The following is a 71,206-nucleotide window of genomic DNA, read 5'->3' as shown; positions in this document are numbered from 1 at the left end:
AGTTCTGTGAAATGCTGGGAGGGATAAAAATAGAAGTGGAGGAAAATGCAGTAAAGGCAGGCCTGGGGCAGACTTTGAAGGGTTTGCATTTGAGGAGTTTCCAGGATTCTCAGGAGGTGGATAGAGAGAGAACAACGATACAGTCGAGGCCCAGAGATGCCGGTTTGGGGTGTCGTAAGTCCATAAGTAATGGTTGAAATAATTGAAGTAGGGCCGGGCACGGTGGCTCAAGTCTGTAATCCCAGCACTTTGGGAGGCTGAGGCAGGTGGATCACAAGGTCAAGAGATCGAGACCATCCTGGTCAACATGGTGAAACCCCGTTTCTACTAAAAATACAAAACATTAGCTGGGCATGGTGGCACGTGCCTGTAATCCCAGCGACTCAGGAGGTTGAGGCAGGAGAATTGCCTGAACCCAGGAGGCGGAGGTTGTGGTGAGCCGAGATTGCGCCATTGCACTCCAGCCTGGGTAACAAGAGTGAAACTCCGTCTCAAAAAAAAAAAAAATACAAAAATTAGCCAGCAATGGTGGAGCACACCTGTAATCCCAGCTACCTGAGAGGCTGAGGCAGGAGAATCACCTGAACAGGGGAGGAGGAGGTTGCAGTGAGTTGAGATCACACCACTGCACTCTACCCTGGGCAACAGAGTGAGACTCCGGACTTAAAAAAAAAAAGCCGGGCGCGGTGGCTCAAGTCTGTAATCCCAGCACTTTGGGAGGCCGAGGCAGGTGGATCACGAGGTCAAGAGATCGAGACCATCCTGGTCAACATGGTGAAACCCTGTCTCTACTAAAAATACAAAAAAATTAGCTGGGCATGGTGGCACGTGCCTGTAATCCCAGCTACTCAGGAGGCTGAGGCAGGAGAATTGCCTGAACCCAGGAGGCGGAGGTTGCGGTGAGCCGAGATCGCGCCATTGCACTCCAGCCTGGGTAACAAGAGCGAAACTCCGTCTCAAAAAAAAAAAAAAAAAAAAAAAAAAAAAGCAGGGCATGGCGGCACGTGGTCTGTAGTCCCAGCTACTTGGGAGGAAGAGGGAGGCTTAGCCCAGGGTGTGGAAAGATCGCTTGAGTCTGGGAGGTTGAGGCTGCAGTGAGCTGTGATCATGCCACTGCACTCCAGCCTGAGAGACAGAGACCCTCTCTCAGAAAATAATAATACAAAATGGTACACACACTATGTAAAAACGGGATTTTGTTTCATATGGACAAAAATCTGGTCAAGCACACAAATGTAAAAGCATGTTATATTAACATGATAGGATTATAGTTTTCCAGTGTTAGTTTTATCAGTGTTTTTGCTGTGATTACAATAAAAAGATAAAATACTTTGTGAAAAATAAAATCATTATCCCATATTTGAACTGAGTCCCTTTAGGAAACTGATACCCAGAGAGGGGAATTAACGTAGCTAATATTACTCAGCCTGTGAATAACAAAGCCAGACTTAAATTCTTACCTGCGGATTTTGCCTGGTGCCTGGGCCATTCCAAGCTGGTACATTGGTTGCTTCAGGAGTGATGCAGTTGTGAGCTTGTTTCCCGGTTTCTCTCAATCCATACATAACTGCTGCTCTCTTTGTGCTCTCAGACTTCCAAGCTGCTTGTTGCTCTTCCAATAGCATGGGGTCTGTACAGCTATTCTGGGACAGGTCTAAGAGTAGCTTTTCATTTGCCTCCATTAATTTCTTCCTTTTGGCCCAGAGAAGTCCACAAAGCACCTTCCAAAGCCCCTTCCAAGCACCTTTCAATCATATTCATAAATGATTTGGGGATTATCTACTGCCTTGAATTATTTAGGCCATTACTTCCCCTCCATCAAAGTGACTCAACTTGGACTCAGTGAAATTTAGTATATTCAAATGATGACAAAAATGTATTCAGAGAGTTATATTTGAACGAATATAGCCTTCCAACTCATATACACACAGACCTGCCATTTCTTTGTGGAGTAAAGGGAGCTGTTTGTCCCATCTCTTCTTTGAAGACGGCAACACTTATTCAATTGAGATCTCTAATGAGGATTGGGGTATCCTTACCTGCAGCTACCTGCACTGTCAACCCCTCAACTTCCCTCTTTATACACACCCCCTTCTCATTCCCTTCCTGGAAACTCCCCATACTAGGTAAAAATGAAGTCATTCAGGATGCAGAAAGAATCCAAATATTTTTCAGATTTTCAGGAAGTTGATACAGTCCAGAGCAAAAATTGTTCTAACTCAGAACACATGAAAGTGGATGCTAAGTTGATTTATCGCCCAGAGCTCTTCAGAAGTGAAGCTCCAGCCATCCGTTTGTCTGAGTGAAGAAGAAGCTGCCTGGGGGCAGAGGACACACAGCCTCTGAGGGCCTCACTTGCCCCTTTCATGAGCTTCTACATTTGTAGCATCTGTGTTTTGGTGCATACATGTCCCCTGCACAACATCTATTTTTGCCAACTCCCTCATCTCCACTCTTTTTTTTTTGGAGACGGGGTCTTGCTTTTGTCTCCCAGGCCGAGGGCAGTGGTGCCATCATAGCTCAGTGTACTCTCCACCTCCTGGACACAAGCGATCCTCTTGCCTCTGCTTCCCAAAGTTCTGGGATTAGAGGCTTGAGCCACCACCCCTGGCTATTCTTCTTTATTTTACTCCGCAGGCTTCTAGTTTTTCACAGGCATGACCTTGTACCTCTCTCTCTTCCACCTCCTCTATCCAAGCTTATAGGTTGGGTCTCCAACCACCCCTCTTCTCTGTTTTGAGTGAAAGAAATATGGGGAAATGCAAAGGTGGGGATGAGAGATCCAATCTCTGAGCCCAGGCACTGTTCTTCACCTCCCTCTACAGGCAGGCTGGGCCTGTCTTCTGCAGGGTTGGGCAGAGGGTGGTGCGGCTGGTGGGGAGAGGAATCAGGGAAATGGTTTCTACCTGCCCCATGCTCCTTTAGGCTGATGAATGAGACAATAGGAGATCCCCAAAGAAAGTTCTCATTCCCATGCTAAATAAGGCAGCAAAAATTTCAGACAGAAATAAGGACCCAACTGGTTTAGTGAGACACTAGAGATCAGTAATTTCCAGTCTTGTTGCAACATCCAGATGCTCCAATCATGTCAAGGAGGGTTATAAAATTCTCAAAAGTGATTATCTTTAAATTTTTAACAGAAATATACCACACAGATAACTGTGTTCTCTCTCACAAATATGTAATCACAGGAAAAAAAAAAAAAAAAGAATTGAAACTATTTTTCAAGGTAATGAATCCCTGGTTTTAGACATCATTGCTGAGACAATCAGGAGTGCTGGGGATGGAGAGATGCTCCAGTCGTCAGGAGGAGAAAGATGGTAGTTCCCCCGCTTCCCCGCATATCCAAAGGAAATGAGGAAAACCATCTACACCTTTCTTTCTCAAACCTTTCTCTCAATGCCCCTTATTAGCTCTCTACTCTCTGAAACACAAAAATAAAAAATGGGACCCAGGTGCAGTGGCTCACGCCTGTAATCCCAGCACTTTGGGAGGCTGAGGTGGGCAGATCACAAGGTCAGGAGTTTGAGACCAGCCTGGCCAGCACGGTGAGAGCCCGTCTCTACTAAAAATACAAAAATTAGCTGGGCCTGGTGGTACATGCCTGCAATCCCAGCTGCTTGGGAGGCTGAGGCAGGAGAATCGCTTGAACCTGGGAGGCGGAGGTTGCAGTGAACCCATATCGCGCCAGTGCACTCCAGTGGGGGTGACAACAGCGAGACTCCATCTCAAAAAAACAGGGAGAGGAAAATGGGGAAAGAAGAACTGAAAAGATGATAAAACAGAAAATACAGTAACTAGAAAGGACAAGGAACTATGAAAAGGTCAGGGAGAGGGAAATTAAAAGGACAGAAAAAACACGGAGGGAGGAAGCATCCTGTGACCTGCTCTAGAAGCAAAACATGTGGCTGCACCACACCCTTGAGCAGCAGGGAGCCCAGGCCTGCTTTCTCCTGGAAGTGCTGTGGCAGCCTCATCCTCTCTGTCTCCAGCTCCATGTGCAGCAGACAGGACTAGAAGGGTAAGGCAGGAACTAGAGCAAGGGGGGATGTGACAGACGACAGGCCCAGGTCTCTAGGAGCTGGGCTGTCCTGGCTTCTGCCAGGAATCGCTGAAACATACAGAAGCAGAGGATTTGAGTGTAGAGTGGAGTGGGGAGAAGCAAAGGGGAAACAGGCTGCAAAAGTACGTGCTGCATGGTGTGGGAAACGGGCTGAAGGAATGGCCCATCCCATTCATTCCTACACAGCAAAGCAAGAGCCCTAGTTTACCTGCCCTCCTGCCCCATCCCCATCTCTACCCCCTATTCCTACCCCTACCCTTGCTGCAGATGTAGAAGCAGAATTTCTTTCTTTTTTTTTTTTTTTTTGAGGTGGAGTTTCACTCTTGTTGCCCAGGCTGGAGGGCAATAGCATGATCTCGGCTCACTGCAACCTCTGCCTCCCGGGTTCAAGCGATTCTCCTGCCTCAGCCTCCCGAGTAGCTAGGATTACAGGCATGCACCACCTCGTCCAGCTAATTTTGTAAGAAGCAGAATTTCATAAGCTGCAGCAGCTGTGGTCAGTACCTCAGCTCCCCACCAGCTCCCTTCTCCAGAAGACAGCAGCAGCATAAAGAGGAATGAAAAGGAAAGGGTACCGTAATAACCCCAAACCTTTTCATCTCAGCAGCCCCCAAATATATCAGCAAGCTCAATTCTCAGCATCTCCTCCTCCCTCCTTGGCTCATAACCAAATGATCAAACAAGGCTTTGCTGAGAGGAGGCATAAGGCTACTGAGCCAGCATCACCTCTCCCCGTGTGGGAGGGGGTATCACATTATACACGTAAACGGAAGCACCTGTTTCCAGAGGCAGCATGGGGCAGAAAGAGCTCATAGAGTCCCAGGTTGTTATAAGAAAAATAATAATTTGATGGGGTTAAAATTCAATGTCCAAATTGAGGTTGCTTATGGAATTTAAAGGGGATGTTGAGAACACGAGGTGGTGAGACTAGGAAGGGAAGAAAAGAAGACAAAGAGAAAAATACACACAATATAGTAGACAAAGGGGAGAAACCATAAAAAATACAGCCTCACAAATAAAGGCAGAAGCTAAGAGAGAGGAGGAAGCCAGCACCTGGAAAGCAAGATGTTACAGCTGGGGAGGGGGAGGGGAAAGCAGGAGAGCAGCAGGAAGAGGAAAAAAAGGCCAAGGAGCCAAAGAGCCAAGAATCAGAACCTTCCCTTCATCTGTCTTCACCTTGTCTGTGACTTCAAGCAGGTGAGTTGCTGGGGTATTCTCACAGTGGCTACTGCCTCATCTTGGCCTGAACAACGGAACCCCACAATGCCTGTGTGGCATGCCCACACACACCATTTGGCCCCCAGCTTTCACCTTGTCTTCCTGTTCCCCAACACACATGCACAGGTCACTCTCAAGGCTTGGGGAGCACCTTGGTGTGTCCACAGGATAGAATGGGCTCTCACCCCCAGATCACACTTAATTCCAAAGAGCAGAGGCTGAGGGCCACTGACTCTAACAGAGCAATTTAGAACTGTGTGCTCAGACCAGGTGCTGTCGCTAACGCCTGTAATCCCAGCACTTTGGGAGGCCAAGGCGGGCCAATCACTTGAGGTCAGGAGTTCCAGACCAGCCCGGACAACATAGTGAAACCTCATCTCTACTAAAAATTTAAAGATTAGGCCCGGCGCAGTGGCTCATGCCTGTAATCCCAGCACTTTGGGAGGCCGAGGCAGGCATAAAAATATAAAAATTAGCTAGGTGTGGTGACAGGAGCCTGTATTCCTAGCTACTCGGGAGGCTGAGGCAGGAGAATCGACTGAACCTGGGAGGAGGAGGTTGCAGAGAGCAGGGATCGTGACATTGCACTCCAGCCTGGGAGACAAGAGCAAGACTCCGTCTCAAAACAAAAAAATTAGCCAGGTGTGGTGGTGGGCGCCTATAGTCCCAGCTACTCGGGAGGCTGAGGCAAGGAGAAACTCTTGAACCTGGGAGGCGGAGTTTGCAGTGAGTCCAGATCACACCACAGTGCTCCAGCCTGGGCCACAGAGCTAGACCCTGTCTTGAAAAAAACCAAAAACACACACAAAAAAACAGAACTGTGTGCTCAGTGATCCAGTGAAGGGGATTCCCACACAGTGTCCTCCATTTTCCCCAGGCTGCCAGTGCTGCATTGATTTCACAAGCTCTGATGCCCTTTAATGAAGACAAAAGGAGAGGCAAAATTGCCCAGTTCCTGACTTCTCCAGCACAACAAGGCAAGATTCCTGGGAGGAAAGTTATGAGCGATGATGAGCTCATCTGAATGAGTGCCATGCAGACACAGCCTGTCACTGAAGGGAAACAAAACCAAGACATAGTTGCTTAGGAAAAGGAGCATGGGTGTCAAAACCCGGGAGTTGTGCTTTCCAGTGGGCCTGAGACAGACAAAGTGACATGATGTTTAGAGAGCAAGAATGAGATGGAAAAGGAAGAGGGCAAGCAGTCTCAGGCTTCCATGGTAGGAAATAAATAATGTCCAGAAGGGTTGGCTCTGAAGTGGACCAAATGGCTCTCCTGTCCCATGTTTATGAGGTCATGGACCATTAAGCCAGCCAACCTACAGATGTCTTCATAAGACTTTACGAGATTAGACTGGGAAGACCCTATAACTCAACAAGAAAGGAAAACAAGAGGAGAGAATTGCAGATAAGAGACGGTAGAAACAAGTACTCAGCTCCAGAGGCGTCACATCTCAGAGGGAGGATGTCTGGTCTGGGGACCCTTTCATCTTCCTCACTTCTCTCTTCTGTGAGTTTCTGCCTATCTCCATTAGATTCAGGACTACATCAGGCTTATATTACTCAATAAATTATTGATTATCCACATACTTTTTTCCCCCAATCCAACTTCCAACTGACCTCACACCACGTTCCTGACCCGCAACCATTTGGTCCTCAGAGAATTTTCTTTGGTATTTGCCAAGTAAATCAGAAAGATAAAATACATTACATTTACAAATGCACATATTTTCAAACCTGATTTAGATTGTATTTACTTGATGTGATGTTCCATCAATTCTAATAGCCATGAGATGACTCTTCCAGGGATCCCTGGGTTGCTGAAGGCTAATATTTATTCTCTGAACCATTAGGAGCAGAGAGGAGCATGAAAACTGGGAAAGGTACACCTTAACCAGTTAAGGAAGAGTAGGAAATAGAATACACATTTTGCATTATCTTATTTCCTCAGGCTTGCGCCACCCTGTGGTTATTTGTAGAAAGTCAGAGACCAGTAATCCTCAGAAAAGAAGCCCATGTTCTCCAAGTCTCGATGCTCTTTCAGAAATTGAGCTGACACTCCAGGGCCCAAATTAAGAAAGGGGTGTAAGACCCAGATCTTTGGGTTTTTTTGTTTGTTTTCGAGATGGAGTTTTGCTCTTGTTGCCCAGTCTGGACTGCAATGGGGCGATCGCTCACTGCAACCTCCGCCTCCCGGATTCAAGCGATTCTCCTGCCTCAGCCTTCCCGAGTAGCTGGGATTACAGACATGCACCACCTCGCCCAGCTAATTTTGTATTTTTAGTAGAGATGGGGTTTCTCTGTGTTGGTCAGGCTGGTCTCCAACTCCTAACCTCTGGTGATCCGCCCACCTCAGCCTCCCAAAGTGCTGGAATTACAGGCGTGAGCCACCGCACCCAGCTAGACCCAGATCTTTATTTAAACCACCACTCAGAATCCATATTTGAAAAGCAACCATTTATTAGAACCAATACAAGAGTATGAAAAGAGGGAAAAGAGGAGGGTAGAAGAGGGGGAGAGAATGAGGTCTGCATCAGATGTCAGTTATAGAAACACATAAATGCCTACTTTTAAACATTTACATTTAAAAGGTGAACATATATATAGACCACTTATACTTTAAAAAAAAAATCAAAAGCAGACATGTTTGGCTGAAATAAAACCAAGAAACACAACCAAAACTCCCCCATAAACCTAAAAGTCCATAGAGAATTCAATTTCTCATTTTCATTCGGGAATCTGGTTACAAAGTGATGTTTGCTACTCAGGACAGTACAGAGTGCTGAAAGAAACCCAGTTCTTGAGTCTCTTAGATTCCATCCTGTAGGAAGTGGTGGGAAAGCCAGTGGGCCATGGGCAAGTCAACTCCTGGCTGCTTGGCAGGGTGTCAGACTGTGCTCTCTCCATTTTCCACATAACTGTTTGGTACTGCCAGTGCTGGGTGAACAGTGAGAGCAGAGTCCACAAAACACAGAGAACCAGAATGTGACTTCAAGGAGCCAGGACCTTGTGCTTTTTCATGGATTACAAATCTAGGGCCAAGGAGAGGGAAAGGAGAAAGAGCCCTATTGGGAAGAGGAGCTGGCTGCACCCCTAAACTGAGATGGAAAGAGTAAGGCTCTTGAGCCCACACCTGGGCAAGTAGAAATAGTGTCCAAAGTTTTCTCAAACCAAAGGGAAAAAAAGGTCAAGGTTAAGTTCAGACTGCAGACACTGAGAAAGAGATGACAGATGCTGAATACAGTGAATTGGATGAAGCTTTAAGGATCAATGCCCAATTCTGAGTGTTATACATATTTCTAGGAAAAATAATTCCAATGTAGCTTTTTTGCAGGGTAGAAACAAGGTGGTCACATTATTGAATCAGCTGATCCCTATGAGAAAGGAGAGGCTCAGGTACAGATACCACAAAGGGGTGCAGTGACCCAGCTATCTTGGGATCAGTTTGGGGAGTGGTAAGCAATGATATAATCAAAACCACTGAGGGTTGCCTTGATCCTGAGACAGTCTGAGTCTGCTTCAAATCCATGGGGAATGGAACTTTAATCCCCAACCTGCAGAGAGAAATAAGCAGTAGCATCCCTGCCTCACAATTCCCTAATCCAATGCTCTTGAATCTGAAATGGCCTCCCTCTGTGAATGCAAGACATAGAAAACCTTAAGTGCCTTCCCCCACAACATCCTAAGCAAGTTTGGACTAGTAAGATTCCAACATTCATGAAAACACTGTCAACATCTGAACTAGCAGCTTTGATGAGGGGTGGGGGGCAGAGAATTTGCCGAGTCACTTAGTTCCAGCCTTGGAGACAGCTCAGTGAGGACTAAAGCGTGTGTGTCAGGCTTAAACTCCAGCTCAAGGTATCCTCCACAGAGGACCCTGAAGTATTCTATTAACTTTGATTTGCAATGCCTCACAACACCCCTGTGAGGTAGGTCAGTATTATTACCCCCATTTGACAGATGGGGAACTGAGGCATTGAAAGACGTGACTTGCCCAAGGTCAGCCATTATGAATCAGTTGAGGAGGTGGGCACACAGAGTCAGCATCCACTCAATTCTTGCTCCATTTCCCAGAGCATTTTACTTCTCAGATTGCACTTGGGAGCAGAGGGAAGCTGGCAGGTACACCTCACTCTGCAAACTAGATTAATCCAATCAACCCAAGAGTATTAACTGAGGGCCTATTATTTATCTAGTATAATGTGAGGAATCTTGGAAAAATGAACTGCTTTCTGAAAGTCATGTTACAGATGTTTTGAAAATAAAATTACATCTTTAACATAAGGACATGAATTCTTTTGTAAAGAAATATTCACTTTATCTTAGGAGGTAAAATAAAGTCACACTGATTTCTCAAAGTTTTATATTGAGTAACCTGAATTCCTAAAATCCGGAAAGCAAGATCACATTCCAACAGAAACAAAGAATAAGAACCAGTCCCCAGTGGTGGTTCTTGGTAGTGCTCTTACACAGCTGCAAGGTTGCTAGTGTGGGACTCCTAGCACCACAAAACACCCTCCTACCACATCAGTTCCCTCAATACGCAGAGGGCAGCATATTCCCAATCTTTCTGCCTCAGCTCAACTTCAAGAGTTGCAGCATCTTCAAAAACACCTCAAGGGTAAGGATACAAATGGTGACCCCTGCTTTTCTATTCAGGGAGAGGGGATGAAATATTCTCTGTAACTAATCATATAGACTCTTGTATTCTTTCCTCCTGCCAGAAACGTAACTCTTTAACAACAACAACAAAAAAGATAAAAGAAGAAACAGTTGATGTCTTTTGTCCTCCTTTGGATTCCCTTTGGATTCTGGTAGAAATCATTATGTCTCTTATCTTAAAACTGAGGAGGTGGGTGGTGAGGGGGACACAAAACACACCAAACCCACCACCAGCCCTGGTTTAGAATGTAATCCTAAAGCTACTGGAAACCAGAAAACACTGACTTGAGCTTTAAGAGTGTTGTAACATGATTAAACTGCTTTTTCAGGTGTTCTCAAAGAACTTCTAGGCAGAAGCCTCTCCTTTCTTCCATACCTCTTCACAGCAGCCATTGTAGCAGGTCCCCACTACAACAGAAACTCAGAAGATGACTCATCAACTCACACAGTAAAATGTTCACTAGGGGTGGGGTGCGGTGGCTCACGTCTGTAATCCCAGCACTTTGGGAGGCTGAGGTGGGTGATCGATCACTCGAGCCCAGGAGTTGGAGACCAGCCTGGGCAACACAAGGAGACTCTGTCTCTACAACACCCCTATCTCAAAAAAAAAAAAGAAAAAAGAAAAAAAAAGTTTCACTAAGGATACTCTAGGTACAGGAACCATTCCAAGACCTAAATAGATTTTTTTTTTTTCTTACTGATAGCCGATCACATTAAACAGGGACAGGTGCTAAGAAAGTTCAAGACTGATCTTTTGGCAATGACAGTTTAGGTTAAGTCTGTTTGGAATTCCTAATAAAAAGAAATCCCTTTTAAAAAAAGGTTGACAAACTGTCCACTTGGCCTTGAATTGACTGTTAGGGTCACACCTGCCAATGCCAGGGGACATCACAAAAAAAATAGAGAACGGCAAGATAAAAAGTTCATTGCATTCAATTTGGCCTAACTTCTTGATAATAGTTTCCTATTAGATTTTCCGATTAATACTGATGGCTCTTACCTAGGCTGTGATAATTAGGTTTTGATCGATTGTGACATTAATGATCACAATCAGTTGACTTTGAAATTGTCTTAATTAATGGCTCTTTCCTTGTCAGCTTTTGCCTCCAGTGCAGGATTCATCCCTTCCCCCACTGCCTTGTTTTAACTCCTTCTCTTACTGACCACAGAGACAAATAGCATTGGAGGATCACTTTCTTCCCATAACACAAGACTTTAAACTATTTTAAAACATTTCTCTGACAGAGGAGCGATATGAGATGATATAAGATGAAATGAGGATCAGAATAAAAAGGCAAGAGAACGAGCTGTCAATGAACAGGAAAAATTCCATCTTAGAAAACAACCAAAGTCAAGCACAATGTTAAAGTCACAGGTGAGGAATTCTAAAAAGACAGGATGAGGTAGCTTAAAATCCAAGAAATTCAGCACAAGCAAAAATAAACCAGAACTGTTTTCATGAAACTATCTAAAAAACCTCATGCTTTAGCTTTCCAGAACCGTTACTCTAATTCCTGGGAAATCTGACTTCCAAAGTTAGTCAACTTTCAATTATCCAGGCAGAACTCAGTATCTTTTTCTTGTGGTCACATGGGTCAGAATCAAGAACATACTTATGATCAGACCATTTCTTAACCTAGGTAAGCTTTAATAATTAAATCTGAGATTCAGATTTAATACACAAGGTACATGTATTTCTGGGAGAAGTTTCCACATAAGTGACACAATTCTCTGCTTAGAAATCATCCTCTCTTGCAGTATTGAGTAAAACTGCACTGCTCTGAGTAGATGCTCAGGTATTCACAGATGTGCTCCAAACCTTCTTTTTAGCAAATCTCTTGTCATTGGAAAGCATGTCCCTGGTTTTAGGCTTAAAGGCAGCCTCATGTTCATTCCTCCAAAATGAGAAATTGAAAAAGGTTAAGCAACTCTGATAAAACGTCCATGAGGAATATGTTGTTATAGAACCCACAATAATGTAACACAACTGAATCTGCGATATAGCTAATGCTTTCCACAAGCTAAGATTAACTCTACCACTACTTTGGCCAAGAGTCTAAACCAGGGATGAAAATCAGTTCTCAATCCCAACTCACCTGTTTTTTCTCTATCAGTAATAACACTATTTCCAACCCCCAGCTATATTTATTTCCTGGAGTAAAACAAGCCCTTGTGTTCTATGGCCAGCTGGCTCACTTCACCCAAGGTTATAGGTCTTTTCCACATAAAAACCAAAATTAATGTCAACTTCTTTCTCTAGGGCTACAAACTATACATCAGCCAGTCTGTCTCTGCCCTCAAGTCAGAAATGTGTATTGATTTGTAGCTTTTATTAAGCCAAGCTATTTTTTTAAACAGAAACACAGCTTGTAAGCACTTAACCATTAATGGTCAGTTCATCACACACCAGTACCAAAGTTGAGGGCAGGGATGGCCTCTTTTTGAACTTTGTATCCTCAGGCCAAAAAATGTCTGTTGAATAAAACCAACATTGATGTACAGCAATGTGGCTGAAATTTAGAAAGCTTAATAAAAATTGGGTGAGAGGGGCATCTAATTCAGAGCATGTTTTTGGGTGTAAGGCTAGTAACACCTATTTTTGAAAACATAATTTTTATTAGTAGGTAAAGGTAGCATGAAACTATGATATACTGGCTCCAGACCTGTTCTCACTCTGCCTTGCCACAGGCATGCTTGGTGGTCTGATTATAAAAGCATAGATCTCAACCAAAAGGATGGGTTAAAGGATTAGGTGCAAAGTGAGTTTTCCCTTTATGAGGAAATGAGGAAACTGTGAGACATTATTTCCTCATTTTAAATCTAATGGGGTTCTCATGACATTGCAGAGTAGCATTTTATGCCCTCAAAATTGAACCTTTAAGGTACAGACAATTGCTCCCCAAGCCTAACACAGATCCCTCTAACTCTTCACTACACCTTAGGAAAGCTAGGGTAAACTACAGATTCAATAAAATCTCAATATGAAAATCCCAGAAACCTTCCCCAATGCCCTGTGATTTGGCCTGAACATAGGGAAAATGGACTGCAGGGTGGCTACATAACAGGAACAAAGAGTTAAGAATAATAACTGCCTAAGTTACCAGGATAGGACCAACCCTTCATTAACGACACAAAGTAGAATTACAAAGCAGTATACAGTGTGGCTGGGGGACAGTCAAGGACCATCTAGACTTTTAAGTGTTAGGAGCACCACAGGTCCAAATGCTCCCCAGAGCAGACTAAAACTGGATTGTTGTCCATGGCAACACTGTTTTCCACTATTCTGTCTATAATGAGAATATATCAATAGCAGGAAAACTGCTTTCACACATGGCAAACCTCAAAGCAAAACAAGGATAACCTCAGACCACTGTTACTTGCTGTAAGTGGGGAAAACAAAACAGCAAATGGGTTTTTAGTAAAGAGAAAAGCAAATATAAATGCAGTTGATAAACTAGAAAGCAATCATCAACTAATTGCAGACTATAAAGAAGAAAAGATACCCCAAAATCCTTCTCCAAATAGCAACTCAGTGGATGGGAGTTAATCAAGCTTTCCAGCAACCAGTTATTGATGATTCATGGCCTACATCAAATGAAGACTTCGATTTTTATACCAATGATGTCCCCAAACCAAGCTTACCAGAGCTAATGACTGCTTCTCAGCAATTCAGGAAAAATTTAGAAGCAAATATGGCATTGTGAGAACAAAAAACAGAACCTTGTTTTGAGGACAGGAATTCTGATAGTGTGAAGATGTGGTTGAAAGCCTTCTCAAACATACAAGTCCAAGGCTTTTCTCATCCTGCCTTTCCATCACCTGACCCTCTTCTGAAACCATCCCTCACGTCTTTAGCAATGTCTGGTCTTACAAAGGAGGGGGCAACAAAGCTGGCAACTGGAATAAAAAAAATTTTATTACTGAAAGTGCTCCATGACAGCAAACAAATTATGACAATTTTATTTTTGTGCTCAAAAATCAAGAGGTGGCCGGGTGTGGTGGGTCACGCCTGTAATCCCATCACTTTGGGAGGCCGAGGCGGGTGGATCACGAAGTCAGGAGATCGAGACCATCCTGGTCAACATAGTGAAACCCCATCTCTACCAAAAATACAAAAATTAGCTGGGTGTGGTGGTATGCACCTATAGTCCCAGCTACTTGGGAGGCTAAGGCAGGAAAATCACTTCAACCTGGGAGGCAGAGGGTGCAGTGACCTGAGATTGCGCCACTGTACTCCAGCCTGGTGACAGAGCGAGATTGTGTCTCAAAAAAAAAAAAAAAAAATTAATAGAGGTGATATCTGCATTAGGATCAAGACTAGAGGAAGATAGAGAATAACATTGGGATTCTGAGAGTACCTCGAAGAATCAACCACAGAAAGATGTCAGCCATTTAACTGGGGCTACAGATCAAAAAGGAAAAAATACAGTAAATGGACACAGTAAATGGACATGTCCCCAAGAGTCTCCTGAGAAATATCCTTATTTGAAGAGGCAGCAGGAGTTGATAAAAAACATAACTAAAAAAGTAGAAGACAACACTGTTACATTTGAATCTGGATCCTATATAGCTTCTCCTGTAGGATCTACTGAGGAGTGAAATATAAATCAAGATTTAGCTTAGAAAGCATGAAGATATAAGGCTGGGCGCTGTGACTCACACCTGTAATCCCAGAACTTTGGGAGGCCAAGGCGGGCAGATCACAAAGTCAGGAGTTTGAGACCAGTCTGACCAACATGGTGAAACCCCCTTTCTACTAAAAATAGAAAAATTAGCCAGGTGTGGTGGCGTGCACCTGTTAATCCCAGCTATTCAGGAGGCTGAGGCAGGAGAATTGCTTGAACCCCTGGGAGGCAGAGATCACGCCACTGCACTCCAGCCTGGGCAAGAGTGAGACTCTGTCTCAAAGAAAAAAAAAAAAAAAGGGCATGAAGATAGTATGTTCCAATTTTAAATGAAAATTATATTGTCTGAAAGACAATTAAAATTTTAGTACTGGGTAGGAAACTGAATTGTTATCTAAAGAAGAAAACATTATGGTTCTCTCCAGGTTTAAAACGGGTGCTCCCATCTAGGCTGCTTTTCCCAGCATTTGATCTTAACTTGAAGGCCATCTGCCCGGCCCAGGGATCAAAGAGCTGCTAAGCTGTTCGTTGGTAGACTCTACTGGGCAAAGCTATGCTATAAACTCTGAAGAAAGGGAGATCTTTTAATGTTGATTACTGAAAGGATTAGAAAGACGTCTTGAAAGAGGACTAAACACAGGAAAAATATACCTTTAGCATGTGAGACCTAGGTGTTTCAGTGCTTAGCTCTTAACTCTTCTGAGGGGAGAAAGTTCCACAAAACAGGTTTCTGTTTGAGGCTGTAATTCTCCTAGGGCAAGAATATCTACTAAACACTAACAAATGCTGGAAGCAGGCATCTGACTTCCTTTGTGCTAAGGACTGAAATCAGTACTAGCCTCTGGCTCCCTACATTCCTACAAAACCAGCTGCAGGTAGGCAAGAAGAGGTTGTTTCGGCTGCACTCAGTACATAAACCAAAGACAAAAAGAGTGAAGTCTATTAAAGAGATAAGTAGCAGATGATACTGGGGACATTTTGGTAAAAGAGTATCAGGTTTGTATGAATGTCTTAAATATTACCTATAACCGCAGCAGCCATGTGCCCCACGTTTCTCAGAACCAATCTCAGCACCAAATATTGTCATGTTCTTTGTCCACATACTAGATTTTTGGTTTTAAAAACATAGTTGCTGCAGTTTACATGCCCACTACTCCTGCGAGGCATACACTGGGCCACTTGGATAGGCTGTCATTTTCTGCAAATCGAGAGACCCAAATCACCTCCTCAGAAGCTCTGGCCTATTTTTGTCCTATTCCTGTCTACCCTAATTGATATCCTTGGCTACATTTACGATAAATCTGTTTTCTGACCATCCTTTCCTTCTTTCAGATGCTGATGAAATTAAGTACAAACAATTGTCAATTATCCAGCACTTGATCTAGGCCTTTAATTCCTTCAGAGAGTGAAGGAATATAGAGATAAAACTCCCACCCACTTGAGGTATGGTTTATGAGCTCTTGCCCAATCACATTACCATTCAGAAGGATTTTCCTGGCTGACTTAAACCAAAAGCTTCATTGTTCCAGTCTGTCATGTCACTGCAGCAACAGCTGTCATCTCAATTGTGCAGTATAATTTTTGACATAATTTATATAAGCACATAGAATTCAATCAGCAGCTGAGCAGGGAAGCAATGTTAACAAATGCCATGAATGGGTATATGATTTGCATATTATTTGGTTCATCTGTGGACTGAAGCTATCCATCCATTCCCCTCATTACTCTGAATAATCCAGAAATGGTGGATGCTCCTGGCCAGACAGCTGTATGTTTTAAAAATCAAAAGCAACAAGAAAAGCAGCCTCATGGCTGGTGAACTCTAGAATTAAGGCTATTTCAAGCATTTATTCTTATTTCCTCAGCTTTGGGGCTGGGACAAGGATCCTCAAAACCCTGCTATTTCCCTACTTTTACTTGTGATTCTCTAGCCCTCCTCAACTATAAGAAGAAAAGGATAAAGTAGGGCACTTCTTGGGGGACAAAGGCAGAAGAATATGATCAGAAAAATTTCTCAATATAACAGCAACACAGGAAGAAACCAAAGGGGAATATTTCACTGAGTAAAGAGAGAAGATTGCGTCAACATGCTAATGCCACAGCCTGTCACTTTCCAAGGTGATAGTCTTTCATGAACATGCCATTATTTTTATTTATTTATATTTTTTAGAGACAGGGGTCTCACTACATTGCCCAAGCTGGTCTCAAACTCCTGCTTCAAGCAATTCTCCTGCCTCAGCCTGCCAAAGTGCTGGGATTACAGGTGGGAGCCACTGTGCCTGGCCATGAAAATGCATTTAAAAAAATAAGATACAACTGTAAGTTTGAGAAAAAGGGAAGAGCATTAACATTTTGTGGACTCTTGGTGGTAAATCCAGCAGCCAAGAAAGTAGGAGACTTATAACTGCTATGAATATTTAAAACTGATATTGCAGCCAACAGCTCACCTCCAAAACTTCCCCACTGAAAATAATGGCATAGAAGGGAAACTCAGGTCCACTGAGAAGTGAGGGTCAGGTTTGAAGCCTCTTTGGTAACGGGAATGCTTTGGGAGGCCACAAAAGTTGGCAGGGTTGGAGGGTGCCTAGCACCTTGGCACAAGCAAGCACCAGGCAATCACTCACACCCACATAAATATACAGTCTAAATATGAGGAATGGAACGAAATAATACATACATACCATGTGTGGTAATGAAGACAATTGTACCCTACCCCATCATCCTCATGTACTATAGCTAAAAATCTCCACAGTTAATAATCTTGTCATTTTTTCACAAATTGACATCACTTTACAGAAGCAGAAGCGGGGTGTGCTAAAAGCAAGACCGAAAGTCCTGGGGCTAAAAAGAGTGCCTTGACAAATCTCAGTGTAAAATTTCAAATCTTCCAAAGGATGGAGTAACTCTGGGAGCGTAAGTGAGGATGAACAACAGAGGGTGGCCCAGAAGACCACACCAGAAACCCTGTATTCTCCTGGGTAGAGCTGAACAAGGTTGGGAAAAGCCCCAACAGGTAGGCAGTTGCTATTGGCTTTTTAAAAGATGGGCAACATCCTTTCCATCTCAACATGTCAAAACAAAGGCCAGCTAGTCAGCAACATGTTCTAAGAACCAAAGCAAGAAAGAAACCAAAATTCAACATTATTGTAACAAAATCCCCCAACCTAAAAAGCAACCAACCCTGAAAAGATCAAGACTCTAAGGTGATAAAAAGTTAAACTCATCTTGAGGTCGCAGGGGAGCAGAAGGAAGAGATCAGGGCAAAGGAAAAAAAAATTGTGGGTATTACACACATTATGTAAATGCCTGGTCTTCACAGAGAGACACTTATCATTAATCAGACCATCAGTTATGTTACAAGAAACCAATACCAACATTTCTCCTGTGGAGCACAGTGATAAGCACATTTTTTATGGATGTGTTTAGGATAGAAAGGGGTGGGTAGAAGGGAGAGGAGGCAGGAAGGTGAATGTATTATGTACAAAGAGAAATGACAGAGACCACCCCCTCCTTTAGCTCTTTGCCGTTTCTTTCTCTTTGTTTTCTGCATCCTCAGGATATGCGTGCCATGTCAGTCTCTCTTCATAAAATGCTATCACAATTTGTGGACATTTCACATTAGCTTCTTTTGCAAGAACCAGGTCAGCTTCATCTGTGTCTTTCCTGGAAAGAAAGAATATGCTACTTAAAAGGAGAGGAAGTAAGAATGAAAGAATCTGTCCAGACATAAGTTTATGTCATTATACGGACTTAGGTGTCTTGATTTCCTCCTCACTTTGACTTCAAGGTGAAAAGGACCCTTTCAATATCTTCAAGAAGAAATTTATGTAAATGGATTAATATATTAATCCTATTATACAGAAACAGATGTCTGCAAGTAGAATTTAGATGTAAAACATGGTAGGCTCAGTTTAAAAAGCTGAATAAATGATATTAATCTGCTTCCATAATTTTTATTTGTGAATAGGAGCATGTGAGTGAACCCAATCAAACCTACATTCAACTGTATTGATTACACGTAAGTCAATTATGCACAGGTTGGTCAATCCAGTTTCCAGATCATCTAAGTGAAGAGGTCTTAACCCTCCTCACTTTGTGGCCTTTTAAATACTCATTACCCCTCTGGTCAGAACCATAGATTGGAACAAGCAAATAAAACTTTAGCTACAAATTTCAATTATCTCAGTTACAGCCTTTACTACCAAGTATAACAAAAAAAATCTAGCCACATGGTTCCTTAGGCATGATTACAAATCAAGAAAAAAATTAAATTATCCTGAGAAGGCCAGGTGCAGTAGTTCATGCCTGTAATCCCAACATATTGGGAGGCTGAGGCAAGTGGATCGCTTGAGCCCAGGAGTTCAAGACAAGCCCGGGCAACATGGCGAAACCCATCTCTACAAAACATACAAAAATCAGCTAGGCATGGTAGTGCATGCTTGTGGTCCCAGCTGCTTGGGAGGCTGAAGTGGGAGGATCACTTGGGCTTGGGAGGTGGAGGTTGCAGTGAGCTGAGATTGAACCACTAAACTCCAGCCTGGGCAACAGGGCAAGACCCAGTCTCAAAATAAATAAATAAATAATAATAAATAAAATTAAATTATCCTGATATGAGGACAAGGGAAATTACCACCTTGTTGGAGCAGATACTCAAATTTGGACTATGGTGGAAAAAGCCAATTAATGATATGTAAATCATAAGTAACACATATGGCTGAGTAAGAAAAAGCAGTCCAGTCTAGACACAGTGCCTCATACCTATAATCCCAGCACTCTGGGAGGCTGAGGTGGGAGAAACACTTGAGCCCAGGGCAACAAAGAAGGACCTAGTGTCTTCAAAAATTTTTTCAAAAAATTAGCAGGCCATGGTGGCATGCACCTGTAGTCCCAGCTACTCAGGAGACTGGTGTAGGAGGATAACTTGAATTCCGGAAGTCAAGGGTGCAGTGAGCTGTGATCACACCACTGTACTCCAGCCTGGGTGACAGAGTGAGACCCTGTCTAAAATAAAATTTTTAAAAAGCAGTCCAGGCCTGTAATCCCAGCACTTTGGGATGCCGAGGCAGGAGGACTGCTTGAGGTCAGGAGCTCGAGACCAGCCTGGCCAATATGGTAAAACCCCATCTCTACTAAAAATACAAAAATTAGCCAGATGTCGTGGCACATGTCTATAATCAGCTACTTGGGTGGCTGAGGGATGAGAACCACTTGAACACCTGGGAGAAGAAGGCTGTAGTGAGCCGAGATGGTGCCACTGCAATCCAGCCTAAGTCATAAAGCAAGACTGTCTCAAAAACAAAACAAAACAAGCAGTCCATACAGCTCCTTATTTCTGACAGAATATAGCAATTCTTCAAACATAGGCTTCTGGGTAACTTACCAGCAGCACTCTCATCAGATAAAATAATAAGCCTTTGATTATACAGCTTTGTTTTTTTTTTTTTAAGTGCAGTGGCGCCATCTCAGCTCACTGTAATCCTCGCCTCCTGGGTTCAAGCAATTCTCCTGTCTCCGCCTCCCGAGTAGCTGGAACTACAGGCACCCACCACCATGCCAAGCTAATTTTTGTATTTTTAGTAGAGACAGGGTTTCACAATATTGGTCAGCCTGGTCTAGAACTCCTGACCTCAGGTGATCTGCCTGCCTCGGCTTCCCAAAGTGCTGGGATTACAGGTGTGAGCCACTGCACCCGCCCAATTATACTTTTAAGGTAACTTTTAAGGTAACATATTTCTTTAGTGGCAATGCAGCACAAACCTTCTATGTATCACAAACCCAGAATACTTGGAAACAGTGAGGGCCATACCATAAATCACTCTGTTTCTAAGAAATCAAATTGAGCATCTTTAAGTAATCAAATTGAGGGCTCAGTGCAGTGGCTCACGTCTGTAATCCTAGCATTTTGGGAGGCCGGGGCGGGCAGACTGCTTAAGGTCAGGAGTTCGAGAGCAGCCTGACCAACATGGCAAAACCCCATCTCTACTAAAAATATAAAAAGTAGCCAGGCATAGTAGCAGGCACCTGTAATCCCAGATACTTGGGAGGTTGAGGCAGGACAATCACTTGAACCTGGAAGGAGGAGGTTGCAGTGAGCCAAGATCATGCCACTACACTCCAGACAACAGAGTGAGATTCCGCCTCAAAAAAAAAGAAAAAAAGAAATCACATTGAGAGGAACTACTTCCCTTTCATTTAAGAGCCATTCGGTCTCTACTGGATGAAATAACTTGTGCTTTGGCCAGTATTAGCTTTAATGCTTTTTGTTGAGATTATTTTTCTCTTTTAGACATTATTCAGTAGGTTTGGCCCTCAGTGATGGCAGAAAGTCTCATTTTGATTCCTAGTCCAGGGTCACAGGCCCATGGTCTTACAGTAAATAATTCAGAACTGTGTAAACAAATGGTTATGTCATGTTGATGTTTTCTTTCTTTGAGATGGAGTCTCACTCTGTGCCCATGTGGGAGTGTAGTGGCTCGATCTCAGCTCACTGCAACCTCTGCCTCCCAGGTTCAAGCAATTCTCCTTCCTCAGCCTCCCAAGTAGCGGGGACTACAGGCATGCGCCACCACACCCAGCTAATTTTTTGTATTTTTATTAGAAATGGGGGTTCACCATGTTGGCCAGGCTGGCCTTAAACTCCTGACCTCAAGTGATCTGCCTGCCTTGGCCCCCAAAGTGTTGGGATTACAGGCATAAGCCACTTTGCCCGGCCCTTATATATTTTCTACCTCAAATTTACCTTTTTTCTGATAGTAGGCTACTATAATTTGGCTTAATAACAAAGCTTGAGAATGTCTTAAATCCATTCTGAACCATAATTCCCATTTAATACCAATAATTGGTTAAGGATATCTGACATTCAAAATTCATGGTCTGGGAATACGCAGTCTTGCCACTTAATCTTCCACACAAATTCAAGTGACTGGCAAAGAAACACAATTGTAAAGTGAAGCCAAACCTTTCTCACCATTTCATTAGGAACATTAAATCACCACAGGAATCTGTCGCCCCAATGATCTTTTCTGGTTCCAGTCCTCTCTCAAAGCCCCGAGCAATATCATTGCTCTGCTATAAATAGAAGATGAAGAAAGGTTACAGCTTGTGGAAAGAGAAAAGAAACTCCCTATTTCTAGGCTCAACAAAACACAATATAGTTAATATCACCTGATACCATTTCTGTCGCCAATTCGGAAAAATTTTTAGAACTTAATAACAGTACTAAGTACTGACAGTGACAATGAAGTGACAGTGATGCCAAGAGATATTTTTGTAAGATGTTATCTTTCCTGGAATTCCTTCAGAAGATTGGAGGTGAACCCTAAAAGTCTCTAATGTTCCGTAAGATACTCTGAAGTCAACATCTAGGAACTCCTCTAATCCCACTCACTCAGAATATCCTTAATATTGTTAAATAAGCTCCTGAAATGATAAAGACTATGTTTACCCTAACTAAACCTTTTCATTTTACAAACTTCAAATATTCTACCTCTCTCAATCTTTATTTTTTTAGACTTTTAGTTTACCTTAACACTAACCAATAATTTTAATATATTTCACAGTCACCTATATTTATCAAAGAACAGAGGTACGAATTATGCAAAGCCAATACTACTAAATGGCAAATTTCAGAGATCACAAACACCAATGCCTATGTGCTTGATTAGAGAGAAGGCCCTGGTCAGTGCCTATCCCCTCTAGATGTAGATGACTGTTAGCATTAGAGGGCAGAACTGGACTGTAATCAAAAACAAAAACAAACAAAAAAAAACAAAAAGAAAAAACTGCCCTGGTACAGTGCCTCAGGCCTGTAATCCCAGCACTTTGGGAGGCTGAGGTAGGAGGACTGCTTGAGACTAGGAGTTGGAGACCAGCATGGACAACTGTCTCTACAAAAAAAAATTGTAAAAATTAGCTGGGCACAGTGGTGCACACCTGAAGTGTGCTACCTCTATTCAAGAGGCTGAAGTGGGAGGATCCCCTGAGTCCAGGAGTTCAAGGCTGCAGTGAGCTACATCATGTCACTATGCTTCATGGTGGGCAACATAGTGAGAGCCTGTCTCTTAAAGTAAGAAAGAAAAAAAATCTTTATTTATTATTATTTTTTTTTGAGACGGAGTCTCACTCTGTCGCCAAGGCTGGGGTATACAATGGCGCAATCTCAGCTCACAGCAACCTTTGCCTCCTGGGTTCAAGTGGTTCTCCTGCCTCAGCCTCCCAAGTAGCTGGGATTATAAGCGTGTGCCACCACACCCAGCTAATTTTTGTAGTTTTAGCAGAGACAGGGTTTCACCATGTTGGGCAGGATGGTCTTGATCTCTTGACCTCGTGATCTGCCTGTCTTGGCCTCCCAAAGTGCTGGGATTATAAGCATGAGCCACGGTGCCCAGCCAGAAAAAAAATCTGATAATTCATGAGATGAGTATTGAAACTTGTTCTAAATTCAGTAATACAGTCTAGACAAGGAGCACAGGTTCTAATCCAGATGTAGTAACACTGATGAGAGCTAAAAAGCAAAATTTTATGCAAGCCAGGTAATTTTTTTTTTTTGAGACAGACTCTCCCTCTGTTGTCCAGGCTGGAGTGCAATGGCACAATCACAGCTCACTGCAACCTCCACCTCCTAGATTAAAGTGATTCTCCTTCCTCAGCCTCCCAAGTAGCTGGAATTACAGGCACGCGCTACTGCACCTGGCTAGTTATTGCATCTTTAGTAAAGACAGGGTCTCACCATGTTGGCCAGCCTGGTCTCAAACTCCTGGCCTCAGGTGATCTGCCTGCCTTGGTCTCCTAAAGTGCTGAAATTACAGGTGTGAGCCACTGCACCTGGCCATGCCTGGATAATTTTTATATTTTTAGCAGAGACAGGGTTTCACCATGTTGACTAGGCTAGTCTCAAACTCCTGGCCTCAAATGATCCACCCGCCTTTGCCTCCCACAGTGCTGGGATTACAGGTGTGAGCCACCGTACCCAGCCCAAGCTAGGTAATTTTTAAAAACTTTATTATGGAAGATAATGTTAGCCTCTCCAATGGCAACACAAAAAAAGATTTAGAGATGCCCAAATGAGCTAAATCTCTAGTGATGATTCTTATAGTAAAATCTTTTTGATCTGATGATGTTCACCTTGCTTTCCTCTGAGACACAGAAAGCATTTGGGGTCTGGGTGGTCCCCAAAGATACCAAAATCCACAATAGGAAGGAAATTCCATGCATGAATCATTGAAATATACTGACTTTTAAAAACATAGCCTCTTTGGGGGGCGCTTAAGGGGAAGAAGTTCCCAGATGTGCACACAGCTGCTCACAGCTGGAATGCTGGCACATGGACTAAGTTGTAAATCATAGCTGACAGCTGAAAACAGTTTGCTATACAGGGAGGGAAACGGGGACAAATGGAAGAAAAATGTTCAAACTGCTGAAAAGGCGCCTCAGCGAAGAAAATGCTAAAATCATTATACAGGCAGTAATCTTAAATCAGGCATAATGCAGACTAAATTTCTTCTGCAGTGGTCTTAAGAAAGAAACGCAATCTCCTCCTGTACCTTTAAAACATACAATCACCTATCTTCCCAACTGTCTACCTGACAGCAACCAGTACTGCTAGAATGCTCTCAGGGGCCCCAGATGAACATTATGATCTAAGGGAAATGTGGGGGTTGTTTTCAAGGTCGGCAGCTTCAGAACCTGGCCTAGGAACAAAACTCTGCACTGGCCAGTGACTCTAAGCCAGATAATTCGAGCTGCTCATTTTTAAAAAGGACAGAGGTTGGTCACGATGGCTCACTCCTGTAATCCCAGCACTTTGGGAGGCCAAGGCAGGCAGATCACAAGGTCAGGAGATCAAGACCATCCTGGCTAACATGGGGAAAGCCCATCTCTACTAAAAATACAAAAAATTAGCCGGGCATGGTGGCTGGCACATGCTTGTAGTCCCCACTACTTGGGAGGCTGAGGCAGGAGAATCGCTTGAACCCAGGAGGTGGAGGCTGCAGTGAGCTGAGATCACACCACTGCACTCCAGCCTGGGCGACAAAGCAAGACTCTGTCTCAAAATAAATTAATTAATTAATTAATTTAATTTGATTGTAATTTTACTGGGTCTGGGGTACATCTTAGGCAGTGGATAATTTTTTTTTTTTTTTAAAGCACCGTCCAGGTGAGTATAATGTATAGCCAGGGTTGAGAACTAATACTCTAGAAAGTTAGATATGTAAGTAGAATGAAGATAAATAGGGATGCTTGTGGCAGAGATGCTGGAAGATTCAGAAGTAGACTTATGCTTTTATTAATCGTAAAGTTTATGATACAGGCTTCACCACAAAACGCTTCATAACCTTGAAATAAATAAAAGGAATAGAAGCTGGGTGGGGGGCAGGAGGAGGTGGTAAAGTGTGTATATTTATGCGCCCACACACAGTTGAAAAAAGAGACAGACAATTACAGTGCTAATAATGCCAGTTGCTTGAGAGCTAAAGAGCAGAAGGATTAAAGCAACTAAATCAAACCAAAATGTCATAAATATACTTCCCAAACTGAAGAAGATTCAAAAGACAAAAATTAATTTTAACTCCAAGTATGTAGAAATAATAGATGAAGAGAATATAAATGCTATTGAACTGTTCACTTTAAAATTATTAATTGAGCCAGGTGCATTGGCTCAAACCTGTTAATCCCAGCACTTTGGGAGGCTCAGGTGGGAGGATCACCTGAGGTTGGGAGTTTGAGATCACCCTGACCAACATGGAGAAACCCCATCTCTACTAAAAATACAAAATTAGCCAGGCATGATGGGACATGCCTATAATCCCAGCCTCTCAGGAAGACTGAGGCAGGAGAATTGCTTAAAGCCAGGAGGCAGAGGTTGTGGTGAGCTGAGATCGCGTCATTGCACCCCAGCCTGGGCAACGAGAGTGAAATTCCATCTCAAATAAAGAAAGAATAAAAATACAAATACAAAAATTAGCTGGGTGTGGTGGCACACGCCTGTAATCTCAACTACTCAGAAGGCTGAGACAAGAGAATCATTTGAACCCAGGAGGTGGAGGTTGCAGTAAGCCATGATTGCGCCATTGCACTCCAGCCTGAATGACAGACTCCATCTCAAAAAAATAAATAAATAAAATCAGCCAGGCGTGGTGACTCACGCCTATAATCCCAGCACTTTGGGAGGCCCAGGCAGGAGATCAAGACCATTCTGGCTGACATGATAATAGCCCGTCTCTACTAAAAATACAAACAAAGGCCGGGCGCGGTGGCTCAGGCCTGTAATTCCAGCACTTTGGGAGGCCGAGGCGGGTGGATCACGAGGTCAAGAGATCAAGACCATCCTGGTCAACGTGGTGAAACCGCGTCTCTACTAAAAATACAAAAAATCAGCTTGGCATGGTGGCGCGTGCCTGTAATCCCAGCTACTCAGGGGGCTGAGGCAGGTGAACTGCCTGAACCCAGGAGGCGGAGGTTGCAGTGAGCCGAGATCGCGCCATTGCACTCCAGCCTGGGTAACAAGAGCGAAACTCCTCTCAAAAAAACAAACAAACAAACAAACAAAGGGCAGGCACGGTGGCTCAAGCCTGTAATCCTAGCACTTTGGGAGGCCGAGGCAGGAGGATCACGAGGTCAAGAGATCGAGACCATCCTGGCCAACATGGTGAAGCCCTGTCTCTACTAAAAATACAAAAAAAAAAAAAAAAATTAGCTGGGCATGGTGGCATGCGCCTGTAGTCCCAGCTACCCGGGAGGCTGAGGCAGAAGAATTGCTTGAACCCGAGAGGTGGAGGTTGCAGTGAGCAGAGATCACACCATTACCCTCTAGCCTGGGTGACAGACTGAGACTCTGTCTCAAAATAAATAAATAGGCCGGGCGCGGTGGCTCAAGCCTGTAATCCCAGCACTGTGGGAGGCCGAGGCGGGTGGATCACGAGGTCAAGAGATCGAGACCATCCTGGTCAACATGGTGAAACCCCGTCTCTACTAAAACTACAAAAAATTAGCTGGGCATGGTGGCGCGTGCCTGTAATCCCAGCGACTCAGGAGGCTGGGGCAGGAGAATTGCCTGAACCCAGGAGGCGGAGGTTGCGGTGAGCCGAGATCGCGCCATTGCACTCCAGCCTGGGTAACAAGAGCGAAACTCCATCTCAAAAATAAAAAAATAAAAAATAAATAAATAAATAAATAAATAAATAAATAAAATCATTAATAGTACATTATGATTTTCACTGCAAAAAAAGATTATCAAGGATTAAAAACAAGGACTATTGGAACATGAAAAAAGAAAGTGGCAAACACTTCAAAGCCCCTTTCTATTCTTAAAAAACTCACCAATGATACTTCTTCTTTAAGATGACCAAGTCTTCTATTTATGGAGAAGGCAGAAGAGTGATTTAATGTTTTACAAATATTTAATTTTGCCAACTTAATACAATTCAGTGGCCACAAACTACATTTCTCACTCAGCCAGGAGAGGGAGCTATAATCAACATACCTCCCTGAAGCTCTTTTGTTCAACAATTTACCTTATAGGTCCATCCTTACAACAGAAATAACCAAAATATGATATTTTTATTTATTATTATTTTGGTGACAAAAGGATAGTTTGTGGGGAAAACGGGAAAGGAAGCTTACCTCTCTCTTTTTTTTAGATTTGATATCATCAGCACTGTTTGAGAAATTGGATTTCCTTTTGTTACTTTCTGACTTCTCCCTGGGTTTGTTATTTTCACCCTCCTTCATCTTCTTATACTTTTTCATAAACTCAGAAATTAGCTCAGGGCAATCCAAGTTTTTCTCAGGTTCCCAAGTATTGTGCTCCCTGGGCAAGAAAAATGGGAAAATAAAAAAAGGGGTAAAGAATGAGGAAAAAAATCCAATGTCTTATTTCAAAGAGGACATTCAGACAAAAAGGAGAGAGAAACCTTATGCTTTAAAGAAGCTAACAAATTTGATCCTAGATTTCTAGAAAAATTTTTTTAAAAATGCCCACACAGACTTATACACAATCGTTTACAGCAGCTTTTTAATAGCCAAAAACAGAAAACAATCGTTTACAGCAGCTTTTTAATAGCCAAAAACAGAAAACAAATTCAAATATTCAGCAACAGATGGTGACATGGAAAAACAAAATGTGGTATATCCATACAAAGGAATATTATTGAACAAAAAAACAAAATACTTAAAACATGCTACAACTTGGAAGAACCCCAAAAACATTATACTAAGTGAAAGAAAAAAGACACAGACACCATATATCGTCTAATTCCATTTATATGAAATGTCTGGGAAAGAAATTTAGAGAGATAGAAAGCAGATTAGCCAAGCGTGGTGGCTCATGCCTATAATCTCAACACTCTGAGAGGCGGAGGCAGGCAGATCACTTGAGGTCAGGAGTTCGAGACCAGCCTGGCCAACACAAAGAAACCTCATCTGTACTAAAAATACAAAAATTAGCTGGGTGTGGTGGTGCATAGCTGTAGTCCCAGCTACTCAGGATCCTGAGGCAGGAGAATCGCTTGAGCTTGGGAAGGGAAGGTTGCAGAGAACCAAGACTGCACCACTGCACTCCAGCCTGGGTGAAAAAGCCAGGCTCTGCCTCAAAAAAAATAAAAAATAAAAAATAAATAGCAGATCATTGATTGCCTGGGGCTGAGGGTGGGAGTTGTAATTCCCAAAAAACAAGAATCAAGAGAATTTTGGGGAACATGAGAATGTTCTAAAACTCGATCACAGTGATGGCTGCACAGCTCTATAAATTTACTAAAAATTATTTAATTGGGGCCAGGCACAGTGGCTAATGCCTGTAATCCCAGCACTTTGGGAGGCGCTCTGGAGTTTGAGACCAGCGTGGTCTCCACTAAAAATACAAAAATTAGCTGGGCTTGGTGGCACACGCCTGTAGTCTGAGCTACTTGGGAGCTAGGGCATTCTGAAAACTGCTTGAACCTGCTGAGGTTGGTCGTAGTGAGCCAAGATTACGGCACTGCATTCCAGTCTGGGCAACAGAGACAGACTCCACCTCAAAAAAAAAAAAAAATCATTTAATTGAGCTGGGCACAGTGGCTCACGCCTGTAATCTCAGCACTTTGGGAGGCCAAGGTGAACAGATCATTTGAGTCTACAAATTCAAGACCAGCCTAAGCAACATACCAAGACTCCGTCTCCACAAAAAATTTTAAAATTACCCAGGTGTGGTGGCTTACACCTGTAGTCCCAGCTACTTGGGAGGCTAAAATGAGAAGATCTCTTGAGCCCAGGAGGTTGAGGCTGCAGTGAACTTTATCGTACCACTGTACTCCTGGTAACAGAGCGAGACACTGCCTCAAAAAAAAAAAAAAAAAAAGAAACTGAATTGTACAATTTTTTTGTTTTTGAGACAGTCTCACTCTGTCGCCAGGCTGGAGTGCAGTGGCATGATATTGGCTCACTACAACCTCCGTCTCCAGGGTTCAAGCGATTCTTCGGTCTCAGCCTCCCCAGTAATTGGGATTGCAGGCATGTGCCACCAATTTTTGTATTTTTAGTAGAGACGGGATTTTACCGTATTGACCGGGCTGGTCTCGAACTCCTGACCTCAAGTGATTTGCCTGCCTCAGCCACCCAACGTGCTGGGATTACAGGTGTGAGCCAATACACCCAGCTTGAACTGTACAATTTCAGTGGGTGAATTTTAAGGTGTTTAAATTAAACCTCAAATAAGCTGTTTAAAAACTCAAATTTCGGCTGGACACAGTGGCTCATGCCTGTAATCCCAGCACTTTGGAAGGCTGAAGCAGGTGAATCACCTGAGGTCATGAGTTCCGGACCAACCTGGCCAACCTGATGAACCCTGTCTCTACTAAAAATACCAAAATTATCTAGGTGTGGTGCTGCACGCCTGTAATCCCAGCTACCAGATAGGCTGAGGCAGGAGAATCGCTTGAACCTGGGAGGCAGAGGATGTAGTGAACTGAGATTGCACCACTGCACTCCAGTCCCGGTGACAGAGCAAGACTTCATCTCAAAACAAAACAAACCAAAACAAAACAAATTTGCTGGCTAGGCAAGGTGGCTCATGCCTATAATCCCAGCACTTTGGGAGACCAAGGTGGGCAGTTCACCTGAGGTCAGGAGTTTGAGACCAGCCTGGCTAACGTAATGAAACCCCATTTCTACTAAAAATACAAAAATTAGCCAGGACTAGTGGTGCGCACCTGTAGTCCCAGCTACTCAGGAGGCTGAGGCAGGAGGCTCACTTGAACCCAAGAGGCAGAGGTTGCAGTGAGCTGAGATCACACCAGCACTCCATCCTGGGCAACAAAGCAAGACTCCGTCTCAAAAAATATAAAAAGGGCAGGCATCGTGGCTCACACCTGTAATCCCAGCACTTTGGGAGGCCAAAATGGGCAGATCACAAGATCAGGAAATGGAGACCATCCTGGCTAACATGGTGAAACCCCATCTCTACTAAAAATATAAAAAATTAGCAGGGGGTGGTGGCATGTGCCCATAGTCCCAGCTACTTGGAAGGCGAGGCAGGAGAATCACTTGAACTTGGGAGGCAGAGGTTGCAGCGAACAGAGATTATACCACTGCACTCCAGCCTGGGCAACAGAGCAAGACTCCGTCTCAAAAAAATAAATAAGTAAAAAATAAAAAATACCAAAAAATATTTTTTTAAATAACCCAAATTTTGGCCAGGCGAGGTGGCTCACGCCTGTAATCCCAGGACTTTGGGAGCCCAAGGCAGGCGGATCACAAGGTCAGGAGTTTGAGACCAGCCTGGCCAATATGGTGAAATCCAATCCCTACTAAAAATACAAAAGTTAGTCAGACGTTGTGGTAGGCATCTGTAGTCCCAGTTACTCAGGAGGCTGAGGCAGGAGAACTGCTTGAACCCGGGAGGCGGAGGTTGCAGTGAGCCAAGATCTCGCCATTGCACTCCAACCCGGGCAACAGAGCAAGACTCCATCTCATTAAAAAAAAAAAAAAAAAAAAAAAATTGAATTCTGGTTTCGAAGTAGCAAAAACTGCATGATATCACACATAAAATCATTTGTGCAAATCCTGAAAAGAACAATTTAATAATAAATTATGGACCCCCAGTTTATATTATCTTAAATATGTCACTCTTTTTTTTGAAACAAGGTCTCACCTTGTCACCCAGTCTGGAATGCAGGGGCATGATCATGACTCACTGCAGCCTTGACCTCCCAGGCTCAAGTGATCCTCCTGCCTCAGCCTCCCAAGTAGCTGGGACGGCAGGAGTGCACCACCACACCTGGCAACTTTTTTTTTTGTAGAGATGGATCTCACTATCTTGTCTAGGCTGATCTCGAACTCCTGGGCTCAGGCGATCCTCCTGCCTTGGCCTCCCAAAGTGCTGGTGTTACAGGAATGAGCTACCACACCCATCCCGTCTTGGGAATTTTATTTGTTTTATTTATTTATTTATTTAGAGACAGAGCTCTGCTCTTGCTGCCCAGGCTTGAGTGCAATGGTGTGATTTTGGCTTACTGCAACCTCCACCTCCTGGGTTCAACTGATTCTCCTGCCTCAGCCTCCTGGGTAGCTGGGATTACAGGCACCTGCCACCACCGCCCAGCTGATTTTTGTACTTTTACTAGAGATGGGGTTTCACCATATTGGCCAGGCTGGTCTCGAACTCCTGACCTCAAGTGATCCGCCCACCTCAGCCTTCTGAATTGCTGGGATTACAGATGTGAGCCACCGCGCCCAGCCTTTGTTTATTTTAAATAAGGTTTCTTTAGATGGAAATGATCTGAACACATCCCATAATAACCTGACTCAAACAGGAAGCAGAATAATAGAAAAATCTGAGCTACTTACTCTTGACCTAAACAACTTTCTACAAAAGGAATATTGAGACAAAATTTATTTCTAAATCATTTGAGCTAATATGGGAAAGCTTCTCCTTTATATCCCTTCTCTCAGCAGAAAATATAATTCCTCATCTTACTCCTCTCATCCCAGCACTTGGGGAGGTAGAGGCAGCTGGATCACTTGAGGTCAGGAGTTCAAGACCAGCCTGGCCAAAGGGGTGAAACCCCACCTCTACTAAAAATACAAAAATTAGACAGGTGTGGTGGTGGGCACCTGTAATCCCATCTACTCCAGAGGCTGAGGTAGGAGAATCGTTTGAACCCGGGAGGGAGGAGGTTGCAGTGAGCCGAGATTTTGCCACTGCACACCAACCTGGCCAACAAGAGCAAAACCCTTGTCTCAAAAAAAGAAAACGAGGCACGGTGGCTCATGCCTGTAATCCCAGCACTTTGGGAGGCCAAGGCAGGTGGATCACGAGGTCAGGCATTCAAGACCAGCCTGACCAGTATGGTGAAATCCCGTCTCTAAAAAAAAAAAAAGAATAAAAAATAAAATAAAGGAAAAGAAACAGCTGGGCGCGGTAATCCCAGCACTTTGGGAAGCCAAGATGGGCAGATCATGAGATCGTGAGTTCAAGATCAGCCTGGCCAAGATGATGAAACTCTGTCTCTACTAAAAATCACAAAAAAATTAGTTGGGTGCAGTAGCAGACATCTATAATCCCCGCTACTTGGGAGGCTGAGGCAGGAGAATTGCTTGAACCCAAGAGGCAGAGGTTGCAGTGAGTCGAGATCACACTACTGCACTCTAGCCTGGGCAACAGAGCAAGACTCCGTCTCAAAAAAAAAAAAAAAAAAAAAAAAAAGAAAAAATTCTTCACACAGTAACCTTCCCCCAAAACCCACAGACCATACAGTTTACCATCCCAGAGGAAATTAACATAGCAGTATCAAAAGGTGTACCAAGACTATTACACAAGCCAAACAGACTTTGAGGTTGGGAAGAGTCTGTTTGTTACAGTATATATAGGAGACTGGAGAGACCAATGGGGTTAAACAGGAGGATTTTATTACAGTGGCTACTGGATTAGAGGATTAGTATTTTAAGTTTGAGCCCCAGAGAAAGAAAATGGGGTATTTTTATACATTTAGGATGACATAGCAGCTAACAGATTTACACATGTTAGAACAAAGAACAGTTAATTTGCAACATGTTTTGTGATGTACGTTACATTTGATAACAGCATTTTGGCCGGGGGCGGTGGCTCAAGCCTGTAATCCCAGCACTTTGGGAGGCCGAGGCGGGTGGATCACGAGGTCAAGAGATCGAGACCATCCTGGTCAACATGGTGAAACCCCGTCTCTACTAAAAATACAAAAAATCAGCTGGGCATGGTGGCGTGTGCCTGTAATCCCAGCTACTCAGGAGGCTGAGGCAGGAGAATTGCCTGAACCCAGGAGGCGGAGGTTGCGGTGAGCCGAGATCGCGCCATTGCCCTCCAGCCTGGGTAACAAGAGCGAAACTCCGTCTCAAAAAAAAAAAAAAAAAAAGAAAACAGCATTTTGAGAAACTCACTGTACATTTTTGGGGTTATCTTGCCCTGTGACCTTGCAGCTGGCCAGCAGGAGAAATAAGAGTTTTGGGATGCCTGAGAACTTTGCTGAGAATGTGGGGAGAATAGATAAGGTAGGTTTTATAGAGAATTAGTTAATTTTAGGCAGAACTGGGGTTAGGTTTTATATTAAACAGCACACAACACAGCAAAATTTATTATATGGCAACTACAAATTATAAGGTTTTGTTTTTACTATTGTTGCTATTATTTAATTTCCTATGTTGATAGCAAGGAAAGCCAGTTCTATAATGGGATTATCCCTTTTCCTAACACTTTGGTACTGCTGCTTCTACTTCAACCAGTTTCACCCAGAAGACAACATGGTATTTAAAAAGGGCCTGGGTTGGCCAGTCACGATGATTGATGCTTATAATCGCAGCACTTCGAGAGGCTGAGGCAGGCCTTGAGCCCAAGAGTCCGAGACCAGCCTGGGTAACACAGTGAGACCCCATCTCTATTTTAAAAATAAAAATGTAGGCCGGGTGTGGTGGCTCATGCCTGTAATCCCAGCACTTTGGGAGGCTGAGGTGGGTGGATCATCTGAGGTCAGGAGTTCAAGACCAGCCTGACTAATATGGTGAAACCCCGTCCTTAAAAAAAAGAAAAAGAAAAATGGGTGATAAATTTAAAAAATAATTACAGTTTTTGAAGAGGCAAAGTCTTGCTATGTTAACCAGGCTGGAGTGCAGTGGCTATTCACAGGCATGATCCCACTAATGGTTAGGAGTTTTGACCTGCTCTGGTTCACCCCTCCTTAGGCAACCTGGTGGTTCCTCACTCCTGGGAGGTCACTATATTGATGCCAAACTTAATGCAGACACCTGATCGATTTAGTGTACCACAGCCCAGAACTCCTGGACTCAAGCAATCCTCCCACCTCAACCTCCCTAGTAGCTGGGACTACAGGTATACACTACCATGCCTGACTCTGAATGCTTTTATGAGAATCAAAGAGAACACAAGAGGTAGAATCTGATCACTGTCTAGCACATTTAGTTATAGACAATGCCGATTTGTTCCAGTCTTTTATGAAATCAAGGGCATTTCTGAAAAAGTAAGGACCAATGTTAACTTGTCTACTCCAAACCTTGTCTTTCCTCCTTTTATCTATGGTAAGGTACCAGTAGCTCAATGGCAGAGAAAGAGTTTCAAGTATCTTTCAAACATCCAAGTATTTCCAGTGGTGATTCAATAGGCCCAATAAACATCTTCAAAATCTTCAGGTGTTACTTTAGTTCCTATCTGTTAGTGCTCTAGGGGTCTCTCAAACTCAACAGTTCTCATCTCTAGTGGAAGCTGTGATACCACTCCTCTCTAGAAACAAGAAGGGCATCTTCTGATTGTTGCGCTACCCATACTTGCATTCTGGGTGCTAGAGACGCTAAGGATCCTGCAATGCATGAACGATCCCACCTACAATACCATTAATTCTCCAGATAAGAAGCCTTTATTCATGTAATAAAATAACCTCCAGTATGTTTCAAAGGTTCCTGACAAATAACCTTTATCCAAAAGTATTGGTAAACCACTGTATCATTTAGTGTATTTAGTTCCTATATGGCAGAGCTGTGCCATCCAATATGGTAACCACTAGCCACATGTGCCTATTTGAAATGCAGCTAAGTTTGAATGGAGATGCACTGTAAAGTGTAAAATATATCCCAGATTTTCAAGTGTTAGCGCGCGCGTGTGCGCACGCGCACACACACACACATCTCATTAATAACTTTTGTATTAATGCTGAAATAGTATTTTCACGGCTGGGTGCGGTGGCTCACACCTGTAATCTCAGCACTTTGGGAGGCCGAGAGGCACGTGGCTCGCTTGAGCCTGGAAGTTCAAGACCAGCCTGGGCAACATGGTGACACCCTGCCTCTACTAAAAACAGTCACCCAGGCTGGAGTGCAGTGGTGCAATCTTGGCTCACTGGAACCTCCACCTCCTGGGTTCAAGCCATTCTCCTGCCTCAGCCTAGCTCATTTTTTGTATTTTTAGTTAGATGGGGTTTTGCTATGTTGACCAAGCTGTTCTCGAACTCCTAACCTCAGGTGATCCCCCCAGCTCAATCTCCCAAAGTGCTGGGATTAGAGCGTGAGCCACCGCATCTGGCCTTATACAGCTAGTGCTCAACTTACGACCACGATTGGTTCCGACAGACCGGTCGTAACACGATTTTGTCGTAAGTTGAGTAGGCTATGTGCACGCGGAGATGGTAGTGCTGCCAGAAGCTGGTCCGCACTGTTGTACGCCCAGCTGGGCAATGTTTGTGCTGCCACACACGGAGCAGTCGTGGCTAGTGATTGTGGTCGTAAAGTGGAATGGTCGTAAGTTGCATAGGTCGTAAGTCGATCAATACCTGTAAGCATTACTACTTGTCTTTAATTCACTGAGGAGATAAAATGATTAAGGAAATTAGCCAAGGCTATCCAGTTTGTATCATAAGTAGTGGAGTTAGAATCTAGACCCAGGCAATCTGGCTCCTGAATCTGTGCTTCTAACCAATTCATTATACTGACTTTCAAAAGCAGTATCATTAGAACAGAAGCTCCACAAGGGGGGAGATTTTGTTTTGTTTATTGCTGTGTCTTCTAACTCAGGAAGAGTGCAGGAGGGGGAAGAAAAAAACAAAGATAGTTGTGATTCCTAAGGAAGTAAACCAAAAGGTGTCTGTCTCTTTTTTTCCCAAAGCCTGGGAAAAAAAAGGAACTTACTCAGAAAAGCCTTTCCACTTCAGTAGATATTCCACTTGTCCCTTAACCACGCGTCTGTCTAGCACCTTCTCCACAACATACTCCTCCTCATCCTCTGAAGAAGAACTGTCAGCTGTCCGCTTGGTTTTCTTTCCCATGTCGCACACCGTTCCACCTGAAAGACTAAGGCCACCGGGCTCCTGCAAAGGCAAAGGACAAAATGGTTAGAATCCATGTGAGGAGTTAAAAACTTTCTGTCTCTTCCTGATGGGATGAAAAGGGGATAACACCAAGTTGCCATGTGCCCTGCTCTTGAGTCTCAAATCATTCTACAGATGAGTCCTAAGAATTTAATTTAGAAATCAATGAGTCTTCACTTCCTCAACGACTAAAGAGACCAAAATTATTAGAAGGCATAACTGTCTAACTCTTTTATTTCAGATTCCAAAAGACCAGTAGTGTGGTATGTTATTCCTGGCCAGGAACTTAAACAGAAATGTGGACAATCTTCACTTAAATGAAGCAAGATAGAACTAAACCTTCCCCTCCAAGATGAATAAGGGTCTTTATAAAAGTGAAAAAAACGAAAGCCACTAAAATATAAGTTTTCTGTGCTCTGAGCATCTTGCCCAGTCTCTTAGAAGCACAAAAAAAGGCTTGCTCAGACATCTTTCACCACATTTTCAGTGACTCGGTACATTTCCCTTAAACAAATTGAGCTTGTCCCTTCAGAGCATCCATCAGCTCATAAGAGCAAGGCTGACATCTCAAACACACTAAGCTTCCTTTTTAGCAAGCTAGTTTGGGGATGGGAGGGAGGCAGGGAGGAGAGAAAAATTTTTAGTCCTAAAATTCAAAATTACTCACTAGATTGTTCAGTAATTCCCAAGATGTAACTAACCCAAATAGTTAAGAAGGTACCTCTCCTCCTAACTGAAGTTGACTCAGGGCCAAAGAAGAGGAGGAGGAAAAAGAAGTCTGGCCCCAGACTCAGCATCAACATGGAGCCTCCTCAAAATACAGAGAAACCATTCATAGGCCCAAGGAAAGCTGAAGCAAGAAAACACAAATGGAAATTGAGTTAAGCTCAGAAATATGCACACCAGGGGGTACTCAACAGAGAATCTAGTTTTAAAAATTCTCATGTTGTTGTTCCATAATCATTTTTAAGAATTTTTCTTTAACCATGTTAAATGGTGCCTACAGTCCGGATTATAGAGTAGCAGAAACTGTTTCCTTAGCTGAACTCCATTATTTTGCTGTAATCTTTAAAGATGTTTTTCAGCACCCTCTAAATATTTCCACCCTGACCAGAAAACCACTTCTAGAGACGGCCCACTACTCATCTCAGAATTATGTTCAAGTCACATAAAAAGTGGCAATTATCAATTCACTTCAAATTATTAAAAAATTTTACAAGAATACATAGTTGGAAACCCTATTTCCAGAACTTATTAGCAATAGGTCTGCCCATCTAAAAACTGCCTATACCCATTACTGCCCTATCATTGAACTAAGTTTTTATTAAAATATTCTATTTGAAAGAGGAAGTAGTAAGAAAATGTAGGTGGGGGAGTAAAATAATTTTTCCATGAATTTGGAAGAATCCTAAGCTTCAAGAAAATATCTGATTTGGTTTATTTAAAATAAAACAGCCTCCGACCTCACCAGAGACAGGAAATGTCATATTCCAGGGAGAGTACCCCACCCCCACCCCCACTCACCTTGGAATTTCCGGGAGCTGAGCAGTTTAGGTCAGAGCGCTGGGGTTAAAACCAGCCCCATGTTAGATGCATGCAGTTAAGCATTGTGGCTATGGCCTCCCCTGCCTCACCAGGAAAAACAAGGATTTACATGTGTTCTTCATTTTGAGGGAGAGAAAAGGAAAATCTCCCTTTATACCTTCATGCAGAAGAGGAGCCCCAAAGGTAGAAGATGAATGGGGGTTCCCTCCTTTACCTACCGGATCGCCCCAGTTCTTTCTTCCCCTCTGGGCTAACAGGAGGGGCCTCCCCTCCCAGGTCTGGGTCTTGGCGGGCTGGCAGCTCCCCCGCCCCCACCCAGCTGCCTGGGCGCCACTGCGCAGCTGTCCCAGTCCGTTGCCATAGCAACTGGCAGCAGTACTACACTAAGGGGGAGAGGCAAATGGAAAAGTTAAAAAGGCTTAACTTTCCTTTTCAGTGAAGACTGGGTGGAGAAGTTGGAAGGTACCTCCCTTGGCCTCAAGGCTAAGGCATCCAGAACTCTAGGGAATTACTTCTTAGGTTTTAAACCCAGATTTTATGCTTACTTCTCTAAGAGCGCTGTAAATTAATCAATAGCATTTTAAAATCATCTAACAAGATTACAGCTCAACTGAAAGGGGGAGGGAGAAGGCTGGATCCTTCTACAACAGGATCAGTACAAACCACCCATCCCCTAATCCAGCCCACCAGAAGCACTTCGGGCAATACCATTTTACCATCTGTCACTGAACAGTTAATTAAAATTGCTTGAGGGGAAAAATAACAGGAAACGGGGGAGGGGAAGTATTTTAAAGACACTATAATAACTTTCCTTCTTTGGGAGGATTACTAGAGACACAATCCAAAGACTTGAAACACTAAAAATAAATAAATAAATAAACCCTTTTAATTAAAATTACAGGTGGAGGGCTGGGCACAGTGGCTCCTGCCTGTAAATCCCAGAACTTTGGGAGGCTGAGGCAGGCAGATCATTTGAGGCCAGGAGTCCGAAACCAGCCTGATAAATATGGTGAAATCCTGTCTCTACTAAAAATACAAAAAAATTAGCCAGGTGTGGTGGCAGGTGCAGACAGTCCCACCTACTCTGGAGGCAAACGCGGGAGAATCGTTTGAAACTGGGAGGCAGAAGTTGCAGTGAGCCGAGGTCGTGCCACTGCACTCCAGCCTGGATGACAGAATGAGACTGTCTCAAAAAAATAAAATAAATAACAGGTGAGAAAAAAATTCCTAAGAAGTTAAAAAAAAAGAGGAGAGCAGTTCTACCAACCTAATGGTTGTTAAAACCACTTCTAGGTTGTTCTATAATGTTATGAAACAGATTTGTTTATAACTATTCATCACCTGATACGTTATTAATGTACAACTCTGTACCAGTATGTCCCAATACTTGAGGAGTACTGGGATAAATAAAAAAGATATTTAGAGAATTGAAATTCCGTAAGTTTTCCATTCTTCTGGCTCTAAAGAACATTTTAGAGAGCTCCAAACTATACTCTGCTGTATATATATGGGAGCTTCAAAGTTGGAAGTGGCTGCCATAGGAGAGTAAGAAAAAGGGACAGTCAAAAGCAAAGAACTCACTTGAGAAGAAGCAGAGAATGGTGACTATTTTGGCTGTCAAACAAAAGAAACCATAGGGTGTAAGAGCAAAGTAGAAAATTTTTAATCACAAAAGATTTTCTCAAATTTGAAAGGCTCACCAGCAAACCTCCAATTAAAAACTGCGTTTTTCAATTCTTCTTACCTTTTTTTTAAGCATTTCATAATTAAGGGATATGAAAACAATGCCAAACATTTAAATAGGATTCTGACTCTGATTAACTTGCCATGTATTGATCTTTAGTAAATAAATTTCCCATCTAACCCCAACATCATTTAAACGAGTCAAATAAATCCCCACTACCCACCTCCTAGGGAAAAAGTGAGTTTATGTTGAAACCAAAGATTTATTAAATCCCCCAAAGAGAACCTTGTGTAAAAATATGTCAGGGCCGAATACAACAGCAGAAGAAAACATGTGACCTTCCAAATTCCTAAACTAGTAAACCCTATCACATGTAGTAACTCCTGCAGCTCAACACGTTAGTAGATAGCAAGAAAAAGAGAATACTGTGTTTGTCAACTAGGCACTAGACAACTAATAAACCTTCAGAGAACAGGGTAGGTATGTTCTCTCTCAAAGAGTAAAATACTTACTCCTTAAAACTCAGAAAAATGCCAGGTGCGGTGGCCCATGCCTGTAATCCAGCACTTTAGGAGGCCAAGGCAGGCAGATCACGAGGTCAAGAGATCCAGACCATCTTGGCCAACATGGTGAAACCCTGTCTCTACTAAAAATACAATAATTAGCTGGACGTGGTGGCCCATACCTGTAGTCCCAGCTACTCAGGAGGCTGAGGCAGGAGAATCGCTTGAACCTGGGAGGCGGGGGTTGCAGTGAGCCAAGATTATGCCACTGTACTGCAGCTTGGGTGACAGCGAGACTGTCTCAAAAAAAAAAAAAACAAAACTCTGAAAATGGCAGAATGAAAAGACTAATAGTAACTCTGTAAAGGAATAAGGAACAGGAAAGAATGACAGCAATACTAACATTTTGGTGAAACCTTTCAGAGACAGAAAAGTGAATTTAATGAAGAAAGAGACAAAAATATTCTGGTATCCACCCCTCCCCACAAAACATCAGGAAATAAAGATTGAGATCAATTCCCTCCTTTCCACCTTTAAGAAGTACTTAAAAGGCACATGGGCTGAGGTCCCTTTCTTTTAGGGAAATGGGTTTTTTAACCGCTGACAAATCGAATTGGGCCTGATGCCAGGAGTCAGAGTCCAACCATAATATTCTTTAAAGAATGGCATGCAATTGTCTTGTAAATCTCCTGGACAGTCACAGATCAGAAGCTGGCAAGGATGACGACATAGTTCTGATGGAATGTGTCTTATCTTAACCTTGAAGTTACAGATCTGCTCAGGAGCAGCAGTAAGAAATGAGAAATGCACTCAGACATCGGAGGGGACATAATTCTCTTTTAGACAGTGCGACCCAGAGTATTAGGGTCAAATGAAACACAAAGCCACTTGAACAATTTAAGAGCTAGAGCCTGGACCAGATAAAGCATCAAGACTGGTGGTTCACGGTGAGATTAGGAAGAGGGAGCGCCTTCCAGCATGAGAAATGAGACATGGCAGGCAGGTTGATGGAGTGATTAAGGCAGAATCCCAATACCATGACAGAGGAAAAGAGGATGAGCCTCTGAACACAACCTTATCCTTGTGAAAATCTCCAAGGGAAAGGGTGAGCAGCTTCTCAAATTTCCAGAGTCTTTCAGGCATAAAAGCTCTCAGCACTCTCTCTTAAATTTAGAGGAACTCTCTGGTAAAGCTACCAATAACTATAGATAGATTAAAGTAACTAAGGTGCACAAAGAGATGAGAAAAGAGCAGATTCTAACAACCCTCCATATCAACAACACAAGGCAAATTTATCATATAGGCCTCTGGTTGCTGGGGGAAGGCACCCAAACCAGGGATCTGGTGAGAAGTCACCCTTGGAAAACCATCAAAGAACTTTATAGTCGCTCTTGTTGCCCAGGCTAGAGTGCAATGATGGTACAATCTCGGCTCAACGCAACCTCCACCTTCTAGGTTCAAATGATTCTACTGCCTCAGCCTCCTGAGTAGCTGGGATTATAAGAATGCACCACCACGCCCAGCTAATTTTGTATTTTAGCCACTGTGCCTAGCCAGGAGACTCTTCTTTTTTGGAAGATCCATATCTTCCAAAAAGTGCATACAGGGGAAGAGATGAGGAGGTAAAGCAGAAAGAAGGGGATGGGATTAAAAAAAAATAGAAAGAGAAGAAAAAAATCCTTACATTAAAAGTTAAAGTATCAGTCCCTTGCAATTACAGAGAGACCATCACAAGCAAGCTAGGGCTGCCCAGAAAAACAAGGGGTAGGCCAGGCCTGGTGGCTCACGCCTGTAATTCCAGCACTTGGGAGGCTGAGGCAGGCAGATCATGAAGTCAGGAGTTTGAGATCAGCCTGGCCAACATAGTGAAACCCCATCTCTACTAAAAATACAAAAAAAAAAAAAAATAGTCTGGTGTGGTGACACACGCCTATAATCCCAGCTACACAGGAAACTGAGGCAGAAGAATCACTTGAATCCGGGAGGCAGAGACTTCAGTCAGCCCAGATGGCACCATTGCAGTCCAGTCTGGGTGACAGGGCGAGACTCCATCTCAAAAACAAAAACAAAATAAGAGGTAATGGTTAGCCCTTGGAATTGACCATTTAATCCTGGAACAACCCACATAGGGACCCTGTTATCTGTCTGCTTTGTCCAGTTCAAGCTCTACTCTCGTCCCTCCAGTCATTACTTTTCTTTTGAGACAGAGTCTTGTTCTCTTGCTCAGGCTGTGGTGCAGTGGCTCAATGACAGTTCACTGCAGCCTCAAACTCCTTGGCTCAAGCAATCCTCCCACCTCAGCTTCCTGAGTAGCTGGGACCACAGGGGCACGACACCATGCCTAGCTACATTTTTTTTATTTTTTGGTGAGATGCAGTCTCACTGTGTTGCCAAGCTGGTCTCAACCTCCTGGCCTGAAAGAATCCTCCTGCCTCAACCCCACAAAGCAGTCACTACTTCTCAATGCCAACCATTCTGGTGGCTTTTCTTAGATCTTGGTATAGCCATTTTATTTTCATCACCACTTATGAGCAAAAGTACACATAATTCTAGATCTTTGTCTAAGCTTTCTTACTACTAAGAATGAAAGCCAACTGGTAAGCTGCCTCACTGAACTACCTACTGAATTATTTAAAGGTGGTAATCAGACGAAATGTCAAGATGCATAATCAATAAGCTCTCTTATTTTAGAGTTTCAGAATAAACTCTATAAGCCCCCTAACTAGGCAAAATCCTTTAGGAAGTAAGCCAGGGTTAAGGAGCAGAGGAGACTGCATATGCAAAGCTCCCTATCACATGGATTAATTAAATATGCCATTGATGAGTGGTTGCAGTTGGCCCAGACTTGCAAAATTCCCATTTTTCCTTTAGGCCCTTAGGGAGAGATAGTGGCTTACATGAAGATTAAATTGTCAGCTACAGCACTGTCTTCAAGGCATCCTCTATATAGCCTTATGGCAGCAAATAAAACAGAGGAAAACAAACTGAACTTACAGAAACATTTTAATCTGTTCTATGTTCCTTGCTCTTTATGGAGTTCGAAGTACTGATGGTCTTAGATATGTAACACAAACAGCATAAAACTAAAATATCCTCTATAAAGATGTTTTCTTGCAGTGGATTTATGATTTCTAAAGGATTAGCCATGTGGCATTTTAACAAAAACACAGCATAGAGATGCACATTACAGCTGTCCTGGCTGTCTCAGGTTTTGTTTAATGGGCTGATAGCTATCACTCCACCTCCACCAAAAGCCCATGAGCAGGGAATTCAAGAGGAGTTAAAAGGTTTTTAAATGTCTGTTTAAGAGACTAGATTAGGAAAGAGTTGAAGAGGAAGATTAACTGTGGTCGTTAACACCCCTATCATTAACAAGCCACATATAGACAACACAAACTTTATTAATAGAAGAGAGTGTGGAAGAAAGAAATGTTCTCCCATTGGCTAGCACAGCTCTACTTCACGATCCTTTAAAAATCAGGCCAAGAGGCTGGGCATGACAGCTCACAGCTGTAATCCCAGCACTTTGGGAGGCTGAGGCAGGCAGATCACATGAGGCCAGGAGTTCGAGACCAACGTGGCCAACATTGTGAAACCCCATCTCTACTAAAAATACAAAAATTCCCCAGATATGACGATGCAAACTAGTAATCCCAGCTACTAGGGAGGCTTAGGCAGGAGAATCGCTTGAGCCTAGGAGGTGGAGGTTGCAGTGAGCCAAGATGATGCCACTGCATTCCAGCCTGGGCAACAGACAGACTCTGTCTTGAAACACACACACAGACACACACAGACACACACAGACACACACACACACACACACAGACACACACACACACACACACAATCAGGTCAAGCCTCCTGCTACAGTGAGCATGGGAGTAAATGGCCTTTTGTTCTTTCAGATAAACACGGCCGGCCCAGTGGCTCACACCTGTAATCCCAACACTTTGGGGAGGCAGAGGCAGGTGGATCACCTGAGGTCAGGAGTTCAAGACCAGCCTGGCCAACATGGCAAAACCACGTCTCTACTAAAAATACAAAAATTAGCCAGGCATGGTAGCGGGCACCTGTAATCCCAGCTTCTCAGGAAGCTGAGGCAAGAGAATGACTTCGACCTGGGAGGCAGAGGTTGCAGTGAGCCACTATCACACCACTGCACACCAGCCTGGGCAACAGAGCGAGACTCCATTTCAAAAATAAAAAAAGATAAAAACATACTTGGCTGGGTGCTATGGCTCATGCCTATACTCCCAACAATTTGGGCAGGAATATGGCTAAAGCCCACAGTTCGAGACCAGCACGAACAAACATAGTGAGACCTCATCTATATTTAAAATAATAATTACATTCCATTTGGTATATGTCCCCCAAGCTCTGACTACCATTATATTATAAATGAATGTGGGCTACCAGACTCAATTTTCTTGAAGGTATCAGACGGGTAAACTGGTGTATTTAGCAGTAACACAAAAATTCTTGCTTTATATCTCATTGTTTTATATTGAATTTTCTTTTTTTTCACCCTCATTAAAATCTACTGAATTTCTTCTCTCAACTATCAGTTTTCGGAAACACTCATTTTATGTTGCCCAATTAAAAAAAAAAAAAGTGTGTTTTCTTTAAATTTACTCAGCGTACACCTAAACCCACCACTGGGTAAGAGGTTAAATATCCGATCGTTTCAAGATTTATGAGAAAGCAGAACTTGGCACCACCATGGGAAAATGCCTTCCAGATGGTGTTTTCCAACAACTCTATCCTTGGAAATGTACTGAACTCATCTCAAGGCACTACACTCTCAGGTGGGTGTTAATCTCACATCCACTCCTCTCGAGTGTAATGAAACATGAATTTGTAGACCTTGTCACCTTTCACAAAGAACCTGGAAATTCCATCATGAATTAATCTTAAGAAATATGGATAACAGCAACATTTGAGTAGATTACCATGAATCTCTGATTTATACATATCCCTTTGGCAGATCATGTTCACAAAATATGGATGGATTAAAAGAGAACTGAAAATGCTCATTCCCCCCTCCTAAATAAAATTATGGTCATAAAGCATTTTCCAAACATCAGACATAGAATTAAGATTCAGTCCTTATCATGGCATCATCTAGCTTACAGGTTTTAGACACCAGTAGCTTAAGGGTTACAAAGGCTCCTTCAGGTCATTTCAACAAATCATCTATTTTAACAAAGATCCTGTGCTAATTTGGCCGGGCATGATGGCTCACGTCTGTAATCCCAGCACTTCGGGAGGCCAAAGTGGGCAGATCACCTGAGGTGTCAGGACTTCGGAGTACAGTAGTGTGATCTGGGTCCACTGCAACTTCTGCCTCCCAGGTTCAAGCAATTCTCCTGCCTCAGCCTCGCCAGTAGCTGGGATCACACGCATGTGCCACCACGCTTAGTAATTTTTGCATTTTTAGTAGAGATGGGGTTTCACCATGTTGGCAGGTTGATTTCAAACTCCTGACTTCAAGCGATCCGCCTGCCTCAGCCTCCCAAAGTACTGGGATCACACTCGTGAGCCATCGCCCTCAGCCAAAAATACAAATCAGTATACTAAAATCTGATTAATACATGCTGACAAAAAAGAAATTTTTATATAATTGTAATAAGAAATACCTTTGACTGAAAACTTCATGGAGCAAAAGAAATTCCTTCAACATACGGTATAATTTTGTGCTCTACTTGTGCCTGATACATACACAACATGAATTATATGGAAATCATAATCTATAGAATTTTTAAAAAATAAACTTTTATATAATTGTAATAAGAAATATCTTAGACTGAAAACTTCATGGAGCAAAAGAAGAAATTCCTTCAACATATGGTATAATTTTGTGCTCTGACTCTGCCTGATATATATGCAACATGAATTATATGTAAGTCACAGTCTATAATTTAGATAAATAAAATCAAGTCAGTATTGAATTTTTTCCATCCCATACAAGGGTACTGCTGGGTGCAGTGGCTCACACCTGTAATCCCAACACTTTGGGAGGGCAAGGTGGGCAGATGGCTTAAGGCCAGGAGTTTCGGACCAGCCTGGCCAACATGGCAAAACTCTGTCTCTACTAAAAATACAAAAATTAGCCAGTCATGGTGGTGGGAGCTTATAATTCCGGCTATTCAGCAGGCTGAGGCAGGAGAATGGCTTGAACCAGGGAGGCAGAGGTTGCAGAGAGCCAAGATGGTGCTATTGCACTCCAGCCTGGGCAACAGAGTGAGACTTTGTCTCAAAAAAACAATAAATAAATAAATAAAAATACAAGGGTATCCTTGGCAGCTCCTGGGCCACGTATTATGATCTTGACCAATTTCTCTCTGCGGCAATTTAAAAGCTGTAAAAAAAAAAAAAAAATACGTAATAGGTGATGACAGGAGAAACAAACCCACACCATAAGTTATTGAACCTTGCAAGTCTTTTCAAGTCTCTATTGACATTTAAGTTGAGTTACTATGGCACAGTATCATAAAAGTGTGCTCTACGCTTCAGCTATATTGATAGTTAAATGCAAAGAAAGGCATCAGATAAATGGCTAAAGGGATGAGCAATCTCAGACCACCCAGCTCTTCAAGTGAGTGTTTTGATGTGTTACGTACAATTTTTCTGACTTTTCCAGTTTTGTACATTCCCATTTCAAATCCTATGCCAAATACATGATTAATAATAGTAATTCTGATCCTTATTCTAAAATTGGTTGATTATGGGATATTTATTGAGGGCCTAAAAAGTGTCAAGCATTACTTGGGCACAGAGTCTATTCCAGTTTTCAATTTTAAGGCTGAGGATTTTTGAAGCTTCTCCTCGGTCAAGTTAGCACCTTCTCCAAAGGTTGTTATAAAAAAGCTAAAATTTGTCAATAGTGGAAAGATCAGGACAGAAATAAGTACATGTGGGTCTTAACCCAACTAGATCATTAAAAGGTCAAATTGGAAAAGTTCATTGACTCTCATGGGTGTTAGTTATTAGCCCTACTTAAACATCTCCTGTGGGAAAAACAAGAAAATACTCTGAAAAATATAAAGCAAACGGAAGTTAAATGTGACAGTAGACGAAGTTAAAATAAGTGTTTTGGTAAGTATTCCTGCTTGTTTTCTGGAAGTCTGTATAAAATTGGTATCTCTTCCTAAAAGGTTTGGTAAAATTCTTGAGTGAAGCCATCTGGGCTTGGAGTTTTTCTTTTGAGACAGTCTCTGTTGCCCAGGCTGGAGTGCAGTGGCGCAATCTCAGCTAACTGCACCCTCTGCCTCCCAGTTCAAGCGCTTGTCCTGCCTCAGCCTCCTGAGTAGCTAGGAGTACAGAAGCCCGCCACCACGAGGGCCAGGCTGGTCTCAAACTACTGACCTCGTGATCTGCCCGCCTCAGCCTCCCAAAGTGCTGAGATTACAGGCATGAGCCACTGCGCCATGCCTAGGCCTGGAGTTTTCTTTGTGGGATGATTTCTAACTACAAATTCTTTTGCCTTAATAGAGATAGCGCAAGTAAGGTTCTGAAGTTTTGATCTTGTTTTTGTCTGTAGAGAAGTCTCATGTTTCCTAGGCTAATCTGGAACTTGTGGCCTCCCAAAATGTTGACATTACAGGTGTAAGCCTCCATGCCCACCCAAGGTTCTGTATTTAAGCAAGTTTTGGTAGTCTTTTTTTTTTCCCACCTAGATTTCAGAGGTAGTCTCTTTCAAAGAAGTTACTAACTTCAACTAAGACATGGAATGTATTCATGTTTTCTGTAATATCCTCTTACTACTTTTCTTGTATATGTAGGATCAGTAGTGATATCCCTTATTTCCTAATACGGGTAATTGGTGTATTGTTTCCTGTTTTATCAATGTTATTGATTTTTCTCTATTGTTCTATATCCCATTAATTGCTGCTCTTATAATTACTATTTTCTTCTGTTTATTTTGGATTTAATTTGTTCTTTCTCTAGGTTCACAGGGGCAAACCTGTCACTGACCTGCTTTTAAGGATTTACTGCTATAAATTGCCCTTTAAGCATTGTCTTAACTGCATCCCACAAGTTTTTTTTTGTTTTGTTTTGTTGTCTGTCACTCAGGCTCAAGTGCAATGGCAGGATCACAGCGCACTGCAGCCTTGATCTCCCAGGCTCCAGTGAGCTTCCCACCTCAGCCTCCCAAGTAGCTGCGACTACTCTGGCGAGCCACCACTCCTGTATACTTTTTTTTTTTTCTAGATACTAGGTCTCACTATGTTGCCCAGGCTGGTCTTGAATTCCTGGGCTCAAGTGATCCTTTCACCTCAGTTTCCCAAAGTGTTGGGTTTACAGGAATCAGTCACAGCACCCAGCCTCATCTTAGAAGTTTTGATATATCATCTTTTCACTTTCATTCAGTTCCAAGTATTTTTTCATTTTCTTTGCAATTTCCTCTTTGTAGGTGGCTTACTTTGAAGTGTGTAGTTTAAAAATATTTAGGGGCCGGGCGCGGTGGCTCAAGCCTGTAATCCCAGCACTTCGGGAGGCCGACGCAGGTGGATCATGAGGTCAAGAGATCGAGACCATCCTGGTCAACATGGTGAAACCCCATCTCTACTGAAAATACAAAAAATTAGCTGGGCATGGTGGTGCGTGCCTGTAATCCCAGCTACTCAGGACGCTGAGGCAGGAGAATTGCCTGAACCCAGGAGGCGGAGGTTGCGGTGAGCCGAGATCGCGCCATTGCACTCCAGCCTGGGTAACATGAGTGAAACTCCCTCTCAAAAAAAAAAAAAAAAAAAAAAAAATATTTAGGGATTTTTCTTGATGTCTGTTACTGATTTTTTAACTGCACTATGGACAGGAAAGAAACATACCGTGGCCAAGCACAGTGTCTCATGTCTGTAATCCCAGTACTTTGGGAAGCTGAGATGAGAGGATCACTTGAGCCCAGGAGTTTGAGACCAACCTGGGCAACATAATGAGACCCCGTCCCTACAAAAAAAAAAAAAAAAAAAAAAAGGAAGGGGGTCTGAGCATGGTGGCACATGCCAGTAGTCCCTGTTTTTCAAAAGGCTGAGGCAGGAGGATCACTTGAGCCTAGGAGTTGGAGGCTGCATTGAGTTATGATTGTGCTACTGTTCTCTGGCTTAGATGACAGAGCAAGACCCTGTTTAAATTAAAAAAAAAAAAAAAAAAAAAACTTTTATGATTGAATCCTTTTGGAGACTTATTGACCCCGAAGATAAACTGTCTGTACAAATGTTCCATATGCACTTGAAAAGCATGTGTATTCTGTTGTTGCCTGTACTATTCTATAAATGTCAATCATATTTGGTAGTGTTGTTCAAGTCTTCTGTTTCCTTACAGATTTCATCTACCTGTTTTATCAATTACTGAGGGGCACTGAAATTTAAATATAATTGCAGATTTACATATTTAAATGTAATACAAATATAATTGCTGATGTCTGTTATTTCATTTCTCTTTTCTTTTTTTTGGAGACAGTCTTGCTCTGTCACCCAGGCTGGAGTGCAGTGGAGTGATCTCGGCTCACTACAACCTCCGCCTCCTGGGTTCAAAGTGATTCTTCTGCCTCAGTCTCCCAAGTAGCTGGGATTACAGGTGCAGGCCACAACGCCCAGCTAACTTTTGTATTTTCAGTAGAGACAGGGTTTTGCCATGTTGACCAGGCTGGTCTCGAACTCCTGACCTCAGGTGATCTACCCACCTCAGCTTCCCAAAGTGCTGGGATTACAGGCGTGAGCCACCGCACCTGGCCTGGTATTTAATTTGTTTTCCTTTGTATATATTGAAGCTTTATTAGCTTTTAGGACATTTAGGATTGTTATATCCATTTCACGGATTTATTCATTACATAACCTGGTGTTATTTGCCCTACCTATCTCATAAGTCTATTATGGAAAAATAACAGCAAAATACTTTGAAAAATATATAGGAAACAGAAGGTAAAATGATAATTAAGGAAGTAAAAAAAAACTTTAATGAATTATATTATCTGTAAGTCTCATCTATGCTTGTCTCTAACTACTTATATAAATTAGGTTTGCTATGTTTTTATCAGATCTTAAGCATAATTTATTGTTGTGAAATACTGAACAAATTAGCAGTATATTACCCTCCACAACTCCCTGTGAGGTAAGTGAGTTGTACAGATTTAGGGATGAGAAACAAGGCACACAGAGTTCAAGGATTTGCCTTAGAAACAAAACTTAAGATTTCCCAGCCTGTTAGTTGACCTCTTGAGTACAGGGCGTTTTATTCCGACATAATTATATTTTATTCTGACATAATTATGCCCTCTGGCTCAGATATGAACTTGCTTTATTCTAAGAAACATAGATTACAATCAGAAAAATACTTGAATTCAATTTGGTTCGTCCTCTCCACAGAAGAAATAAATAATGAGCGTGTTATAAAACTTGATCTTGAAACAGTCCTTTTAAGTACACCATCTTAAGCTCATGGCTTTATCTAGTGTCCCTCCTAGCAACGAAGCAGGCTAGAATAGGCATTCAGTGGTCTGAAGAATAAGGCTGCATACGAAAATTTTCATTCTGTCCATGACCTAGTTTCAGGTAGAAAAAAATCTGTCAGTGTTTAATTTTGATGAACTACTACTACTGGAAAGAAAATCCAGGCTACACAGTTTATAGCCTCATTAGAAATACAGTGAAAATGTCCCAGCTAGTCTATTACATCCCTTGTAGAAAATATTTTCTTCTTGGACTAAATCAAGGTTCTGTAGCTAGTGAAAAAAAAGAAAAAAGAAAATCTTTCCTTCAAAAAGGTTTAAGCACACAGCTAACAAATGCAGGTCAGTTATCCTGTGTTAATACCTCAAGGAGTTGACAGCCAAAAGCTCAGTCTTCCATCCTTCAAGTCCTGGGCAAGAACGGGACTACACTCAATGTTAGAATTTGTAATGTTTGATTCACATTTAAAATTACTGACTTAAAAAACAAACTCCAAGATGACTTCAGAGTCAGTTCATAAAGTCTTACGTCTAGGCTTGTTAACTATGACTTATCCAACTCCATCCCTATAAGATGAAGACACTAAGGGCAAATGGTTCACCCATGGCTACACCACTAGATAAGGGCAGACGCAGGACAAGAACCCAGGTTTCTGAGCCTTTTATTTTTCACTTGCCTCTCTTTCTTTAAAAATAACCTTTTCTTTTCTGAATTAGGTCATATCTATTTGGGTAGAGGTTAGGAAACCAATGTGTAATGGTCTGAATGGTGGCCTTCCCCCAAAGAGATTCACATCTTAATCCCCTGAACCTGTAAATGTTACCTTATATAACAAAAGATGTGATTAAAAGATGAATCTGGGCCAGGTGTGGTGGCTCACGCCTGTAATCCCAGCACTTTGGGAGGCCAAAGTGGGCAGATCATGAGGTCGAGAGCTCGAGACCATCCTGGCCAACATGGTGAAACCCTGTCTCTACTAAAAAACACAAAAATTAGCTGAGCATGGTGGCACGTGCCTGTAGTCCCAGCTACTCGGGAGGCTGAGGCAGGAGAACTGCTTGAATCCAGGAGGTGGAGACTGCAGTGAGCCGAGATTGCGCCACTGCACTCCAGCCTGGTGCCTGGCAACAGAAGGGACTCTGTCTCAAAAAAAAAAAAAAAAAAAAAAAAAAAAAGATGAATCTGGCCTGGCACAGTGACTCATGCCTACAATCCCAGGGTTTTGGGAGGCTGAGGCGGGTGGATCATCTGAGGTCAGGAGTTCGAGACCAGCCTGGCCAAAATGGTGAAATTCCATCTCTCCTAAAAATATAAAACTTAGCTGGGCATGGTGGCGAGCGCCTGTAATCCCAGCTACTCAGGAGGCTGAGGCAGGAGAACAGCTTGAACCTAAGAGGCAGAGGTTGCAGTGAGCCAAGACCTCACCAATGCACTCCAGCCTGGGCAAGAAAGTAAGATTCTGCCCCTCCACCCAAAAAAAAGGGAGATGAATCTACTTATTTTTTTCAGGGTCCTGCCACTTTAGGAATATATTTTAAATCTGCTGTCAGGTTGAATTAAAAGATATGAGACAAATGTATCCTGGTTCATCCAAGTGGATCTTAATTGCAATCATATGTATCCTTATAATACAGAGGCAGAGGGAGAGTTCTGAGACAAATACTCAAAAGAGAAGACAATGTGAAAACAGAGCAGAGAGATATGCCAAGGACTGCTGACCACCATCGGAAGCTAGAAGAGGTAAAGAACGGTCTCTCTCTCTCCTAGAGCCCCCAGAGGGGGCTCAATATCTTGATTGCAGACTTCCGGGCTCCAGAATTGTGAGAAGAATAAATTCCTCTTGTTTTAAACCACCAAGTCTGTGGTAATTTGTTATAGCAGCCACAGGAAACTAATACACAGGGGAAATAAAAGTTTAAAAATCATAAAGTGGACATATATAAACAGTACTGACCCAAAAAGAATTTTGCTTCAAGTAACCCAAAGAATGTCTAAAACCTTTAATCCCTCATTTCAAAGGGTAAATTGAGGCAACTGCAGGATACAATTTGCCCAAAAGAAACTGGCAGATCTGAGAAGACAAACTCAGAAAGATCTAATATTTACATAGCTGCTAACAAGAACAGTGTAGGTTTTTTTGCAAACATGCTAGTTGGTAGAGCTCCTGGACAGACTAAACATAGGCAGCAGTTGTCACTGTGGGTGTTCTTCCAGCACAAGTGTAAAGCTGTCATCAGAAATGAATATGTGGCTTCAAGTGGCTTACAGAAATCCAACAAATCTGCATCTTGGACTCTGGACAAGCGAATTCTTCTCGGGATGACCTGGACTCCTTCCTATTAGTACAATGATCAGTTAAAATCATTCTCTATAAGCAAGGAAGAGAAATAAAAGTTTACGTCAGGAGAAAAAGATGATTGCCCAGAGTCCAAGTTCACAAACAATAGATATGTAAACAGCCATACTAAGTCAAGTGGTATCTCGCGTTGTAATTTATTACTTTTACAATCAATATCCATAACACAGCTTTAGGCCCAGTGTCATGTAATGTGAATGGAAATAAAAATAATCTAAGTAAAAGGACAAAATAAAGGCTAGAAAGGCTTAACCAGGAGAGTTATTAATTAAATGGGCTATACCAATAAGAGAAATCATGCTATGTGGTTACATAAAAGACCTCAATAGAAGCAAAAAAAGACTTGGTCTTCCTCAAAAATCGTTGTACCCTGATACCAAACCTTTCTCTTTTCCAGACTATAGTTAAGGTCTCCGACAGTCTCCAGAATTTCCTTAGCCATATACAAATCCATCTGCTTCAAATGTATGCTTGCTCTTTCACTCTTTCTGTCCCCAACTATCATCCTCCTTAGCTACTACCCAAATAGAAGCTTTCCACTTAGTTTTCAGACAGACCAGTGAACATATATTTTCCCCTTTAGTAAACACCCCTTTTAGATTTGGTTACAATAATATGCATGTCTCTAAGTTCTGAGCACAAGTGCTATAACCTTTATAATTGAAGGCCCAACATGTATCACACTGGAAGTTAGGATTTCCAATGTGATAGTCCTAGAATTTCAACGAAAAATTACGCACTAAAATTTCCCCACCAGAGAGAAAGTCCATCATATCTATTAACTATCAGATTGGAGGCTGGGCGCAGTGGCTCACGCCCAGCAGCACTTTAGGAGGCCGAGGCAGGCGGATCACCTGAGGTCAGGAGTTTGAGACCAGCCTTACCAGCGTGGGGAAACCCCATCACTACTAAAAATACAAAATTAGCCAGGCGTGGTGGTGCATGCCTGTAATCCCAGCTATTCGGTAGACTGAGGCAGGAGAATTGCTTGAACTCAGGAAGCGGAGGTTGCGGTGAGCTGAAATCATGCATACCATTGCACTCCAGACTGGGCAACAAGAGCGAAACTCCATCTCAAAAAACAAAACAAAACAAACAAAAAAAAAAAACACTATCACGTTGGAAGGGACTTCTTCACAATATTTTTATTGTTTTCCCTCTTTAAGCATTGAGAGGCTTCACAATAAAACAAGCAATTTTTACTTGCATACCACAGTAAACTAGAAAGTCTCAGTTTAGCTCCTATAATCTTTCAAAGTAAAACACAGGAGTAAAAACACCAAATAAATGGTTACTGCTTAATCTGTTTACATAGATATTCCTTGACTTATGATGGGGTTATGTTCAAACCCATCGTAGGCTGAAAATATTAAAAACTGAAAATCCATTTCCTACACCTAATCTACTAAACATCATAGTTTAGCCTAGCCTACCTTAAATGTGTTCAGAACACTTACATTAGCCTACAGTTGAATAAAATCACCTAACACAAAGCCTATTTTATAATAAAGTGTTGAATATCTCATGTAATTAGTTTATTACTGTACCAAAAGTGAAAAACAGAATAGTGATGTGGATACTTGAAGTATGGTTTCTACTGAATGCAAATTGCTTTCTACATCATTGTAAAGGTGAACAATCTTAAGTTGAAATATCACAAGTCAAAGGCTATCTACAAGAGGCTGGTGCTTGAGATGGAACTGACTCAGAGAGTAATCAAAGGTGGCATGATTTGGTGACCTATTGTTCAGATCAGAAGTCTTTTTATCCCCCTAAAACTTTAGGTCTATTAACAGCTGTGAAATCAGTTCAGTGGAAATTGATCTGCTTTCTTGAGACAATGAAAGAGTACACTGCAGACAAGAAAATATCAGAGTACTCTGCACATTTGTTTTTTTAGTGAAATCTGTTTCAATATGTATACAGGGTTAGTGTAAAATATATTTCTTACTGAGCTCAAAAAGTCTTGAGACATGGTTCCAAGAGAATACCAGGAAAGAGGCTAGAATCAAGTGAAAAAGAAGCATATGAGGCAAAGTCTACCTTCTTCAAAAACATATTTGCCATTATTTTAGGAAGCCAAAGAAGCACAAGATACAATCAATCGTATGTTTAAATTGCAAGAAGTGGTAAAAACTTTCATTTATTTTTTTTGAGACAAGGTCTCACTGTCACCCAGGCTGGAATGCAGTGGCACCATCTCGGCTCACTGCAACCTCTGCCTCCCAGGTTGAAGCCATTCTTCTGTCTCAGCCTCCTGAGTAGCTGGGATCACAGGCACTTACCACCAAGCCTAATTTGTATATTTTTAACAGAGATAGGTTTCACCATGTTGTCCAGGCTGGTCTCAAACTCCTGGCCTCAAATGATCCACCCACCTCAGCCTCCCAAAGTGGCAGGATTAGAGACGTGAGCCACTGGAGCCAGGCCAAGAAGTGGTAAAAATTTTAAAGAAATTTTCCTTTTATCAAATGGAACAATGATCGATTCTATGTCTTAAGGAGATAAAACATCAGGATTTAGTCATCCATTTACCAAAAGCCACTCCCTAAACACTTCAACCATCCACAGGGTGTGGTGGTTCACGTCTATAATCCCAGAACTTTGGGAGGCTGAGGTGGGGGGACCACCTGAGGTGTTCGAAACCAGCCTGACCAACATGGAGAAACCCCATCTCTACTAAAATACAAAATTAGCCAGGCGTGGTAGTGCATGCCTGTAATCCCAGCTACTCTACTTGGGAGGCTGAGGCAGGAGAATCACTTGAACCTGTGAGGTGGAGGTTGCAGTGAGCCAAGTTCATGACATTGCACTGCAGCCTGGGCAACAAAAGCAAATCTTGGTCTTAAAAAAAAAAAAAAAAACAAAAAAAAAACACTTCAACCATCTTCTCCCACCTCTACCTACTTTTCAATTGCTAAAATAATGGATTTTGAAAAGATAATAAACTCTAACATTTTATTTTTATGTTTTAGCAATAGGGCGTTGCTGTACTGCCCAGACTGGAGTGTAGTGGCTATTTACAGGCATAATCATCTCACACTGCAGCCTTGACTTCCTGAGCTCAAGCCTCCTGCCTCAGTGTCAGCTTCCAGAGTAGCTGGGACTACAGTGACACGAAACTGTGCCCCGCATACTCCAGTATGTTAGATAAACGGTTCTCAACTGAGGGAGATTTTACCCTCGCCCCTACCTCCCCGGACATTTGGCAATGTCTGGAGACATTCTGATTGTCACAAATGGGGATGTGGCGAGAGGGGTGATGCTACTAGAACACAGTGGGTGGAGACCAGGGATGCTGCTAAATATTTCACTATGCACAGGACACCCTGAGCCTCCTCAACAAATAATTGTCTGTCTCAAAATATCAACAGTGCTAAGACTGAGAAACCTTGCTGTAAGTCAAAGATGTATTACTTTCAAACTTAAATAAACCCAGGACAGACACCCTTAACCTGTATCACTTTAGTTAGTTGTCAGCTCAGTAACTCCATTACTAGCATACCTACACATAGGTTTAAAGCCAGATATAAATTATAAATATGTCCTTTTGCTAGTGCCAGAGAACATGGAAATCTCTCCAATGTTCATAAACTTCACTAAAATTGTTTGTCTTTGGTAAAGTCAGAAAGATCTCTAATCATAAGTGTATTTCATAGGTAGCTGATTTTCAGTATTTAAATGTTTTCCCTTGATCCTGAATAAATCAGTGAATAAAACAGTAAGACTCTGATACAGCCAATGTTATGAAAATTTATTTATTTCTCCAAAAGATCCTGGAATAAGCAGAGCGGGTATTACGAAAAGGAGATGGACTGCATGCAAAATACACTTGGAAGGAAATCTAATAAAAAGGCAAGGAATAATCCAGGTGATGGATGAGTCTTCTTTCCCTAGAACCCTAAATATTACCTCCTTTAAGCAGTTTCCTTTTTATTTCAAAGTCAGATATTCTCAAAAGAACAGCAAAAAGAGGGGCTTTAGGATATCTTTAATGGTCTAAAGAAAGGGGAAACATATGAGCGGGAAAGTTCCCGGGAGGAAGAGACTAAAATAAAAGTACTGGGCACATGGATTACATAAAACAGAAAAGGGGTGGTAAGTATGTGATTATGACTAGAAACACAAAATAACTGACTTCATTTTTTATTTAATTTTAATCACAAACCATTAATCCTGCAAAGTTTTAAACGTTAACTTGCCTCGATCCTACTGTGTCCCTAGGATTGACACACTTTAGTGTGTAGCTTTCTGAAACTTTTTTATGGACCCACAACATATTTGTTCAGAAATCTACATTAGGAAGGAAATATTTCTCGAACGCCTTTCCATGACAGTATATTGAGATTTTTCTTATTCGTTCTAACATTTTAACAGTCTTCCTAAAGAAGCGACTTCTCAAAGTATTATTTAACAACAGCAACAACAAAACCCTCCCCTGTTCTCCAAACCTCAAGTGGTGAGGAGGTGGGGGGAAAAATGCCAAGTCGAGGCAGACAGGCGCAAACTTACGCTTTCAAGGAGATTTATGGGACTGAGGCCTAAAGGCTTCGTTAGAGAAGTCACTGTGGATAATTCACCCTCACACGCCATTACAAGCACCGACTCCCCTTCCTCACAACCCCAAATCGAAGACCTCCCTCTTTTGGAGAGCCGATTGGACGACTGGTCCGAGCACTTTCCTTAGGCTGTCCGTCTACTGGCTCCAGATTCAGTCCATCAGTTTAACCGCCCGACTCCCGCTTTCCCCATTGGAGTCAAACCGCTGCCGCCTGGAGAAGCCCAACCTACCGCGCGCTTCGCGCTCACTGGCTCAGTGAGACGCAGCTCAGGAGGGAAACCCGTCTCCCACATTCCGAAGGCCCAAGGGCCCATCAGTCGGCAGCTCAAGGCAGACACAATTGGCCTAGACGCAAGCCAGTCAAAGTCTTCGGCTGCACCGCTCCAAAGAACCTACAGGAATTAAAACATCCCGCCCCCTGTTCTTCTATTGGTTGGCCCGACCCACCGCTGCCCCTTCACTATCCCCCACCCCGCGGTCCATTCATTTCACACAATAACGGGCCCAAATGGAGTCAGTTCAAGACCTACTATGGGTAGAGAAGACTGTCTGCCACTTACCCGGGACTGAGAGTGATCACTCACGCTAACGTCTGCCCTGTTCCTGTATGGTGAGGCCGCAACGCAAGCCACCACCGCCGCCACCTTCTGCGCAACGCCAACCGCCCGCCAAAACGGATCCTTCCCTGCGCCTGCGCAACCAATCTGCGAGCGGACCATTTCTCCGCCCACCACGCATGCGCAAAGCTGGAACCAACTCCCGCCAATACGCAGGCGCCATAGGGTCACTGCCTAGTACTGCCCGCCATTTCACGTGTTCCCAGAGGCAGATGGAAGTTCTTAATGCGCCTGCGCAAAACTCGCCATTTTACTACACGTGCGCTCAACAAGCAGTCAAAATTTTGACCTGCTGGCTAACTGCTTTTCTAACACATAGTGTTAATCATGCTTTGCCAAGCGTAATATTTGCGCGGGGAAGATTAAAAAGGCCTTAAACACCCAAGGCGGATTCAAATATGAATGATTGATCGGCTGGCCAATCAGACTGGTTAAGAATAATATTACTCGGGAACCAATGAACTCCAAGGGGTGGAGACGGCGTAGAACGCCCAAAGGGATGACGTTACACAGCAGTGTGGCACCACAGGCCAATAGTAGGGGGAAGCGATTTCACTCATCCAATCAGAACTGTTCAAGGGCGGAGTGTACCAATGCCGAAAGGGAGGAGGCGGGGTAAAAAAGAAAGGCTGAAGGTAGGCTGGCAGATACGTTCGTCAGTTTGCTCCTTTTTGCCCGTGGACGCCGCCGAAGAAGCATCGTTAAAGTCTCTCTTCTCCCTGCGATCATGTCTAAGTCAGAGGTGAGTTAGGCGCTCTTTCCAACTTGAAATTCTTCCTCTTCCTTTCGTGAATTGGTAAAATGAGGCTTGGTTTCGTTCCTTGCACCAGCCCATTCTACAGCTCTTTCGGTCGCAGCCACGGCCTACCCCTCCCAAAGTTCAAGTCGCCATTTTGTCCTGTTGATCGCCATGAGGCCGCTCACGCCAATCATGAGTTATTATGCAGGACTCGGTAGTCTAAGCAAGATTCTTAGGCACGAATCTTTGTCTTTCCTAAACCTTGCTTTGGTGAGCGAGTTTTTAAAAGAGCGATTAGTCCCATTTTGGCGATGTACCCCTCCCGCCTAAGCCTTTGTTGCGCTTGCGTCGGAAGGCGACTAGGGACGCATGCGCTTTGGATTTCCCAGCACTCCCAACCCCCAACATACCTTTTCCCCTGTTAGGAAGAAGCACATGGCTTGTTGCAATCTGAACGAACAATAAGTGCTACATACACAGTTTTCTAGTTTTTCTTTTCGTCGATGGAAATTGTTTGCTGTTGCAGTTCATTTAACACTTCCTCCTCCCCCTACTCTAGTCTCCTAAAGAGCCGGAACAGCTGAGGAAGCTCTTCATTGGAGGGTTGAGCTTTGAAACAACCGATGAGAGCCTGAGGAGCCATTTTGAGCAGTGGGGAACGCTCACAGACTGTGTGGTAAGAATTGGAAGGGACCAAAGAGTAAAATAGTGGATTTCCTTGCTTTATCTTGGTGCAGTTCTCTCTGAATGCTTATGAAGGTTGTTGGTAGCATTATAGTTAGAGCTTTGTTGACAAAGGAAAGTCCTGTTTATTTGATTTCTAAGAGTGACCGCTTAAACCTAGGATAGTGGGAAACTGGAGGGGTTTTTTATAAAGGGCTGGTATAAAGTTTCTTATTCCCCTATTCAAAGTTAAAGTGACAAAAGTTTTTGGGGTCAGACTTTGTTACATGAATCAACACTGTTCTCAGGTAATGAGAGATCCAAACACCAAGCGCTCCAGGGGCTTTGGGTTTGTCACGTATGCAACTGTGGAGGAAGTGGATGCAGCCATGAACGCAAGGCCACACAAAGTGGATGGAAGAGTTGTGGAACCAAAGAGAGCTGTCTCAAGAGAAGTGAGTGGTTTTTTTACCCTTCCCTTCAACTCATTTGGCGATGTGCTGCTAGCGGATTTGGATTCAGGATTTTTATTTGGGTGTAGGTTTTGCTAATCTAAACCTGTGGTTTTCCTCCTATTAGGATTCTCAAAGACCAGGTGCCCACTTAACTGTGAAAAAAATATTCGTTGGTGGCATTAAAGAAGACACTGAAGAACATCACCTAAGAGATTATTTTGAACAGTATGGAAAAATTGAAGTGATTGAAATCATGACTGACAGAGGCAGTGGCAAGAAAAGGGGCTTTGCTTTTGTAACCTTTGATGACCATGACTCCGTGGATAAGATTGTCAGTAAGTACCAAATAGTGAGTGGTATTTAGTAAGGGTTCCACAATCCATGTGGCATTCTAAACCTGAGACTGTGTTGTATCTGTCTTCATTTTTTTTTTCTTTTTTCTTTTTTCTTTTTTTTTTTTTAGTTCAGAAATACCATACTGTGAATGGCCACAACTGTGAAGTTAGGAAAGCCCTGTCAAAGCAAGAGATGGCTAGTGCTTCATCCAGCCAAAGAGGTATGCTTATGCTTCGTTAAACCTTAAAGGCAACTTTCGGTTACTCCAGTATGAATGATTTAACGCTTAAACTTAATCTCTTTAGGTCGAAGTGGTTCTGGAAACTTTGGTGGTGGTCGTGGAGGTGGTTTCGGTGGGAATGACAACTTTGGTCGCGGAGGAAACTTCAGTGGTCGTGGTATGTATGGTTTATTTACATGTAGTTCTGGCTTCTTACCATCTTTGCTATGCAGATTTTACAGTACAGGAAGTGCATCCAGAATGTCACTTAATGTGCAGATCATGCTTAAAACTTGAAACTTTGTTTTCTTCCAGGTGGTTTTGGTGGCAGCCGTGGTGGTGGTGGATATGGTGGCAGTGGGGATGGCTATAATGGATTTGGTAATGATGGTAAGTTTTTTAGGAATAAGTAGATAAAAATTCCTGGCAATGCCTATCTTTAGAATAGGTTAGTAAAGACTAAAATTCTAGTGCATGACAAGCTCAACTTTTCCCATAACACGCATGCTGTGAGCAGGCCTTCAGCCATTACACTTGCACAAGTTTTCATTGTCAAATACTTATGTCTTATTGAGAAGAATTGTATTCTTGTAGGTGGTTATGGAGGAGGCGGCCCTGGTTACTCTGGAGGAAGCAGAGGCTATGGAAGTGGTGGACAGGGTTATGGAAACCAGGGCAGTGGCTATGGCGGGAGTGGCAGCTATGACAGCTATAACAACGGAGGCGGAGGCGGCTTTGGCGGTGGTAGTGGTAGGTATCCAGTGATCCAAGTACTTGGTGTGACAGCTAGATTAGTCTTTTAGAGCTTGGGTTCTGGTGCTGTTGAAGCATTGTGTAGTACATTGCATGGTATATTAAAAGCAAACGGGCTTGCTGTGCTACCTCCTCCTAGCTTTAAGCTGGGGCCGCCTCACTCCCAATTAGTAGAGATAAGTGGATAATGGTGTCTTTGAGTTAGATTAGTGTCATAGAAGGATTTAGTATCTTAACTGCTTTGGGACCTTAGGCGCTTAGTTGATGTATCCAAGAAACTTCTGATTGCCTGTGGCCCTAGATCTCCATGAAGGCCTTCAAGGCTGGAGGGTGTTTTTGTGCCACTGTGTAAATCTCTTTTTATGTCATGGAGAGTTGGGCCGATTTTCTTATTACTGGATTATTCAACTGAATGCCTTTCCCAGAGAATGAAATGCAAAGATGGAGTCACCATAGTTTGGGAGGAAGGAAGGCAGATAACTCAATCTTATTTTTATTCTGACCACTAAACAGAATTGGAAACTAGCATCATCCTCAAGTAACAGACAAAGGCCCTCTTTCCCATTCCTAGGAGGCAATTTTGGAGGTGGTGGAAGCTACAATGATTTTGGCAGTTACAACAATCAGTCTTCAAATTTTGGACCCATGAAGGGAGGAAACTTTGGAGGCAGAAGCTCTGGCCCCTATGGTGGTGGCGGCCAATACTTTGCCAAACCACGAAACCAAGGTATGGTATCTATGTAATTTGGGATAATGTCAAAAGAGTTGTGTGTCTGTAGCTACTGCTGGGAAGGAAGCCCTTTAACTGGTGTCTGCAGTAATACATTGACAGTTTACAACCTTCAGAAAGTGATAATTTGATCACAAATTAGAAAAATCATGGGACCTTTACCACCTCTCTTGTAGCAGGGGCCATTTTTAAATGATCAAACACTTGAAATTACTATTTACAGTGAATGTGAAAACATTACTATTACTGTTAGCACTTTGAAACTTTAAAAGAAAAATTATATTCCTCAGGTGGCTATGGTGGTTCCAGTAGCAGCAGTAGCTATGGCAGTGGCAGAAGATTTTAATTAGGTAAGTAAGCACCTTTTTGTGTGTTAACGTAATTTTTTAAATTGCTGATGAACCCAATAACCCTAATGTAGCTGAGCAGTGCAACATAGTTAACATTATAATTGCAGTAAATTGTGGATATAAAGTTAATATTCAGATCAGCAAAATTTGTGGGAAACAAACTTGATATTGGATTGTAGCCTTGAGTCTTAATATGTTTAGATTAACAACTTTATTCCATATTGTTCAACAGGAAACAAAGCTTAGCAGGAGAGGAGAGCCAGAGAAGTGACAGGGAAGCTACAGGTTACAACAGATTTGTGAACTCAGCCAAGCACAGTGGTGGCAGGGCCTAGCTGCTACAAAGAAGACATGATTTAGACAAATACTCATGTGTATGGGCAAAAAACTCGAGGACTGTATTTGTGACTAATTGTATAACAGGTTATTTTAGTTTCTGTTCTGTGGAAAGTGTAAAGCATTCCAACAAGGGGGTTTTAATGTAGATTTTTTTTCTTTTTCTTTTTCTTTTTTTTTTTTGCACCCATGCTGTTGATTGCTAAATGTAATAGTCTGATCGTGACGCTGAATAAATGTCTTTTTTTTTAATGTGCTGTGTAAAGTTAGTCTACTCTGAAGCCATCTTGGTAAATTTCCCCAACAGTGTGAAGTTAGAATTCCTTCAGGGTGATGCCAGCTTCTATTTGGAATTTATATACAACCTGCTTGGGTGGAGAAGCCATTGTCTTCAGAAACCTTGGTGTAGTTGAACTAATAGTTACTGTTGTGACCTGAAGTTCACGATTAAAAGGGATTACCCAAGCAAAATCATGGAATTACTGGTTATAAAGACGATTGTTGGCACATCCTATGCAATATATCTAAATTGAATAATGGTACCAGATAAAATTATAGATGGGAATGAAGCTTGTGTATCATCCATTATCATGTGTAATCAATAAACGATTTAATTCTCTTGAATGAAATGACAACTGTATGGATTTGGGACTGGCAGAGATTTGGACTTTTCCCTACCCACTGCCCCTGATAATGTTGAATGCCTCTATCATAATTCAAGTTCAAAGCTCTGCCAGGGAATAGAAACTAGCTGCTGGCTAATGCCGCTCCATAAATCCACAGATTTGAAGTGTTTGGGAGGCCTTTTAAAAATGACCAATATCAGAAATCATTTTAATGAACATAAAGATAGGCTTACATTAAAGGAAAACTGCAGTTTGTCTGGGTTCTGGTTGGGTGGGTCTTCAGAGGTTTTATAGGTCAACTATGCTAATTTGAAGATTAAAACAATAGTAATAGAAACTAAATATTCCTACATAATTTCATGTTAACTGCAGTTTCCCTTTATATGGCACAAGATCACACAACCTTCCTAAAATGTTAATTGTATAGAAAATGATTCTCAACCTTAACAGTTAATATCCAATAATGTGTTATTTGTACGTAGATTATTTTGAGCCTTTGGTGCTCTCAATTTCAGTGCTATTGTATCTAGTAGCATAGAGATTTGTTTATCAATAGGACTGTATATTCCATCCCATGGGCGTGTTGGAAATTTTGGGGAGGAGGGTGGAGGGAGGTGGGTGGGAGGTGGTGGTGGGTGGGAAAGCATGGGTGATAGTTCCATGATACTGGCTGAGTTTGCAATAGCAGGTGGAACCCTAACTATTGAGGGAGTTTGCAGATACCTCAGGATTCGTGACAATGCCTTTAAAGATCCAGGAGAGATGTTCAGCTACTAGGAACTGCTAGCAAGTATAGCGCGAATGGCTTCGAGCTCAGACACTCTACAGCTGAGAGTAGACACTTGTGGTATGTGGAGTACAGATAAGCCAGGGGCAGGCCACGGCACGCTCCATGAAAGCTAGGAGGGAGTGAAATTTCAGTGATCATCGCAAGGAAGGAGGCAGACAAGAGTAAGGCACACCTGACTCTTAGGACTAGCAGTCAGAACCAGGAGGAAAGGTTTTATTGCTATGCTGGTAGGTAAGAACAGATTTTACTTACATCCGTATAGTTACTTAAAGTCCAGTTTTCTGTTAAATATTTTTCTTAATATATTGAGCCAAAACTAGTCCAGTTAAGCTGAACTAGGTTTTTCTGGAGATGAATTGTTTTAAATTCACACCCTACCATTGGTGGCTCCCAGTTGAAGGAAGTGAGCACATTATTTCTACTGTGAATATAAATTTTTGCCCTTTTATTTATCTTCCTTTGACCCATTTCCTTAAAATAATGGCTCAAAGTAATAGACTCTTCCCCAAATGGTGGGAGGATGGGTGGGCTATTAATGGGAGGTATGGGGGGTTTAGCTTGAGCTGGGACTTGGTCTTCGAGCTAGTTCTAAAGGTTGTTTACTTTTCTAGGGGAGGAGTCTGCTACTAGTCTTATCAGCTCTTAAAAACAGAAACTCATCTGTCCAAGTTCATGGCAGAAAGGTAAGTTTTTACAAATTAGTGGTCAGCAGAAGAATGCCCTGCCTTCCCAATAGTAAAAACAGAATGACAAGCTGTACCTCAAACCAAAACATTGTATAATCTCCGATTGCAAAAATAGTTATTAGCACAACCAGATATTCCTAGTAGTTACTGTGTAGTCATTCACCTCTGCTTATATAAATACTTTATCACTTCTTTTGCCTTTTGCAGGAACGTCCTTGTGAAGACCTTTATCTGAGCCACTGTACTTCATTGTCACTGCCATGCAGTTAACATGAGTTGTTCTGCAGCTCAAATTCCATTTTGTGAATGGGTTGTTTTGTTTTGTTTTGTTTTAATAAACTGTATTTAACTTAGTTCTGCTTGTTTTGTCCGCCATGATATGTATGGTAACATGTTAAAATTCAGGTTAGAGAGGATTCGGTTGTATACGCTTGCTTTCAATGTGAATTGCTATATTTATATTCATTCCATTCAGCTTCATGGTTTAATGAAAATAGCAAAGGGTTCTCACTGCAGGAGTAATTATTGGCTCAGTATAAGTAAACTTTGCTATTGATCCAATTGAGCATGTCCTTTTTCTGGCTCCCCTGGCAAGGGAAAATGAAGTTGTAGCACTGCCACTGAGCTTAGTAGGTCTCTATTGGGACCTGTGCTCACCATCTGCTCTAGAAGGGCATAATGGATTTCATCTTTGACAAACAAGTTGTGTTCATTGGCCAGCTATCTCACACTTCAGTGGAATTCTCAAGCCAGGAATAAGAAAATGAACTGAATGGGAGACAAGCCTTAGCCTTTCAAAAATAGCCTAAACATGTATGGGCAGCCGGGTGTGGTGGCTGACACCTGTAATTCCAGCACTTTGGGAGGCTGAGTGAGGTGGGCAGATCACAAGGTCAGGAGTTCAACACCATCCCAGGTGCCACTGAAACCACACCTTTTTTTTTTTTTTTTTAACTTTTTACTATTGGGAAAAGTTATAACCACATCTCTACTAAAATACAAAAAAATTAGCCAGGCATGGTGGTAGATGCCTATAATCCCAGTTAGCTAAGGCAGGAGAATTGCTTCAACCTGGGAAGTTGCAGTGAGCCAAGATTGTGCCACTGCACTCCAGCCTGGGTCACAAAGCAAGACTCTGTCTCCAAAAAAAAATGTATGGGCTATTTGGAATCAATAATTATACCCTCTAGCAAATGCTTAGGTTTTGTGTATATCTGTGTTTGGTTTGTTTTGAGAGGAAGTCTCCCTGTCACCCAGACTGGAGTGTGGTGGTGCTCTGCTCACTGCAACCTCTGCCTTGCCTCCCACATAGATGGGACTACAGGTGCACACGGCTAATTGTATTTTTAGTAGAGACGGCATTTCACCATGTTAGCCAGGCTGGTCTCAAACTCGACCTCAACTGATCTGCCCACTTGACTTCTCAAAGTCCTGGATTATAGGCATGACCCACCGTACCTGGCCACATAAATTTTTCTATGCTATTTTTAAGGAAACTTGATCCAGCCTCAAAGTTTTGACCCTAGCTAAAGTGGGGGTAGAATTCTTGGGGAAATTTCGCCTCTTAACACCCATGCTGTTTTGAAATGACTATGTGGGACTAAGTTCCATCAGCCTTGTGATAGTTGGGGAAAGTAATGTCAGGGGGCTTAGTTTGTGACTTGGCATTTGCTAGAGGTTTCATTTTGGACAGTCACACTTTCTTGGAGGGAAAGGATAACTGAGGATAGTAAGTTTCCTAAAAGCATTCCTAATTGAAGAGAAACATTGTTTCATTCCATGTTCTTTGCTATATACTTATACAGGATTGTGAAAAGTAAATTCCATGTTTCCTAAATGAAGAAATAGGCTAAGATAAAATCCTGTCCCAAATTCCTGCAGCCAGTGGATCATATAACCCCAGATTGCTCTGTTTCCAAAACTATTCCACCTTGTTGAGGTCAGTACACCAAACGTGTGTATGTATAGGATAGTCTTCCTCATGAGTGATTCTCATGAGAGTGGGAGATTCTGACATTCCTTAGGTGAACTAATACTTCTAAACAACTAGCTCAAGCCCCTGCCCTTTGCAACTTGAAATGTGGAAACATTGCCAGGCACAGCCGCTCATGCCTATAATCCCTGCACTTTGGGAGGCCGAGGTGGGAGGGTCACTTGAGGTCAGGAGTTTGAAATCAGCCTGGCCAACACGGTGAAAACCTGATTCTACTAAAAATGCAAAAATTAGCCTGGCGTGGTGGCAGGTGCCTGTAATCCCAGCTACTCAGGAGGCTGAGGCAAGAGAATCACTTGAACCCGGGAGGCAGAGGTTGCAGTAAGCTGAGATCGTGGTGCTGCACTCCAGCCCGGGTGACGGAGTGAAAGACACTGTCTCAAAAAAAAAAAAACTTAAATGTGGAAATATTGGATGGCTCATGCCTGTAATCCTGGCACTTTGTAAGGCTGAGGTGGGCAGATTGCTTGAGCCCAGGAGTTCAAGACCAGCCTGACCGACCATGGTAAAACCCTGTTCCTGTTAAAAATACAAATGTGGCTGGGCACGGTGGCTCACTCCTGTAATCCCAACACTTTGGGAGGCTGAGGCAGGTGGATCACCTGAGGTCAGGAGTTCTAGACCAGCCTGATTAACATGGATAAACCCCCTCTCTGCTAAAAATACAGAATTAGCTGGGCGTGGTGGCCCATATCTAATCCCGACTACTCGGGAAGCTGAAGCAGGAGACTCGCTTGAACCCAGAATGTAGAGGTTGCAGTGAGCCAGGCTCACGCCATTGCACTCCAGCCTGGGCAACAAGAGCAAAACTCCATCTCAAAAAATATGGTGGCATGTACCTTTAGTCCCAGTCACTCAGGAGGCTGAGGTGGGAGGATTGATTGAGCCTGGGTGGTTAAGGTTACAGTGGGCCGAGATCACCCCACTGCAAGCCTGGGAGACAGTATGAGACCCCATGTCTTTTTTTTTTTTTAGACAGTCTCGCTCTTGTCACCCAGGCTGGAGTTGCAGGGGCAATGGCTCAGATCCCGGCTCACTGCAACCTCCTGGGTTCAAGCAATTCTGCTTCAGCCTCCCAAGTAGCTGGGACTACAGGTGCAAGCAACCACGCCTGGCTAATTTTTGTATTTTTAGTAGAGATAGGGTTTCACCATATTGACCAGGGTGGTCTCGAACTCCTGACCTCAGCTGATCCACCCACCTCACCTCCCAAAGTGCTGGGATTAGAGGCATGAGCCACTGCACCCAGCCCCATCTCTATTTTTTAAATGTGGAAACTCTTTAACATTTTTTGTGAGAACATAAATTGACAAATTGGACATTTTCAAATCTGTTAGGAATAGGAAGATTTGAAGCCACCACTGGGTGTGGTGGCTCACGCCTATAATCCCAGCACTTTGGGAGGCAGAGATGGGTGGATCAAGTGATGTCGGGAGTTCAAGACCAACTTAACCAACATGGAGAAACCCTGTCTCTACTAAAAATACAAAAAAAAAAAAAAAAAAAAAAAAAGCCAGGCGTGGTGGTGCATGCCTGTAATCTCAGCTATTTGGGAGGCTGAGACAAGAGAATCACTTGAACCTGGGAGGCAGAGGTTTCGGTGAGCCCAGATCCAGCCATTGCACTCCAGCCTGGGCAGCAAAAGCGAAACTCCATCGCAAAAAAAAAAAAAAAAAAAAAGTAATAGAAAGCTTACTGCAGAGGCTGGAGTGGGAGGATCACTTGAGCCCAGGACTTCAAGGTTGCAGTGAGCCATGATTGTGCCACTGCACTTCAGACAGTGCAATAGAGCAAGACCCTATCTGTCTTTTTTTATTGGTTTTTTTTTTTTTGAGACGAGTCTTGCACTGTCACCCAGGCTGTAGTGCAGTGGCATGATCTCAGCTCACTAAAGTCTCCACCTCCTGGGTTCAAGCAATTCTTCTGCCTCAGCCTCCTGAGTAGCTGGGACTACAGGCATGCGCCACCACGCCCAGATAATTTTTTTGTATTTTTAGTAGAGACGGGGTTTCAACATGTCGGCCAGGATGGTCTCAATCTACTGACCTCGTGATCTGCCCACATCGGCCTTCCAAAGTGCTGGGATTACAGGCGTGAGCCATCATGCCCGGCCAAGACCCTGTCTTTTTAAAATAAGCTTTGGGTTGGGCACGGTGGATCACGCCTGTAATCCCAGCACTTTGGGAGGCTGAGGCAGGCAGATCATGAGGTCAGGAGATCAAGACCATCCTAGCTAACACGGAGAAACCCCGTTTCTACTGAAAAATTAATAAATAGCCGGGCGTGGTGGCATGCACCTGTAGTCCCATCTACTCGGGAGGCTGAAGCAGGAGAATCGCTTGAACCCAGGAAGTGGAGGTTGCAGTGAGCCGAGATTGCACCATTGCACTCCAGCCTGGGCGACAGAGCGAGACTCCATCTCAAAAAAAAAAATAATAAGGAAGCTTCAAGTTGCTTTCATTCCCAAACTTAGGATAGAGACCATTTTTTTTTTTTTTTTTTTTTTTTTTTTTTTTTTTTTTTTGAGACTGAGTTTCACTCATGTTACCCAGGCTGGAGTGCAATGGCGCGATCTCGGCTCACCCGCAACCTCCGCCTCCTGGGTTCAGGCAATTCTCCTGCCTCAGCCTCCCGAGCAGCTGGGATTACAGGCACGCGCCACCATGCCCAGCTAACTTTTTGTATTTTAGTAGAGACGGGGTTTCACCATGTTGACCAGGATGGTCTCGATCTCTTGACCTCGTGATCCACCCGCCTCGGCCTCCCAAAGTGCTGGGATTACAGGCTTGAGCCACCGCGCCCGGCCGGAGACCATGTTCTTTATCTTCCTATCACTCTGCTGCTTTTAGGTCTCAGTATCTGTGTTGTCTGTTTTTGTTTGTTTGCTTGCTTGTTTGTTTGAGATAGTCTAGCTCTGCCGCTCAGGCTGGAGTACAGTGGCATGATCATGGCTCACTGCAGCCTCAAACTCCCAGGCTCAAGCAGTCCTCTCACCTCAGCTTCCAACGTAGCTAGGACCACAGGCATGTGCCACTGCACCCACCAACTAATTTTTTTTTTTTTTTTTTTGTAGAGACAGGGTCTCCCTATGTTGTCCAGGCGGGTCTCGAGCTCCTGGGCTCAAGCCTGTGGTGTCTATATCAGAACTTGGATATGAGTTTTTTTGTCTTTTTATTTTTTTCCAGGCCCTGGATGTAAGGTTTTAATGTTGGAATGGACATAGTAGAGCTAGTAAAATTAAACAAAAGGTAAAGGTAAAATATTCTGAAGAGGGAAGCTGTGTAACTCAGTGACTGGGAATATTGGAGACCACACAACTCCAAGCAAGGGGATTGTGTGGTGTCAGGGAGGTTTGACCGGATTTTAACTGATATGGCTAAGAAATCTGAAACTTAGTCAATTATATTCTGTTTTAAGAAGAAAAAAGTTAAGCCGGGCGCGGTGGCTCACGCCTGTAATCCCAGCACTTTGGGAGGCCGAGGCGGGTGGATCACGAGGTCAAGAGATCGAGACCATCCTGGTCAACATGGTGAAACCCCGTCTCTACTAAAAATACAGAAAATTAGCTGGGCATGGTGGCGTGTGCCTGTAATCCCAGCTACTCAGGAAGCTGAGGCAGGAGAATTGCCTGAACCCGGGAGGCGGAGGTTGCGGTGAGCTGAGATCGCGCCATTGCACTCCAGCCTGGGTAACAAGAGCGAAATTCCGTCTCAAAAAAAAAAAAAAAGAAAAAGAAAAAAATTAATAAAAATAATCTAGGCCACACAGGGTGGCTCACACCTGTAATCCCAACGCTTTGGGAGGCCAAAGCAGGCAGATCATTTGAGATCAGGAGTTCAAGACTAGCCTGGCCAACATGGTGAAACCCTGTCTCTACTAAAAATATAAAAATTAGCCAGGCGGGGTGGCAGGTGCCTGTAATCCCAGCTACTCAGGAGGCTGAGGCAGGAGAATTGCTTGAACCCAGGAGGCAGAGATTGCAGTGAGCCAGGATCATGCCACTGTACTCCAACCTGGGTGATAGAGTAAGACTGTATCAACAACAACAAAAAAAGGCCCAGCACTTTGGGAGGCTGACCCGGGCAGATCATGAGGTTTGAGACCAGCCTGGCCAAAATAGTGAATCCCGTCTCTACTAAAAATTCAAAAATTAGCTGGTTGCAGTGACACACACACTGAGTAGCTGTAGTCCCAGCTACTCAGGAGGCTGAGGCAGAAGAATCGCTTGAACCCGGGAGGTGGAGGTTGCAGTGAACCGAGGCCAGGCCACTGCACTGCAGCCTGGGGGACAGGGTGAGACTGTCTCAAACAGACAAAAAGATCTTTAAAGCTAGGTGCAGTGGCTCACGCCTGTAATCCTAACACTTTGGGAGGCCAAGGCAGCTGGATCACGAGGTCAAGAGATCGAGACCATCCTGGCCAACATGGTGAAACCCCCTCTCTACTAAAAAAATACAAAAATTAGCTGGGCGTGGTGGCATGCACCTGTAGTCCCAGCTACTCCGGAGGCTGAGGCAGGAAAATTACTTGAACCGGGGAGGCGGACATTGCAGTGAGCCCAGATAGCGCCACTGCACTCCAGCCTGGCACCTGGTGACAGAACAAGACTCTGTCTCAAAAAAAAAAAAAAAAAAAGATCTTTAAAGATCTAGAAAAGGCAGTCCCCAAAACAAGAATTGGGTAGTGTTGGCCGGGTGCGGTGGCTCATGCCTGTAATCCCAGCACTTTGGGAGGCCCAGGCAGGCAGATCGCCTGAGGTCAGGAGTTTAAAAGCAGCCTGACCAACATGGAGAAAACCCTTCTCTACTAAAAATTAGTCAAGTATAGTGGTGCATGCCTGTAATCCCAGCTACTTGGGAGGCTGAAGCAGGAGAATCACTTGAACCCGGGAGGTGGAGGTTACAGTGAGTCGAGATAGCACCATTGCACTC

The 71,206-nt window shown here is 43.0% G+C and overlaps 2 protein-coding genes across 6 annotated transcripts; one reads left to right on the top strand and one right to left on the bottom strand.

Moving 5' to 3' along the window:
• Positions 1-15,563: 15,563 nt before the first annotated feature.
• CBX5 (chromobox 5) lies at positions 15,564-57,691 on the bottom strand. Of its 4 annotated transcripts, none has more exons than XM_032291902.1 (5): positions 57,542-57,691; positions 35,706-35,884; positions 27,189-27,375; positions 21,535-21,632; positions 15,564-18,230 (listed from the first exon to the last, which is right to left on the bottom strand). In XM_032291902.1, the coding sequence occupies exons 2-5, from the start codon at positions 35,840-35,842 to the stop codon at positions 18,080-18,082; spliced, it is 573 nt and encodes a 190-aa protein (XP_032147793.1). In that variant the 5' UTR covers positions 35,843-35,884; positions 57,542-57,691; the 3' UTR covers positions 15,564-18,079. The 4 variants fall into 4 exon arrangements, with proteins under 4 accessions (XP_032147793.1, XP_032147783.1, XP_032147801.1 ...); XM_032291892.1 differs by having other exon boundaries at positions 17,324-18,230; positions 21,535-21,635; positions 57,542-57,690; XM_032291910.1 differs by lacking the exon at positions 57,542-57,691 and adding an exon at positions 37,648-37,749 and having other exon boundaries at positions 17,324-18,230; positions 21,535-21,635.
• Positions 57,692-58,119: 428 nt separating this feature from the next.
• HNRNPA1 (heterogeneous nuclear ribonucleoprotein A1) lies at positions 58,120-64,635 on the top strand. 2 transcript variants are annotated; one of them, XM_032291880.1, is made up of 12 exons: positions 58,120-58,340; positions 58,897-59,013; positions 59,309-59,455; positions 59,580-59,790; positions 59,919-60,011; positions 60,097-60,189; positions 60,327-60,401; positions 60,606-60,761; positions 61,336-61,491; positions 61,785-61,844; positions 64,208-64,279; positions 64,490-64,635. In XM_032291880.1, exons 1-10 carry the CDS (start codon positions 58,326-58,328, stop codon positions 61,838-61,840), a joined length of 1,119 nt encoding a protein of 372 aa, XP_032147771.1. In that variant the 5' UTR covers positions 58,120-58,325; the 3' UTR covers positions 61,841-61,844; positions 64,208-64,279; positions 64,490-64,635. The 2 variants fall into 2 exon arrangements, with proteins under 2 accessions (XP_032147771.1, XP_032147762.1); XM_032291871.1 differs by having other exon boundaries at positions 61,336-61,844.
• The last annotated feature ends 6,571 nt before the right edge of the window (positions 64,636-71,206 follow it).

The sequence above is a fragment of the Sapajus apella genome, unplaced genomic scaffold (genome assembly GCF_009761245.1).
Source record: "Sapajus apella isolate SASKATOON/1434 unplaced genomic scaffold, GSC_monkey_1.0 scaffold2, whole genome shotgun sequence".
Taxonomy (NCBI): Eukaryota; Metazoa; Chordata; class Mammalia; order Primates; family Cebidae; genus Sapajus; species Sapajus apella.
Note: the sequence above shows the minus strand (reverse complement) of the source record. Positions and strands in the feature narration are given on the sequence as shown.

What these genes read in the sequence shown, in the direction of transcription:
- CBX5 (XM_032291892.1), bottom strand. Translation starts at nt 35,842, where the DNA reads ATGGGAAAGAAAACCAAGCGGACAGCTGACAGTTCTTCTTCAGAGGAT. An exon ending in AAGTGGAAAGGCTTTTCTGA is followed by an intron (nt 27,376 to 35,705) that starts GTAAGTTCCTTT and finishes TTTCTTGCCCAG; the next exon opens with GGAGCACAATACTTGGGAAC. An exon ending in TTAATGTTCCTAATGAAATG is followed by an intron (nt 18,231 to 21,534) that starts GTGAGAAAGGTT and finishes CTTTCTTTCCAG; the next exon opens with GAAAGACACAGATGAAGCTG.
- HNRNPA1 (XM_032291880.1), top strand. An exon ending in GAACGCTCACAGACTGTGTG is followed by an intron (nt 59,014 to 59,308) that starts GTAAGAATTGGA and finishes CACTGTTCTCAG; the next exon opens with GTAATGAGAGATCCAAACAC. An exon ending in AGAGAGCTGTCTCAAGAGAA is followed by an intron (nt 59,456 to 59,579) that starts GTGAGTGGTTTT and finishes TCCTCCTATTAG; the next exon opens with GATTCTCAAAGACCAGGTGC.